Raw genomic sequence first — 72,089 nt, forward strand, 5'->3', positions numbered from 1 at the left:
CAGCAAAAATTATAATGACATCACATTAAAATATATGCACAGCTGTGCAATAACATTTTTACAAAGTCACAAAAGTTCCACTGGTATGTGATAAACTATCATTCTTACTTTATTGGCAGTCAAAATTCAATACAAATCAAGCTTTTGCCATTTCTTAAACAATTAACCAGTAGTTTTGATTATAAAAACCTATGCAACAACTATATAGCCTGGCCAACCTGCATTTCTATGCAGTCTAACAAGATTCTATCCTCCAGGCAGTTTTATTTTTATTTTATATTAAAATCCCTGTAACTTCTAATGAACTCATCTCAATTCAAAGCACTGAAAACAAGACTATTACTCCAATACATCTGAACACAGATTATATGAAATGAATAGAAATAATCATAACAAAACCTGTAAAGACCATTGTGGTACTTGCAGTTTTAGGTCCAGCTGAAAAACAAACATTCATAATAACAGCCAAAAAGGTTACTGGTAACTAAATTTCTAGAAAAATATTGTATCTTTATATCAGTTCCTTTCATGAAATTTTCATTTTCTATAAATTGATAGATTCTTTCAATTCTAGGCTTAAAGTCAGCACGTGTACAATAAAAATGCTTCATCATAAGGCATTCTTAACATAAAATATAAAGTAAAGTTAATACTTACAATGTACCATAAACATATATATAGAGCATACTGAATGAGGTGTAGGTTTAATACTAAATTTATTGAACGAGTTGAATAAAATCATATTATGCGAGCATCGGACAAGCATAATATTGTTTTATTCCACGAGTTAAATAGTTAGTATTGAATCTTCACAAACATAATACTTTTTAAATCACATATCCAAAATCATAACAGCTTACGGTCATTTTTCATTGACATGCCTATAGTGTAACGCTAACATTAGTGCGCTTTAACACTATGTTTGTATATAACGCAAATGATGTCACATCAAAGTGTTATTACACTAGTGAAATACCACTTTTTGTTAAACGGCTTTATTACACTCCTGGGCCTTGGCTTATGTGATTAAAACATATATGTCAAACATACACACATACATATAACTTATACACATATATATATATACATGTAACAGGTTTAATTCACAGAAAAACAAAATAAGCAGGGAGTAACAAGAGATTTAAACAAGCTACATATACCCAATAACTTACCTAGAACTGACAGTGTGTTGTCTGAGGCAGAAGCTGATAACTGGTAAAGGTCAGAGGTCACAGATGGCTGGATAGTGGGTTGTGGGTAATAACTCGACAACAGTACTGTCATCTCTCTGTAGAACTGACAATGATGTAACAGGGCCAGGAGGGCAGTGAGTCCCGTCAGGGAAACCTGAGATTCTGTATCCATGACAACTGGGCCTAGCCAGGTTTTGTGGTCAGACTCGGAGCTTCCGCTGGGTAAACTGTGTGATGTCAGGTTGACCAATAATAAAGCAGCCTAAAAATATTTTTAATTCATGCATCAGCTATATTGTATTTTACAAAAGTCATGAAAAATTTACATATATGAGAAAAATATCAGACCATTTAATCACTTTTTCAAACTTTAAGGCCTGTCAATAACTAATCTATTTTTAAATAAGAACACTATTTCATTTTTAAAAAAGTTTATACTAATTCTATATCAAGCAGGAATTTCACATATCTAATATTTCAAATTCTGATTATATTGAAATGTAGAACTTATGATACAGAAAACTAGAAAACTAGAAAAATATACCTAATTGGATACATTATCTTCAGTCTCTTGCAAACAAAAATTTACTTACCTGTTGACGCACCATACTGCATTCTGATTGGTCCAGCAGTATACTGAAAGCTGCCGCCCAAATGCCTCCTGGGATATGTTTACAATTTGTAGTCAGCAGCAGACGACCTTCCTCTGTTATACTCAACGTCACAGCAATCCCAAGGCCAGCACTCCTTACCTGCGGATTAAGAAAAAAGGTATAATCAACATAATAATGATTCTTTAAAGGCACATTAAACCTCAGAAATGAATACATAATTTTCTTTTCTTTGCTTTGTTTTACAGTATTTTAATTACTTAGACAAAGTTTATGGTGTTTTACAATGTTTGCATTAACTCTTAAGTTTTAGGTTGATAAAATCTACAAACTTCATAAACTTTATCTTAGAAACATAAAAATGAAGAAGGTTTACCCAAGTGGGAAAAAACCCACTACTAGTAAAACTTTCAACAGACATAAATGTGTCCTGGTATTAGAGAATATATGCTTAGAGATTATTATAGAAAACATGTTGTGCATCATAAAGAATGTATGTTCACAAAATCATGTACAGATTAAAAATTTCTACCTATCCTATTAGAGGGTCTTAGCAAAAAGTGCTGTTTTTTAGTCAAAATAAGGACCTGCGTCTTATAAGTGGTTCGTCTTATAGTTGAGCAAATATAGTAATACATGTACACTATCAAAATAATCTTACCTCAGCATCTCTGTATGCCCACAATGTAAGCATCCAGTCAAGACCAAGGTCTCCACTCGCATCATCAGCATGTCGGGAGTACAACCATTTCTTAGGCCACATCTACAAACAAATTCACCCTAATGTTTAACTTTGTATCATAATGTAGCAAAGCAAAAAAATAACAGCCATAAGGATTTAAAACTTAAGTATCTGACACATTTTTCAGTCAAAATTCTGTCAGACATTGGCACGTAATTGCATTGACTGTAAATCATAACTCAAATCAAACTAATCAACACCTAATATTATGTATCAAATACAGCATGAACATTCAGAAAACCTTTTTTTCAATGATCATAAAAAATGGCTGTTTATAAAAGTATCAAATTATTAAACAGTACCTGAAATTAAACTGGGCAATGTAGCCCCTTTAAAAACGCCAAAGGGGACGCAGAAAATAGAGTGGCTGCCTTGGTTAAAACCCTTTCCCCCTAAATGAAAATAGAAGTTCCACCCCGTTTCCAAAGTGAAAATGCTGAGACAACTTCAAGGGGACGTTTTAGAATTGACAACATAAAAGGGAAACCTTTTTTCTTGGGTTTTGTAAACCCTTCCCCGATCCAAAACCCGGCCTGAAACACAAAAATCTTCCTGTTACCTTATAGTTTATGTCCCTACAAGGGGTTTAGCACAATTGAAAGACAGCCAAATCATATATGTATATGTTCTTTACCTTGATAAGAGATCTCCAGAGTTTTCTTTAATAACAGATTTGTGATTCATACATCTGTTAAATGCTGGTAAAAATTGGTTGTTTTTTCAGCCTGTATATTAAAGTATCACCCTTGACCCCTGCCAAAATCAGTTGTTTTCTTTGCCTCAGATAAAAATGAAAATCCTGGGCCTCCATGGACAACTGGTTAAGGTTTCCAGACACTGTATGACTTGCCATCCATCAATGTGGGTTCAAATCCCACAAAGGAGTTTTATATCAAAGATTGATTATTTTATGAGAGAAATGTATGCAGCTAACTAAGGGATTGTTGACTTCACAAATCAGGTGCTCACATCTGCCCGAAAGTTTCTCTTTTCATATGCAAGATGTATTAAAGGGACACCACTGAGGTTTTCTGACATGAAGGTACTGGAAATAATTTGTCAAGCTTAATGTTCCATTTGATGACAGTCTAGACCAATAACTTGTGTGTAAAATTTTAGATCATTCGCTCACTCTGTTTTCCTGAATAATTATTTTAATTGTAAAAAAATACCAAAATTACAACGCTTTTCATTCAATTTGGAGTAAGAATAGCACAAAAACACAACTTTCAATTTATTTTTATATATTTTCTTTTTATCTTTTGTATCTCTTTCTGTTGTAAGAGCTCCAGCTGGACTCAAATTTTATGTATTTAGGCTTTTGGACCTCAGTGGAGTTCCTTTAAGAAATTTGTTTTTGATTGCCACACATACCTTGCTGTGATGTGCATGAGACACTGTAATGTTCCCTCTAGTGACGCTAGGTTATAGAAATGTGGAGCATCTGTCACATTCAGTCTCTGTATTAACTTGTAAGCTAAATCTCCCCGTAGCTGGTGAAACTTCAACCTGGTAAAGTTATTGTGTCACAATAATACATTTATAAACACAAATTTGGAAAAAAATATGCAAATATAAAGAAATATAGATTAAAGACCTGTATTACTGGAAAAATTGTCTTTTAAAATATACCAGTGGGTTACCTGGTAAGTAAGCAAATTGCATTTTATTGAATTTAAATGATATAATTTAACACACTTGTAGTCTTATACTCTTATCAAATACTAATATAAATCAAGACTCTAAGAACTTACCTGACAGTTAGCTGATATGGCAGGGAACTGTTATAAGCTGATATAAATGCAAGGAGAGACTTGTCCAGGCTTCTGTAATTAATCAAATAAAACAAGTGTCACTTAAATGTCACTCAATACAAGTATGACCATTACAAGTTTAGCAAAGTTTTAGCTTTTATTTTCTTAATTTTGTAAAGAAACTTTAGTAACATAATAATATTGTTAAAATAATCTTTAAAGTTAAGTACAATCTTATTTAATTGATGGACTATATCACCAATAATAGAGCTACACTAGTATACATATCTGACTTTACCCAGAAAATAAACTGTTGGCTGCTAAACTTTAATAGATGCACAATTAACTTTATATTCCTAAGATTTATAACAAAACATTTTAAATCAAACTTAATTATTATATAAACCATCTACAAAAATGTTTAAAGACAAGCAAATTCGTTGAATTTATATCCCCTGCCGAGTACTGCTTATTACTAACACAACAACTGGAGACATAAGGTTTTAATTATATAAATTTATCAAATTTCTTTTTTGTATTGATGGTTCCCATAGTCTTGTTGAAAACAATGCAGGAGTTGAAAAGAAATTGCAACATTGCTCTATATGCATTCTGCATAATTCATCAAGGGTCATAACTCAGTGTTGAAGGATCTGACAAGGACAAGGCAACGATATGAACATCACCTATTGGTATTGATAGTTTCCATAAAGTTTCGATTAATTTTAGCCAGTAGTTGCAAAGAAATAGCGCAGAAACAATTATTGCTCTAAATGCATACTGGGTAACAAATCAAGGGCCATTACTCTAAGTTAAAGGGTCTTACTGGAACAAGGCGATGATATGCCCATCTCCTCTTGGTATTGATGTTTCCCATAAAGTTTTGTTGAATTCCCGCTAGTAGTTGCAGAGAAGAAGCACGGAAACGATAATCACTGTATAACTAATCAAGGGTCATAACTCTGAGAGGGTCTGACCGGAACAAGGCTACGGTATGAGCATCACCAATTGGTATTGATGGTTCCCATAAGATTTCGTTTCAATCCAGCCAGTAGTTGCACAGAAATAGCGCGGAAATGATTATTGCTCTATATGCATACTGCACAACTAATCAAGAGCCATAACTAAGTGTTTGAAGGGTCTGACCAGAACAAGGCAATGTTTTGCGCATCTCCTCTTAGTATTAATGGTTCCCATAAAGTTCCGTTGAAATCTGGCCAGTACTTACAGAGAAATAGCATGGAAATGATTATTGCTCTATATGCATACTGCATAACTAATCAAGGGTGAGGGATAATAGCTAGAAATAAAACAACATCTTAACATTGTACATGTTGAAAATTTGATATGCTTTGCTTTTATGTACTAGACTTCATATACGAAATTTTAATAAATGACCACTGTATTTCCAATATTTTTCAAAACTTTGCATATTTCCTATTGAATTGATTATAAATCATAATCAAGAATTGTCTAAAGTTTAAAGTGACTTATAGACCCAATGTGGCCAAGTGTTGTAATCTGTCATAATTGTATTTTTCCTGTATAGTACATAACACAAAATTTACTATCTTACTTAAATCAAGAAAGTCCTTTATACATCTATATTTGAGAAGGTAGATTAATCTCTAACAATGCATATGCATGTCAGGTGTTTATCAAACTATAATACCATAAGTACTGCCCATAATTAGTACATTTGGATACCTTTTGATATTAACTAAAGGCTCAGATACTTCCTCAGCAGCCTCTCTTGCTGCCTGTCTATGTAGCAGACCAATCAGGGGACCTTTTGGATGATAAAGCACCTCTCCGACCCACTGTAAGATGTTATCTGGAGCATGATTGGTCAGTTTTAGAACTATGCTGATGAATCTCAGTATGTCTAACAGGAGGGACTCATCTGCTGATGATGAAGGTGTCACTTTAACAAACCTGGAAATAAATTTAAGAAATAAATTATTCTTATATACACTGTACCCTCACATTAAATTCATTATATTAAATCAAAATATATTTTAGTTTGTGTTGGAAGCTATAAGTTTATACACTCTTGAATGCATTCCTGGAATCAACAAGTATTGAACTATTAGTGTACAGTTTGTTGCTAAAGGAAATAATGACTTGCCCCTGATAGGGTTTGAACTCGTAAAATTAGCAATCCTTTAATTGTTAGGTAAATGCATTAACCACTTGGCCATGCCACCACTTTCAAGATTTGAAGAAGGAAATATAAATGTTTTTTAATAAAGGTTTCTTTTTTTATCAAACTGACTTCTGGTAACAGATTTTCAAAATTACAAGCTTAACTCTGTCTGATAGACAGTGAGTGGTTGCTGGGCAAGTGTTGAGTATGGTTTGATACAAGACCGCATTTTGTAATTGAATATCATACTTCTAAATATTTGTTGCATAATATAAGTTTAAAATCACTTAACCAGCAAATATTATTTCTTCCACAGGACAATTTTTTCATGATTTACAAAAAAAAAAAAATTACAAAAAAAACTTTTGAGACAGCCCCCAGTGAGGATCGAACTCACGACCCCTGGTTTACAAGACCAGTGCTCTAACCACTGAGCTATGGAGGCAGTTGGCCAACTGCACAGAAATGGGAGATAATATTGTAGGTATAGAGTTTTTTATTTTCTTGTTCTAAATATAGGCAGAAATGTCATGTGACCAAATATTTATTTATAGATTTCTACATGTATGTTATATAGCTATATATAGAATAATCAATAGAATGTGTATATATAAGAGTATTATGCCTATCTGTGTCATGAAGATATTTAAATCTTAATAAAATTAAAGCTGCTTGGTAAAATATGATCAAGAATCTATTAAAGATTTAAATATCATATCATAATTTATTCAACAAGTTGAAAGCTTTCTGTACATGGTTAAATTTTGGCAAAGAAAAACAAACATTTTGTGTTCAACAATAAAGAGCACAAATAAAGATCAAAATATGCTTATAGGGAATTCTTTTTTTACTCAAAAACATTTATGAAACCTGTGAAATGTATTAAAAGATGAAATAAATGAATGACTCTGAAAACTGAAAAAAAAAATCTGAAATATGTTACACCATTATCAAAGGGCATCAGTGGGCATTTTCCATCATCAAATTGTAATGTATACATTACAATTATGTAATCTTTCAAAAAATCATATACTGATTGGTTCATTTTTCAATTTTGGAACAATCCATTATCAATTTTGGGGATATCAAGATAACAATTTTATGTTGGTCAGCCAGCAGTGTAGAAGATTTATCCAGCTGCTGAACTATCTCTTGTACAGATAGCTTTTCTGTCATAAATTATACTGTGGTTCATTTCTATATTTCAGGGGCATTTGAGGCAAAGTGGTTAGGATCCAAACTTTATATCATTTGCAAAGTTGATAATTCTACTTAGGTGCCCACTAAAAGTCAAAGGTATGTGTAATGCAGTACAAAAGTACATGTAATAATAAAATGCTGTAATTTTTCTTCCTGTATATAATATATTTAGAAACTTATAAAAAGTTATTCAGATTTTTGTCAGGAAGAGTTTAGCCCCATCTTCCTATGCTGGCACAATGTAGTTAAGTAGGCAAAAGATCTTTAAAATGGGGTCAACGTTTTGTTGTGTGTTCCCCCCCCCCCCATTTTGTTTTGTCTAAAATAATCTTAATAGTGATTGGTAACTACTGCAGAAACTATATTGGACTTCAATTTCAGAAAAAATACCACTCATACAGCAGAAACATCATATGATTTTAATTACTGTAGAAACATTATTTTAATTCAAATACAGAAAGAACACTGTTCATACTGCAGAAATTACATTTGATTTCATTTACATTTTATTAACTGCAGGAACTTCATTTGATTTCAATCAATACAAAAAATAAATTTCAATTACTACAGAAACTACATTTCAATTACTACAGAAAATACATTTCAATTACTACAGAAACTACATTTCAATTACTACAGAAATACATTTCAATTACTACAGAAAATACATTTCAATTACTACAGAAACTACATTTCAATTACTACAGAAATACATTTCAATCAATACAAAAAATACATTTCAATTACTACAGAAAATACATTTCAATTACTACAGAAAATACATTTCAATCAATACAAAAAATACATTTCAATTACTACAGAAACTACATTTCAATTACTACAGAAATACATTTCAATTACTACAGAAATACATTTCAATTACTACAGAAAATACATTTCAATTACTACAGAAAATACATTTCAATTACTACAGAAAATACATTTCAATCAATACAAAAAATACATTTCAATTACTACAGAAATACATTTCAATTACTACAGAAAATACATTTCAATTACTACAGAAAATACATTTCACTAACTATGGAAATAACATTTCTATTACTGAGCAAGGAAATTACTAACCTAGCAATGGCTCCACACCAGTCTAGTGTATGGAAGATTGTTGTGACAGCTTTATCGCATCTTACCACCAGATAACTGAGTAATCGGGTCAGTGACCTTGACACGGCATGGTGTGATGTAGAGTTAGATATGTCATAGATTGCTGACTGAAGTCCCTGTTTCACATGACTGGTCACAGATACAACACGATCTGTTGGGGTTAGCTTTAACTTGGGAGAAAATCTGGAATAATGAGTAAATTATTTACACATTAAATCAAGTGACTGATTGGATAAATATAGTAATATGAGTCTGTCTAAAAAATGCAAAAACAAAACATTTTATCTATAATATGTTAATTTAACCAACAATTTAAGGCAACTGTCCTACTATAAACTTAAGCATCATTACTAAGTAGCACACAATAAAGTAGGGCCGGGAATTATATTCGAATATTCGAATATTCGAAACACTACCGAATATTCGAACATTGAAAAACGAATACGAATATTCGAAAAAAAAGGAGAAATGTTTCATTTTTTGTCATTACTTTCAAATTTCAATTCAGATCGTAAATTAAACCTTTGCCCTTTCCTTCACCAGGTGTTCAAATGTTTGTATGACGCGTGTCAACAATTATCGCCAATTAACTGTGAAAACTTTGGGGTATAGTTGATCAAAAGGGCACCCGTTTCACAGTTTGCAATTTACCTGTTGAACAGTTTATAATGTAAATTTTTCCGATTTTAATTATCTTATTTATTGTTTTCTGTGTTAAAATCTTTCCGATTAATCAATAATTGTCTTAAATTTTGTGACTAAGAATAAATTGGCACGCATTATTCGGCGCGTTATGAAAGCATATGAAGTGTCTAAATTCTGTCAGAATATATTTATTCCGGAGACATTAGACTCCGTGTGATATTTACCTCGTTATAGCTAAACTTATCTTAAGGATATTTTAAACTTTATCTAAAATTATAAATAAAAAATATTTAATACAAGTTAAGTTTCAATATCATTATGTGTCTTTGGGGATAAATGGCTACGATGATTCATATTACTGTCAGTCAAGTGTCACGTGAGTTACCTCCCGTTAATAAGACAGCGGTCGGGTTTACTGAACAAAAGGCAATCAAATTATGAATTTATTTCAAAAGTAAACATATATTTCGATTTACAATATATAAATTAAAAAAACTTCGACATAGCAATAAAGGTCTTTTTAATCGCCGATTATTCCAAGCATTTTAAACTAGTACAGTATTCGACGCAATCAATTTCGGATACGTATACGTCAAAGAGAAATATTGGAACAAATGTTGTAAAAACGAATATTCGAATATATTCGAATATGGAAAACGAATATTCGAACATCGAATTCCTTATTCGTTCCCAGCCCTACAATAAAGCAAAGCCATTAAAGGCTACAGATGGGACATTGAAACAAAGCTTCAGTAGGCGTGTCCGGTTTTTGTATCAGGTAAATCAATTCTAGTCCTGTTATCCATCAAATGATAGATAGAAATAGTTGCTTTTTGAGACAGGATTAATTGGAGTTTTATTCAATCAGAAATGATTTAAAGTTTAGCTAAACACTATAACAGTTAGCAGTCCACATGGGAACTACATGTTTATAGCTCGCCAAAGTAAATGGAAAATGTAATGAAGAAACAGTTTCTGACACCATGGGAATGATATATGAGCTGCGTCACGACAAAACCAACATAGTGCGTTTGCGACCAGCATGGATTCAGACCAACCTGTGCATCGTGATCAGGATCCATGCTGTTCGCTTACCGACCCTTTTACAAGTAAAGAATATGATAGCGAACAGCATGGATCCTGATCAGACTGCGCGGATGCCCAGGCTGGTCTGGATCCATGCTGGTCGCAAACCCATTATGTTGGTTTTATCGTGACGCGGCTCATATGTAAGTTTTATAGATGTCTACTAGATGATACCACCTACCAAAAATATCTTTGCTTTTGACTATTTTGTTTCAATCAGAATTTTAGATTTTTTTTTTCATCTGTAAAAAGTAAATGACAACAAAAGCAACACTACCGCAGGACCATTTATAACTATAGGGAAATGATTTTCACAATTTTTGTAGAGATCAACTTGACCTACATGTACATAACCAGTGTCTAAGCTGAACTTAGAACTTAAGCAGTCTCCATTAAATGGAAAAAAAAACAAAAACTTACTCTTGATTAGCATCCAGTGATTTATTCTCTGCTAATGTTTTAACCAGAGAATCCATCCCAGAATGCCATGCTGCATTCCACGTTATCCTCATCATCTCTAGAGGCTGTCCGGTCATTAGAGGATCTGGATCCGGTGGTGACGCACACCGGTTTGGACTCTTCTCAAAATGTGTGTTAGCACGGAATGGTAGTTTGTACCTGAAATTTACATTATTATCATAAATACATGAAGAGCATTTCAGTTTCATTTAGATAATTTACTTTTACTTTTACATTATGTTCCTTTAAAAGATTTAATAGAATTTACGTTTGCTTCATCAAAATATTAAAAAATTTATTATTTGTGATAATGATTATTGAGTAGGCACCAATGAATATATTTTGGCATATTTAAAATTTGTACACTAATTATAAATATAATTTAATCAGTCAAACTTAATCAAAATGTCATTCTTACCTTAGCTTGACAATGTTTGGAATAGAAAATGTAGTAGTTTTGCTTCCTCTGGAAAAAAGTAAAAATAATCATAAAAATACAGAAACATACAAGAGCACTGCATGTAATGTTAATGCTCTGTTAAAAATTCTAAGGTAAAAAGGGTCATAACTCCAAAAATATAGCTTTCAGAATTATGCCCCTTGTCAAACTAATGTTCATTGTCATGATAAGCAAGCATTCCAAGTTTCACATTGGTACCTTTAAAATTGTTTGAGTGATCGGCTACCTTAAAGGTCTTTGCATAACAACATGACATGACAATGACTACAACAACACACCACAGATTGATAATAATAGACTGAATTTTTCTTAAAAACAGACAAGCAAAAAAATGTTATCTATACAAGCCACATTGGAAACATATAAATTATTCAGAACAAATTAGAAAAAAAAGAATATTTTCACGTAAAAATATTGTTTTATTGAAAATTTAGCAATACAAGTATTCTGCTATATTTTACATGTTATCATTAGGGAAATGATACTTTCAACAATATTGGCATGTCAATTTAAAAGACCAGCTCATTTTTTTAAACCCTTCATAGCAGTGATTTTTTTTTGGTTGATTTTGACCTGAAATAAGGCCTCTTCACAATGCCAAAAACACATAAAAAATTCACAAAAATGTGTAAAAAATTCACAATTGGCAGGATTGCTTTTCAGTACCAAACAAAATAATAATGAACTGACAAATGACAATCTTGAGAATTTGATTGATATATTTGAGGGAATAAAAAGAAGAAAGCTGAAACTATGAATATAATTATTAAAATGTATGAATAAAGTGACTACAGGTGATGATTTATTCTTGTTTATTTTTTCACAATTTGACAGATTATTTCAGGGGTATGGTTGTTGCAAAAAAGTAAAATAATTTACTGCATAGCCTAATTTGTGTTATGCTGCCAACATTAAAGAGCCATGTCAGAAAGCTTGTATGTGATGTCTGTACTGTCCTGTCCTGCCTCGCCAGTGATGGCATAGCTAAAACATTTTTGCTGTTTGTATAGTAAGGGTAGAATAGATATAATGAAGACTTACCCCATGTAGAATCTAGCTTGTTCATCAAACAAGAGTAGAGTGAGAACATGAGAAACTTCATAACATGTTCTCTCATCTCTATGATGGAGAAGTGCCACTGTAATTATAAAATAAAACAGTAATAATGCAATCATTAATTATAAACTTTTTAAATGTTTAAAGTTTACACAACTACCAGATACTGCTTGAAACAGCACACATGTAAATTTTAACAACTGTGAATTGTTCGCTTTTACACACATAACTAGAATATTTGTTACTTTGTCCCATCCAATTACTACTCACTCTACCACATTACATGTTACTAAATCCCATTTCTACCTTAGCAATTAATACATAACATGTCACTCAACGACTAAATGATACTTTTTATACCATAACTTTCTATGTCTGTTAACTCTACGCAAGCAAGCTGCAACATCTTCTACCCATGCTACCAGTGCAGACCAATATCAGTAAGCACATTGATGCCATCTGATCATGGTCTGCACTGTTTGCTATTCCGATATTCCTACAAATGATAAATGGTTTTGTCCAGACTGAAAGACAGATAAGTCCATTTAAGTTAATTAACAGTGTTAAGGTTAAATTAAAAGGATATGACTTTATAAACCTCCTATAACACACTTTAATTATGTAATGGAATTGTCTTGCTGTGAAAAGTAGAAACTGTCTACTTCTAACTGAAGGAAATTTGAATTATTCTTACCTCTAAGCAGTGTATAGTACAAGCTGGCATTATGAGCCATTTTATGTCTCAGTGAGTAGTCATGGTGTATAAGATGTCTCAATACTGTCATACATCCAGGTAAATACTGTATATTGTTGTTCTGTAAAATAAAATGTACATATAATACTGCACCTTTGTAACATCGCTTTATACAGGATTTTATAATACTGCATGTTTGTAACGACGCTTTTCACTGGATTATTATGACATTTATGTAGGATTTTATAATACTGCATGTTTGTAATAACGCTTTTCATTGGATTATTATGACATTTATACAGGATTTTTTAATACTGCATGTTTGCAGTAACACTTTTCATTGGATAATTGTGATGTTTATATAGTTTTCTATAGTTTTCTAGTTGTACACAGTCAATTTATGAAGAAATCTCACTTTCTTTGTCTAAATGTTCAATGTACTTCAATTATGACTATGGCTTTGAAAACTCATCATCCGATAGCATGTAAATATTTTAAAATGATCAACATTTTTACCTATATGTGATAACTTATATCATAACATATTTCTAAAGCTTTTAAAATCATAACGATGGCAAAAAGTAAAACACATGAAAGATTTCAAATTGCATTATTTGACTACAATTCCATACAGGTACAAAATTAGTGATTATTACTAGGAAGTATTGTTCTGATATTTTCTATGACCAGCTTTTAAACTGACATTTCCAAGAAAGAGTCAACATTTATAGGTAACCTAAGACTTACAGTATTAGAGTCACCATCTCTAAGTACACCAAGCTGAAGATGTGCCAATATCTTCTCAAATCCGCCATCTTTTTTAAATGCTGGGTGAAGAGTAGGGTCTGTTAAAATAAAAACACTTTGATAAAATTTGTTGCATATACTGCTTTCACAGATTCACATATTTTTTTACAAAAAAATCATCTTGAGTAGACCCTCAGCTTTTCTAAAGGTTAAATATGTTATTTTTAGATAAATTGTTTCGTGAAACTGTCAAATCAAAAGAATTAAGTTGGAAAATGGAATTTGCTGACGATAAAAAAACAAACAATAAGGAAACCCTTTGATACCTCTTATGATATCTACCAATTTGTTTCCTGATGATCTATTTTTAGAAACGAACGTCACTGGTGAGTTGTAAATAGCTATCTTTTCGAAGCAGCTTCCCGAAAGCTATTTATTACACACCACTGACATGATGCACTTTTCCAAGATAAAAATACTGAAATACTTAGTTTGAAACAACTAAGTTTGTTTTTCCAACAGAAAATAAAAGTTAAGGATGCTTTACAAAAGCTATAAAAAATCCAAGATGATAAAGATAATTACGTAATGATAATGATTTGAATAAAATGTTTTTACCTTGCAGTATAATAGCAAGCTGATCTACAGCCGATTTCTTCACACCAGGATCGACAGAGAGTGATGTAAATATTTCATAAACTTTCCGTAATCCATCAACCTTTAATACCAAATGATAAACAATATACAAGTTTACCAGACCTGTTCAACAAGTTTGAGGAATTTTGCAGTAACATTTTTATTTTCTAATATTTTCTCTTTATATTTACTGTTATTAAGGTATAACATATACATTGTGTAAAGATCAAAGAACATTTTAAATAAACACCCAAAATACTTTGTAATCATAGTAACACTCATGTCTTGCATGTTGCCAGGCTCCATTTATCATATTTGATATTCTTCCATTATTAATGCAAAATCATCATTTTCGGAATAGAAAAAATAAAGCAAAATAAGCAGACATTTAAGTTATGTTATGACGTAACAATGTATACATATATTCAACACTTTATCCCTTACTTTTGAAAGTATAAAAAGACATTGACATAAAATTGCTTGCACTACATCCCCTTACTTATGAATTCATTACTCATAAAAACATCTTAACACTTAACACAGTAAATGTCTAATATGGACTTGTCGGACAAAACCATTTATCATTTTTAGCGAAAATTTCAAAAAAAGTTACTGAGTGAATAGCACACACAGCACATGGCTGATCTTAGTCTGCACTGGCTGCATGGGAAGATATTTGCAGCTGCCAGCAGGCAAAAGATTAATAAACAGGAAATAAAGACACAGTATCTTCATATATACCCTTCTCTAGCAAGTACTATAGAGTGAGTGCCTTGAGCCTTTCTTATCACCTACTGCTAAATATAAGGATCATGATAGTTCTTATTTAAATTTTCTCTTATAATTTTCAACTTAATCTTGTAAACTAGTTGTTTATTCTTCTCCTTTAGCATAAATTTGATAACAGTGAGTTTTTTATTACCTGAAAGACAGATCTCCCGAGGTCTTCTACAGATCTTTGTGTATCAACAATGAAAATGTTGGATAGATTTGAGACATCAAGGTCAGAAAACACAGGCAATTTTTTACCACTGTTAGTCTCATTTGATAGATACCATGAAAGTCTCTTCAATGCCTCAGCTCTGACTCTGTAAAAACAAATATATTGCTAACATTGCTCTATGTTATATACATCTGATATATCTAGTGCTCAGCAAATCACAAAGTTGGTGATATAAGCCCACCTTTATAAACCTATTAGTGTCTGCAGCTATAACCCCTAGAATACATCCAGTATATAACCATCAGAATACATCCAGTATATAACCACTAGAATACAGCCAGTATATAACCACCATAATACTTCCAAGATATAACCACCAAAAATACATCCAGTATATAACCCCCAGAATACATCAAGTATATAACCCCCAGAATACACCCAGTATACAACCACAAGAATACATCCAGTATACAACCACCAAATACATCCAGGATATAACTGCCAGAATATATCCAGAATATAACCACAAGAATACATCCAGTATATAACCACCAAAATACATTCAGGATAAAACCACAAGAATCCCACCAGTATAGAAACACCAGAATACATCCAGTATATAACCCCCAGAACACATCTAGTATATAAACACCAGAATACATCTAGTATATAACCCCCAGAACACATCTAGTATATAAACACCAGAATACATCCAGTATATAACCCCCAGAACACATCTAGTATATAAACACCAGAATACATCTAGTATATAACCCCCAGAACACATCCAGTATATAAACACCAGAATACATCCAGTATATAACCCCCAGAACACATCCAGTATATAACCACCAGAAAACATCCTGTTTATAAACACCAGAATAGATTCCAGTATATAACCACCAGAATACATCCAGTATATAACTACCAGAATAGATTCCAGTATATAACCACCAGAATTCATCCAGTATATAACCCCCAGAATACATCCAGTATATAAACACCAGAATACATCCAGTATATAACCACCAGAATACATCCAGTATATAACCACCAGAATACATTCAGTATATAACCACCAGAACACTTCCAGTATATAACCACCAGAACACATCCAGTATATTACCATCAGAATATATCCAGTATATAACCCCCAGAATACATCCAGTATATAACCACCAGAATACATCCAGTATATAACCACCAGAATACATAAAGTATATAACCACCAGAATCCATACAGGATATAACCACCAGAATACATACAGTATATAACCACCAGAATACATACAGTATATAACCACCAGAATATATACAGTATATAACCACCAGAATACATCCAGTATATAACCACCAGAATACATCCAGTATATAACCACCAGAATATATCCAGGATAGTCAACACATCCATTCAATTTGACTGCTGCTACTAAATTTTAGTACACTATTTCTTAACCACATTAAAATACAAATGGACTTATCCATATTCAAAAACAATACAAGTCCATTATGTAAGGTCAGAATGGTAAGTGGTTATCATCCAGTAGTCATAAATTTATAAGCAAATAATTTTCAAACTTTACAGTACTCACTTTAAGTCTGAAGACAGCATACATCTTAATGTACCCCTGAATTTCTCTATGTGTGAAAGTTCATTTGGGGATTCTGATGACTTTGGTTCCAACATAGACAAAACTGTTGTCCCAATAACTGTTGTAGGTCCAGCATAGGACTGTAATTATAAACAATTTATCACACATTATGAAAAGAAAACACATTATTGTGTTAATATTCATTCATTCTATTTCGACCAATCAATGATTTATTTTCGAATTGTTAGACATGACAATTACAGATCTTTGCCATAGTGTTGCCAAGCAAATCTGTACTTCCATGCAGTCAAACATAATTTCTTATTGCTGAAAGCTCACTATTAAAATTTCAATTATGACACCCTTTGAATTACTAACAAGCAGTACAAGTCATCAATTAAAACAATCATCAGATTAAAGATTAATCATGTATCATAATGAAAGGTTTACTAACTTGTAATATAGGTAATCCTCGCATCACAGCTTGTAGGAAAGCCTGCCATAATTCTGTAGACATCAATAACTGACTCTTCAACAGGTGAGACATTATATCTGTCGCACAACTTGCTATCTAAAATCAGAACATATACTCCTTTCATATATGAGCCAACAGTGCGACCAAAAACACCTGGAACCAAAAGCGGTTAGCCTTTGCCACCAGTATATACATGTAGCAAGGCCAGTCAGCACATCTGTGCAGTCTGACCTGGCTAACTAACTTCAAATTTTCATTTTGATATCCCTAAAATTTGATAACAGAGAGTTCCAAAAATGGAAGATGAAACATTCTATTTAAGAAATAATAGTTGTTTCACACAAAATAATGTTACCCCTCACACATATTCATGAGCAAAACAAAATTTATTCCTTTATCAACGAGAACTAAAATGTAAGCTTACCTTCGCATCTTTGTCAGCCAAACCAAACACTATAACCTCATACAGTATGTCAGCATTGATGATAAATTTTACCTTCAGACATGACGTAGAGGTAGGATCTGAGGCTTTAGCTACACTCAAATGAGTCTGAAATATAACAGTCACCTTTATCGTAAAGGGAAGAAAATGTACCCATTTAATTTGCTTTGAGAATGTATCCAGGTCCATCAAATTTAAAATTATTCTAGTCATGATCACCTTCATCGTAAAGGGAATTAAATGTATCAATATTACTTGCTTTGAGAATGTGTCCAGGTCCATCGAATTGGAAATTATTCCAGTCATGATAACAGGTAAATCAAAATTAAAGAAAGTCTTTACAATAGCCAAAATATGAATTTCAAAAAATTATCATAAGAAAACTAGAATTTTTAAACTTTCAGGAATGGGTCAATGTACTTTAAGTATGGAAATATACTGCTAGTACTGAACTGGTTATGACTCAATTAAAAGTGTTTTCTTTTAATATCATGTTGCTGACTTAGAACTACTACATGAATAGTGTACTTAAATAGAAAGAAATATATTTAATAACACTTTTTTTGTAATCATTTAGTGCATTTATGTTGGACCAAATTAGCCTTCTTCCTTATCCAAAATAGAATACTCCAAGAAAACCTAATTGTATTTAACAATTTCTAATTCAATTTTCATATTCGACAGTCAATGTCACATTTGATTCAATCATAATATCCAGTTTTGCAGTAGGCGTTCATTTGTCAATGAAAAATAGTCCAAAATGGAAGATAATGAACTTCTTAGACTGACTGTTTATTTTAATGCAACTTCTATAATAGTTTTTAGCCACACTAGTTGTAGACTATTTGAGCCGCATCATGACAAAACTAACATAATGTGTTTGCGACCAGCATGGATCCAGACCAGCCTGCGCATCCACGCAGTCTGATCAGGATCCATGCTGTTCGCTTAAAAACTCTATTTCAAGTAGAGTAACTGATAGCGAACAGCATGGATCCTGATCCTGGTCTGGATCCATGCTGGTCGCAAACGCACTATGTTGATTCTGTCGTGACGCGGCTCATTTATCAACTGTATTTCAAAGATACAGGACTTAACCTGTGAATAAAGCAACTAACCTTTACTGTATTTAGGACATTTATATAGGCATGAAGTCTGATCTTGTCTATGGGATGAGACAAACATTTTAACACTAACTTCCTATACGAGTCTTGTGCAACCTCGTAATGCTGGGATTTTGAACACCTGAAAACAATGTACACAACAAAAAGCTATCAAAAAACAATAGCACTGCATGAAGTAATAATGCTCATTTGTAAAAAATCTTCATTAAAAAGGGGCACAACAAACACTATTGATTTCAGAATTATGCCCCTTGTCTAAGAAGTGCACCTTGTCAAGATAGCAAGTATTCCAAGTCTCATGTTTATAACTTTTGGAATGTTTGAAAAATGGGCTTTTAGCACAACAACGCCAATACAGCAATCATACAAGCTTGACTTTTTCTTTAAAAAAAAAAAAGACAAGCTAGTTACTGTTTTCCTTCACTGACGGAAAAACATATGTGGCTGCATACACTTCATTTAGAACAATATTGCTTCATGTATACTAATGTTCAATGACTCTACAGTCAAATTGGTATAAATATCTGTGTATAAGAAATAATTCCTCTCCTCAAGGTAATTTCTATGCGCATGGTGATCTAGGAATAAGATGTGAAAACTCCCAGTCTAAGTAACATAAACTTTGCTTAAAATTTCTCAAATTAATATTAGTCTCACTCTCTAAAATGCAAGTAAAATTCCAATGCTAAAAATCTTATTTTATCCTTAAATTTCAAACCTGATTAATTACTCACTGGGTTTCTCTAAAGGAAAGAATACTTAACCATACATGTAACTTTCTAAATCCTTGGTTTCAAAAGACAAGATCAGAAAGAAATAACTGTGATGATGAAAAAAGTTAAAATCAGTCAAGTATTATGTAACTTACACATCTGAGGAAAGTTTGATAATTTCTGTGACATAGTTCAAGTGACGATGATATGGTAGACATATAAATGCTCCCTCGCACATACTTAACGTATCCTTGGATAGCCTTGATGCCTGAAATATAATATCATAACAATATTATTCACGTCCTACTGAAATTAGTGAAATTATTTATACATCTGATACTGAAACTAGTGATATTATTTATAGATTTGCTACTGAAATCAGAGAAATTATTTATACATATGCTTCTGAAATCAGTAAAATTATTCATACATTTGCTAATGAAATCAGTGAAATTATTTGTATTTTTTGGCATATAGTCAAAGCTTTTTACTGACACAATAACCCACTGGCACAAATATTAACGAGCCGTGTCACGACAAAACCAACATAGTGTGTTTGCGACCAGCATAGATCCTGACCAGCCTTCGCATCTGCGCAGTCTGATCAGGTTCCATGCTGTTCGCTATCAGTTTCTCTACTTGTAATAGAGTTGGTAAGCGAACAGCATGGATCCTGATCAGACTGTGCGGATGCGCAGGCTGGTCTGGATCCATGCTGGTCGCAAATGCACTATGTTGGTTTTGTCGTGACGCGGCTCATTTAAAAGCGGTTTGCCCCGAAACTTTGCATCTTCCTTGACATGACTTGCAAAAGATGTACAAATAACTACTTCAGAAAAAATAAATCTATCAAGGTTTGTTTTTATCCACTTCAATACTTTCAAGTTTTCAAGAAGATATTTACACTCATGTGTTTTTCTATGTTGCAATATAAAGGTTTTAATAAGTAAAATTAAAACAAATGCTTTGCTATTTTGGTAAAAAATAAGGTAATGAAAAATTTCATGATTTGTCTTTACTTTACCTCTTCTTGACACAATGTCAAAAATTTACAAGTCTTTTGAAGTGATTGACAAATGGTTGCCGTGGAAACATAGACATTGTATCTCCCTTCATCCAGTTGTTTCATGTATCCTAGCAACAAAACTTGGAGGTCAGGAAGTGCGTTGCTAAGGCATTCATCATACACCATCATGTTTAATGCTGACAAAAGGTTCTCTGATATAATTCCTCTACTCTGAAAAATCCAAAGCAGAAATACAAGGTAATGGTCACAACATTTATTATATTTTCAAAAAAAAAAAAAATTATATATACATGTATATAGTAATTAACTACTTTAATAACTTGAAAATATGACACAAAAAATAGTTCTGTTTTACATTGCACTTACATCGTAATGGTCACCTTTAGAAAGACCTCCGGTGCCCATTGGTGCATTTTTTAAGGCACAAAAGGCACCTGAGTAGAACTTGCATGACTACAGAAGAATGCAATTTATCAAATGTCTCTTTTTGAACTTTTTAATAAAAGTAAGTGTAAAAATATACAGAGTCTCTCCATCTTATTACTGACATTATGAACCGTCATCTATCAAAATATCTGACAGTAGGGCATTAGTTGATATATGGATGAAATTACAGACTTGCTGTATTAAAGGAAACGGAAATTTTCTTCAAACAAAGATATGCCTTAATTTATCATCAAACTTTCCCCAGTATGGAACAAGATGTCAAAACTCAATTTTCTCAAGCAACTCAACCTTTGCAATTGGGACCAGTGTCTTCAGAAAGTTGCCCATGAAAACTGAAAGACCAATATATGCCAGTCTGTGTTGTACAAGGTCACTAGGTCCTTGAACTGTACTCTCTTCTATGTCATATGGCATGTTGCTATGGTGATGATACTTTAAAAGGTCAGCGAGTACATCCAAACTTTCTATAAACTTCTCACTCTGTAGAAAATAAAAGAAGAGAGTACAAATATCCTATATCTTAAATACATAATAAGAACAAAAATCACATTAGAAATAAAAGTACAAAATGTAATAACACCTATGCCACCAGTATAGTCTAGCCAGCTTATGTGTCTCTGCAGCCCAACCAAACTCTACACTCTTTGCTGCTTGATGTGTAATTAAAGCAAAACAAAACAAGAAAGATCATAAAATACACATATAACCACAGGTTTCTATTCTATGACAAAAATATTTTCATGGGTACATACATGCATAAGACTAAAACAAAAATATTTCATGTTGGATACATAAACCTACCTACCCTTTCCACCAACACACCTACCTATCTTTGTCACAATATGAAAGCTTGTGAATACAACTCAAATGAATGATTGCTCTTCATACAAATATTCAATTCAATAAAACAGTATGGACAAACCATTTAGAAGTATTTGCTTGGAAATGTAAAGTAAAAAGACATACGCAATCTCTTCCAGCCATTGAATTATCGAACCAAAGTTCAGGCGTCACTATGGCAACAATAATTTCCAACATCTGGGTCAATAAACGGAACACCTCCGTTGACAGGACTTCATCGTTGGTTTTCAACAGTGGGAGAGATTTCTCGAGGACAACAGCACAGAATTGAGGTATGGTCATCTGTATGAACTGAAGTGACTGCATGTCCTCGAAGTCCATCTGTTCATTCTCTGCCGGGTTTAAACCAACACTGGATGCACGGGAAGACCTGCACAAATAATAAATGAAATATATCAAATATACACAGCGGACAAAACTTGAACTAACAGTCACCTCTGAACTGTCGTAAATATAATCGATAGTCCTTGATAGAATATCAATTTAATTTCAATATAGCAGTATTCATTGTATAGAACAATTAACTTATGAGGGGAAAATGTGTAAGCTGCCAGTTAGTTCAGTCGGTAGAGCTATGGAATAATACTTTGAGGGTTACAGATTTGAGTTCCATTTAGGCTGCACATTTTTCTCACCCTGTGACATACATATATATGGTAATGATAACATGCCGTCATATGAAAAGAATTAACAATTTTCTCAAATATTCTGGCAAAATAAAGAAAGAATTTTACACACCCTGTAGAAGAAGCTGATGTATCGCCATCCCTACCATCACCACGGTGACGCATGTCTGTCCAGCCAATCACTGACGGCCTACCATCAGCATTATTATGAGCTGATGTACTGCTGCTGGGTGTAGAAAATGGTGTTGGCGTAGAACTAAAATCTGAAATTACAATTTCTTTATTGTTAACATGTTAATAAATTTACAGTAATAAGCACTGCTCTTTAGTTTAGTTTAAACATATTTATTTAAGCCTGAATTCGAAACAAGTTCTTTAACTTATATTAATCACTTTCGAGCCCACTTCTTAGAACCAAACAGTACTGGTGTAATATAATAAAACATGGTCTTGACCCGAGTAGGGCTCGATCCCATGATCCTTTGGTTGGGAGGCAGACACAATAACCACTAGGCCACCACTCCATTTTTTACACTACTCTTTATTATTAGCATAAAGCCAGGCCAATGGGAGTTATTCTTACTATTAAGTCAAGTGTACCATGTGACTAAAAATTTTGTACTGTTACAAAGTGACAGTACTTTTTCACAGTAAAAATCTGAAAAATAAAAACCTATAATGTCACTTTAAGTGTGCATTAAATATAAAATCTATGTTTATAAATTATGGAGAAATAAGGAAGCATACATGCTGATTCTGACCTTGATCCTAATTATTAATCCTTTATGAACATGGGGAGGGGTGTTGTGGAAATCTTCATCAGATGACCTCTAAGTACTTTCAGCAAACTAAACTTAAGGATCAAAAGTTGTTGATTTATAAAATATGACTAATATATATAGCATTTTTTTACCTTGTTTAGATGTATACAGGTTAGGATCTTGATGACAGTTGATTTTACTTCTCAAACATGAGGCATAGTCTGCCAGAGTTCTAACTGCCTGAAGTTGAGGTCTACCAAGATCCTGACTTGGGCCACTTAGCAATGATAGCAAGTTCTGAAATATACAATGTATTTCACAAATAAATTCTGTAACAATGATCGTAAAGTTGAAGCACACTAGCGGTAAGTTTAAAATATCAAACCTTTATTTTAAACATTATTTTTATGTATTTTCTCCAGCATGCCAAGAAAATAATATTATTTACTTTATATCAAAATAATGAAAAAAAATTGTATTATTTCTGTTTTAAAAGAGGTTCAAAAGCCTAAAACGAGAATTTTTTTTTAATTTTTGCATAAATAAATTGATTCGCTTAAAATAGAAATATATATAAGCACTTTAAATAGAAAAATAAACAAGAGATATCATAAAAGAAAAATATGCGCATAATTAACTAAAAGCAGATTTTTTTGTGTGATTCTTAACCCAATCGCAGGTAAAAGCCTAGCAACACTTCATTTTTGTGTCATTTTGTATTGTTATTTTACTTGGTTTGGTTTATATTTATTTAAGCTCGATTGCGAAACAAGTTCTTGCAACTTATATTAATGACTTTCTAGCCCGCTTCCTGTAACCAACCAGTACTGGTGTCATATGAAAAAACATGGTCATGACCCAATTAGGGCTCAAACCCATGATCCCTGGGTTGAGAGGCAGACACCTTAACCACTAGGCCACCGCTCCCCTTTGTTATTTTACTATCTACTTAAGTCCAAACCTTGATGATGTTAGGTCGCTGTAGAAATATTTCAGCAGGGAAGTCCTGAAACACAACATCGCTGAGAAATTCACACGTGCTCACGAGCATCGAGGCTTCCCGACTCTGTAGAGAACTAATATATACACAAGTACAAGTATATCAAATACTATAGCACATGGTTACCAGGGTTTTATTTTCTTTGTGAGGCAACAAATGTGCCAATGAAAACAAAAAGCCAATTTTTCACCTTAAATCTCTCTCATCCCCTTAAATCAAATACAAATTATCACTCTTTTTTCACTTTTTTCATCAACTTGACTGAAATTACTTCTTTCTGAGTTTGAAAAGGCCATAATTCATAAAGTCTTGAAACCTAAATAAAATCAAACTTCCAAATGATGATGATTGCTTTAAATCAGTATGTGAGAAAATTCTTTTAAAAATGTACGTAACTTACAGATAGTCAAATTATTTGATATTTTGCAATATCTATGAGTATAAGACTTTAGTGAGCACTGATGCTTGTTTTTACCTGTTAGTAGATACTATAACATGTCTATCTGTTGGTGTAAGAGGTAACCATGGAAATATTGTCATCTTAAAGCAAGCACTTCCATCTATAGAAAAAAATCATAAGATATTATAACATCCAACAAATAATGCATGTATATTACATAGTAAAAAGAAAAATAAGTAAATACAATTTAAACACTGATATTTTCAAACTGTAAAATGTGAAATATTTCAATATTCTACTGACTGTTGCAGTTAAACAACAACAGCACTATAAGAAACACTACCAGCAATAATTAAAGTTTTCCATATCTTCTGATCAGCTGTGATATACAACAGCTTGCTTTTTTTTTATTGGGTTTTATGTCACACTGACACAGTATAGGTCATATGGCGACGTTCCAGCTTTACTGGTTGAGGAAGACCTCAGGTGCCCTTACGCGCATTATTTCAGGCACAAAAGGGCACCTGAGTAGAACCACAGACGTTCCATAAGCTAGCTGGTTAGCTTCCTCACATGAAAGAATCCAAAATCCCTGTCAGAATTCGAACCCAAAGCTGTGAGGGGCAAGTGGTTTGAAGTCAACAACCTAAACCACTCGGCCACGGACACCCCTACAACAGCTTGCACACACACATAAATACACTAAACATTTTGTTAGGAATAACTTTACCTGTGGCAACTTCTACATTAATTTGTTGTTGATGTTCAAGTGGTATGTTCTGTAGGTCAGGGGCTGAACCAGGGTCACCCTCAAAGAAGCCAAGGGGCGGTTCTCTGTAATCTGGCAGTTTTTGGGCAGTTTCTGTTTGTACATATGAACTAGGGACAGCAGAGTGCTCCATGGTAAGTCTTGTGTTGACAGAGTCCACTGTAGTCTCCATACCACCTGTCATACCTTAAATATTACCAATAGTTATATATTATATAATATCTAATATGATAAAATAAAGAGAAAAATAAACATTTTTTGGGAAAATGAAAACTGTTCAATAGAATTTCTTTAAAATTGCCATGTTGTTAGAATATAACAGAAATATTTTAAGTGTCCTTAATACTGTAATATACAATGTTGGATCTTGTTTTCTTGTATTCAGCTAGCATATATCAATTAATGGGCATATATTAATTAGTAGGCTTATATTAATTATTAGGCTTATATTAATTAGTAGTGTAAATGAGGAGAACTGCAATAATTAATCATGACAAACAAACAGATTTCATTTCTATTTCAAAGGTACAATTTTCAGCATTATGTTTAAGCTAGGACTACGAGTAACACTGTCTTATTTCTTTAATAAACAATCCAATAATAAAATGCAACAAGTCCTCCTTTTCATTTAACATGCAAGTTATCCATTTAGTTTACAGATTACTATTATATGTTATGCAGGAAAGAATCCTGACAAGAACTTGCCACCTGTTAAAAGTCTCTGTTCAATAAATGCAGGGATATATACGGGAGCCATGACCTAGTCATTAAGAGTTCAAATCTCAACCAATTGATAGTGGGTTCAAGCCCTACTCAGGTCATGACCATGTTAAAGGATTTTCCTCAAGAAAACATACTAAATAAAGATTAATTTAAGTTACAAGAACTTGTTTTACAACTGAGATACAATAAATAATTTTTAACTTTTAAAGCATACCATGTAATAAATAATGTACCTGTATTGTTCTGTTTTTGATATATGCATTCCGGGGCATGATCCTGAGGTTGTACATCTGGTAATCTCATAGTATTTTCTAGAATCTGGTCAATGATTGGTTGTAAAGCTGATGTTACATCTTTACGTAGAACAGTTAAAAACTCTATACCGCCAATGTCCTGAATGACCTCTGCAGCAGACGTATGCTGAAATTTTTAAAAAAAATAAAAATCGATAAAATACACCAAGAAGAAATAATACAAATGTAGGTAAGTTTCAAATTTAAAGGGACTCCACTGAGGTTTTTTGACATGATGGGACTGAAAATATTTTTTCCAGATAATTGTACCATTTGATGTATGTTTAGACCACTAATCTTTGTGCAAAATTTCAGATCTTTCACGCACACCGTTTTTCCAGAATAATTATTTAAATTTTAAAAAACTGACCCAAACTGAAAAGCGTTTAAACGCTTTTCACTCAAATTAGGCTAAGAAAAGCATAAAAATACGATTTTCAATTTATTTCAAAGTATATTTCATAACTATCTTTGCATATATTACTGTTTAAAGTGCCCCAGCTCATTTATGTAAGAAATTCAAATGTTATGATGTTTTTAGACTTTTAAACCTCAGTGGAGTCCTTTTAATATAGGCTTTTAGCAGATTAATACAGAATTAAAAACTGACTCATGCTCAGAGAGCAAATGTACACTAAAGTAGAAAGACAAAATACATCCGTAGAATATTTTTGTCATCTCTTTATTATCTTTAGTGCTCTTTTATTATTTACCAGTTCAATACTATTCTTCGAATTTAATCTCTTCAAATAGTAAAATGAGATAAGAAATTGATTTTGACAAAAAAAATATAAAAGATATAAGTACATGTACATGTTTTATAGAAAGGTATTACATGTATATGATGAATAGTAAATAATTATATGAATAGTGCAAATTAAATAAATAAATATATCAACAAGAAATCATCAGCTACAAAACTATATAAAAACATATATTCTTTGTAAAATTAATCATAATATTGTTAATTTAATCTTTTCAATGAAAGCACTTGCATTCAAATTAAAATAAAATATTTCACACACCTCTGATAATCTAAGAAGTAAGTTGAGGACATCTGAATGCCTGGAAGCTTTAGGAAAATTGAACCATTCTAGAAGCTGAATAAATAGATGTCGTTCCTGAACAAGATCTGAATCACAAATAAGCTTGTGTTCTAACTTAGACAAAATATTCTCTAATGCTCTCACTCTTATCTCTTCAAGATGGTGACCTGGAAAAAATTTTAAAAAAATTATTATTTTTTCTTACTTGATAATGTTTTTATTTGATTAGCTGACATGTCAACCTGTGAACCACATACTTCATGCCAACAAGTTCACCTCGACAAGGATCAAAGATACCTTTAATCTTTTGCCGTAACTCTTTAACTAACATCCTAATCTCAGGCTCCTTCTATTTATAAATCGGCACAACAGAGCCTTAGTCAGCTTCAACAGAGAAGTAAAGCTGGTAACTCAGTTCAAATATATGTATTCTTTGAATATTTAAGCAATCTACATATTATACAAAACTTTTTAACACCATGCAAATGGCTGTAAGAATATATTTCATAATCTGCACTGAAGCTGAAGACAAAAGAAATGCTCTTAGAGAGACCCACTCTGTAAAACAACTGTAAAATTTCATTCTGAAAATAGTTATATCGTTAAAGATATACTTAAAAATGTTCATCTTCGAGCAAAATATTTTAATCAAAGAAATTTATTAAAACCTATGAACTTATTTTTAAATATGTCTAATTTGATTAAAAATGAATAAACTATGTATTGGAAGTCACATTCTCTATAACAGGACAAGTAACGTTGGTCTTTTCTTAAAAAAATTGCCAGTTTTTTTAATGACACAATATATATTTATATTGTGACGACCTATAGTGTGTAGAGTTTATATTATAACATATCAACTTTGTGTGAAGTCAAAACATGTTTATTTCATAACTACAAAGAGACTGTGTAGCAATTATCAATATTTTCTGATATCAAATTTGAGCATAGTACATCTTTAAATATAGCTAGCTGATATATATTGACAATATAAAGGTAGCAACAAATTGCAGCTTTATTATTATTTCAATATGGTGTAATTGCAGGGTTCAAATTTAGCACTCACAGAGATACAAAATATTGATAAAATTTAAAAATGTCTGTGTAAATTTTAAGTGGCCTGAAATCTTATCCTGCTGTCAGATAAAGAACTATGATCATGTGCACTAGACTATTCTCCCCCTTACAAGTTCCTCTCCCTGATGGTTAATAAATTTGAATGACAAAATTATATTTGTAGTTAATGTAGGGTCCCTCCAACAGCTAAGTCACAAAATGCAGTTTTTGCTGTCAAGTACATACCCAAGACATGTCACCAGTCATGCCTTTAAAGTCACAAAGTGGTGATAATTTACCTCTGTGCAATTTCCACAAACTATAAGCCAAAGAAATTAATTTTGAGATGAAAGTGTATAGGGGTCTGTCAATGAGTATACCTAAATGGACAGGGAATTTGAATAAAGAAGTAGGTGTGTTCTGATAAGGTCTGTTTCTGCCAGGCAATGGGCGAGGTCATTCTTTGTACTAGGGGCTCACATATCCTAGCACCCTTACCCCCTTTCCCTGGCTACTTTATAGGACCATTCGGGCTTAACGACATCGGGAGCTGGTCTCCAGTAATAGACAAAGTAGAGACATAGTATGATTTTCTATGTGTATTTTACGCCTATACGCACGCTATCTGGAGCTCTGCAGGTGTGTGCCCAAGTACGAGAAATAAATTAGTTGTTACACCCACTAAGCCGCAAATCTTTTGACAACGTCTGTGCCTCTTCATGACATGTACGTACCGGGCTGGGGTAGTCCTATAACAATAGACGTTTCTGTTAGTACTACGTCCACTCAAACATTGGAGTGTACTAACGGAAACGTCTTATGACTATGTTATAGGACTAGAGGGGAGGGGGGAGAGAGGAATGACCAAATTATGAACATTAAAACAACAATGCCAGACTTCCCGAAATACGTCGGTCCGACGGACATGTCCGTTAAATTTTGATCAGGTCCGACGAGTTTTTATTCCGGATCGGTCCGACTGTCCGGCTTTTATCCAAGCCGCATGTATACAAAATGGCGTCGCTAAAGGTGCCAAACCTTGGGAAAAATAAAAAATCTACGTCAGAGGAATGCGCAGAACAGTAGTAAAAAGATAAAAGGAAGGACCTGAGAAAAAATTTAATGAAAATTAGAAGCAAGACAGTGAATCGTTGGTGTATGATAGGGAGGAGATGAAAATGCGCTGAAAGGGATTCAGAGTCAACTCGTCCCCTGGTCAACTCGGCCTCTGGTCAACTCGTCACCTTTTTGGTCAACTCGTCCCTTGGACAACTCGTCCCCTGGTCAACTCGTCCCCTATATTTTATTACTATTTGTTTTTCATATATTTCATAAATTATTATAGACTGTTAAAATAATATATTATAAAATTACTGAATTGGACATATTTTGACGCTTTTTGTATGCGAATATTTGGAGTTTTATCTAATAATTAATAAGGATATATATGCATAATTCTGATTAAATTACATACAGAAAAAACAACACGAAGACGATCAATAGCAATAACATTTAATGTATAAAAACATGTTTCATATGCAATGATAAAATATCATATAGACCCTTTATTTAAGCTATAACAATCAGGGAAGAGTTACTTTCCTTACCGGATGTGACGTAAATGGGGGATAAAACTATGCAGGCCGCATAGAATGTTAGCTTATTGAAAAGTTAAATGCGTAAATACTGTTCGTTCAATTATGATTATAACATGTAAAAATTTACGCATGCATACATAAATTCAATATAAAGACAATAGAAAAAAATACAAAAACAAAGATTGAGATTAATTCTCGCTACGGAGTGAAACAGCGAAATTTCAAAGTGAATACTGCAGTATATTTATTATATCTAGATTTTCTTTAATGCCCGGATAAAAGCTAGTAACTAAATCAAATTTTAATATTTTATAAACACCCATACACACTGAAATTGCCTATTATAAATTTAAATGGCCATTTTCTAGTTTTCTGTGTTATTTTCTGTCGTTTAGAAAAAATTCCGGCGTTTTTGTGACAAACATGAAAATAAGATTGCCAATGTCTTTTAATGATAGTTTTTCAAGCTTTAATAGAACAATTACAGAATGCATTCTGTCAATACAATTTTTTTTCATTATGCCGTATAAAAATATTTCTGAGAACCAGTGAAGGATATAATATAAATATTCCGGAAAGAACGAAAAACATGTGGCATTGACTTTTGTAATTTTAGATTCGCAACAGACGATAATTAATAAGATAATTTTGATATTAAAAATCTATTCTTATGGTTATGAAAATAACGTACAACGCAAATGTGATTTTAAGAATAAATCTTATATTTATCAGGGCAACTTTTATATTGACAATTTCACAACAAACAATTATCATGTTTTTTAATTGACACGATCCTATTATAATGAGATCAATACCACCGAATAAAAATTTTTTGCACTTCTAAATTTCCCGTTAATCTGTGTATGTCTTTGTAGTTTTACATCAAAGCATAACGTCGCTTAGATAAAAATCTTAAAAATTAAAGTTAAAAAAAGCGTTATTTTATTTAAAATTTTTGATATCAAACAAATTCATTATTAAATTTTACTAAAAAAATATTTAAAAACATTGATTTTTAAAAATTGTAAAATACGAATAGATGAAAGTAGGGGAAAGAGTTGACCATATTAGGGACGAGTTGACTCTTTGAAGACGAGTTGACCAAAAGTTGGGGACGAGTTGACCAAAAAGATGACGAGTTGACCAGAGGACGAGTTGACCAGGGGACGAGTTGACCGGATTGCCTGTAAGGAATATAAATTAAAAACAAAAAGTGTCTTAGAAATACAAACACACGTTATTCTTTGATTTTGATTAATTTTATTTGGTCCGACAGATTTCGTTTTGGTCCGACAGATTTTCATGGTTTGTCCACAGGTAAACGTTGCGTGGCCATGACTTACACTATACCCCCGTTCCCCCTCTACAACCCAAAACCTTAAAAAAAAATTATGAAAAAAAAAAAAAATTTATGACTAATGAATATTATAAGGTATTTTACTCTACTTTCATTTTGCATAGAAATATCACTAGCATCTCAATTATCAGCGCATATATTCATCAATTTTTTCACCAATCTTAAAACAATCTTGGTCTCAAATCTTAGATAAATAAAATACTCTTTAAGAAAAAACAACAACTGGCACCTTCGCTGATTATACGTAGCAAGAAATATCCAAGCCCAAACTGTCAACAAATGAAATCGGAAGAGATCTGATTGCACCGTTTCGGTAAAACTCTCACGAGTAAAACACACTAAATTCACCGTGAAAGAATATTTCTTTGTATTGCGTATTTAAATATGATAAAATTAAGTTATTATTTGTAATAATTGTTCAATCAAAGCATCATATGAAACTATAACGCACCTTTTTTCCTATATGTCAAATTCTCAATCCAAAATGAAAGTAAATTGGCACAGCAGAGTTGTTTCCCTTTAAGTATTTTCATTGGTCCCAGGTTTTCCTGTGACCAATGAAAATACTCCATTTGAAAACAATCTGCAGGCCCATTTTACTTTCATTTTGGAATGAGAATTTGACATATAGGAAAAAAGGTGGGCGTTATAGTTTCATAAGATGCTTTGATTGAACAATTATTATAAATAATAACTTTAATTTTATCATAATTTAAATACGGCAATACAAAGAATATTCTTTCACGGTGAATTTAGTGTTTTTTACTCGTGAGAGTTTTACGCGAAACGGTGCAATCAGATCTCTTCCGAGTTTCATTTGTTGACAGTTTGGGCTTGATATTTCTTGCTACGTATAATCAGCGAAGGTGCCAGTGTTGTTTTCTTAAAGAGTATTTATTTATCTAAGATTTGAGACCAAGATTATTAAGATTGGTGAAAAATTGATGAATATATGCGCTGATAATTGAGATGCTAGTGATATTTCTATGCAAAATGAAAGTAGAGTAAAATACCTTTATAATATATTAGTCATAAAATTTTTTTTTTTCATAATTTTTTTTTTAGGGTTTTGGGTTGTAGAGGGGGAACGGGGGTATAGTGTAAGTCATGGCCACGCAACGTTTACCTGTGGGTTTGTCAGACCGAATGTCTGACAGTTTTTTTCAACTTTCGGGAAGTCTGCAATGCTTTATGTTGATTTTTGGAAACAGCAGACCGTACAAACAAACACAAGCTGGACATTAAATCGAGACACGGCGACTAGGTTGGTTTCACTGCCAAATCCAGCAACGTTGTTTTTTTTAATTTATGGGGAAAAATAATCATAATCTCAGTTTGTGACTTAAAATTTCCATGCCAATATAAACAAAGAAGCTCAAAACGAGGGAATTACCAAGTTTCTTAAAGAGTGAATTAAAGTCAACGTCTTGTCTTAAAACAGATGACATCACTGTTTTTATTCAGCATGCAACTAGGTTTGCATCTTTATTTTCTTGAAATGTCCAGACTTGTTTCAAAACATCCGCCATTGAAGAGTATTCGATGGACAGATAACTCTTGTTTGACAAACAATGGCTGAACACCACCAAATTTTATTGCAATTGACCAGGGGAAGTAACTGCTGCGAGGAGTTGGCCAATCTCTACGCAGTGATGTACCATTTTGGTTTGATTGAGTACACAACTAGTCCAACTAATTAGACTTGTCAAAGAGACACCGAGATAATTTTGGACGGGCGCTGTCTTTTTCCAAGTCCAACCACGAACTGCATTTTTATGCACGGACGCTTCCCAATTAGAAGTTGTTGGGAGCGAAACTAGAAAAGTTTCAAAAGAAACGGTCTACATTACCTGAAAGAGAATCGTTTTTTATGCAAGGTTCCCAAATTATCATACTTCAAAGTCGAACAGAAGTCTAAATATTCCACTTTAATTTTTTTAATCGTTGAAAATTATTGAAAGCGGCCATATTGGAAAAACGGTGTCATGGTAAAATTGTAAACACTGGTAAAATCCATGGTGTAACACAGGTATCGGCGGCAATCGATTGTATTTGCCAAGCTTTATTATACAATTTGTTTATGTTTTTTATATGAAATTATTGCAGGAATAACTCTTTTATTCACACACAATATTTCTGCATTAAAAAGAGAATGTGTAAAGGAAATTATGATAACCTTACTTAGAAATTAAATAGTTTATGATGTCCGATGTCAGATCATACTGCATTTAAGTCCGTTTAAATTGTCAAATTAGATATAATTAAGTTGGACATTTTAACATCTGTGATCATTAGGTGAAATTTCTGAACTACCTTTTTTATTTTATAACCCTGCCATGATTTCCCACATACAAAAATACAATGTAATTGTAGGTACATCTTAATGAATTATAATTATACTATACATGATGAAGCAAAGAAGAATTTCAATTTATATTAACACTCATAGTCAATTTCTAGTTTATTATCTTTAAAAGAAATTGAGGACGGTTGTGTATGGGAAGAAGTTCAAAACAACCAAAATAACTTTAAAACTCTGAAAAAAAAATCTTAAAATTTTCAAACTATATAAATGGATTTTCAGACAGTCCTCAGTAAATACAATTGTCGCACAGATTTGACGGGTTTATGATAAAAACACAGCAAGCGGAAATTTAGTGACCGTTATTTAGATGTTTGCATAGCATAACAATGTAAGACATGATGGGAGAAATGTGTTGGAACGAACTGTCGCAAAAGGCACCAAAACCTCTGATACCCATTAAAAATTCCATGTTATCTAGTTCCCGTTTGAACGGCAACCTCGAAATGTGGGTCACATTGAAAGTTCCATGATGTACCGCCGTATTAATGTACACATCTGTGGATGTTGATTAAAAATTTCAACATTATTATGTTTAAGTGATCAATTCTGTTTAAACCGGCGAAAGGGAGCACTTGAACCTACCAGAGCCGCTCTTTGGCACTCCTGTGTATTTATGTTTCTATTTTGCAGTTTTCAGGCGTTTTTGGTGGGTTTTTTTTTGGAGGGTGGATACATGAATGTGGATAAGTTTTTTTCTGTTTCTTTTACATTCTTGCTTGCTTGCCGAACCTTTGTATTGGTAATCATTATCTGTTTGTTACGGTTCGGTATACATGTATACAATATGATAAACAAGATGAACAAGGAAAGGCGGCGTTTCACATGAAGCAAACCCCCACACGACCCCAGGAACATGAACCAATGGCAAGGAGCCCAGGTGGATCCTAAATTAAAACCAGAAAGGGCGCAAGGGAGAGCACGGTCATGGGGGTCAGGCTTATCACTAAAATGTAACTGAGAAGGAAATCAAAGCAAATAAATAAATGAATGATTAATAGGACCACTAAGCTAAACGATCACAGGGGAAGGGGATAGGAAATTCGGGGAGGGGGCGAAATAAAGAAATAAACTAGGGGGAAATGGAAGATACTTACCAAGACGAAAAAACAACAAGGGACACAAACAAAAGTGCACAGCCAAAACAGTATGAAACAGGAACCACTAAGTTAACGGGCACAGGAGAAGGGGATAGGAAATTCGGGGGAGGGGGCGAAATAAAGAAATAAAACTAGGGCAAAGGGAAGAAACTTACCATAGACGAGAAAACAACAAGGGACACAAACAAAAGTGTCACCAAACAGTATGAAACAACAAGACATACACCTTATACATTTATAAGTCTCTTAATCTGTTCATTTGAAAACTCTGATCTTCTCAATGACTTTTTTTTAATATCCTCTACTTAAAATTTATTTCAATTAAAATATGTGACCCTTCCTTTATAGTTACACAGCATATGGCTGGATCACAATAAAGTTCCTTTTTAGTAAATTAATAAAGTACGTCAAGAAGACATTTAACTTTATCAATAGGTTTAATATGGTATTATATATCGGCAATCGGTGAAAAAAGAGCTCTTGAAATATTATTTGTACAAATACTGAATAATTTGAAGTGTATTTCAAATAGTTTCCTTCAATATTTTATTTTACGTTCTTAATTGTCATATAAATATGCATGTATAAAATGAAGTCAGTATTTTATCGAGAGTGACATTTGGCAGTCATTAGCACGTAAACAAGAAGGCAAACCACCAATTGATAAATGTTAAGTACATGTATTAAAATATTTAAAAAATATTAAACAATAGTACTTGTACGGAGCCTATTTTGCGACCATTGCATTTTAGGTTAAATACAATGATACTTTTCAATAGTATTTAATAATGCACACATTTATTAAAAATAATGAATAGATTTATTTCCCCCGATATTTTGTTTAATTTAATCTTCATGCGTAACCCACACTTACCTGCTAGAGACACTGGTGGCTACTACCAGCTTTCACGGAATCGATTTTTTACGATGACGTCATAACATGTCCGCCGAAGATAGAGTAGACAGTACAAATTTGAAATAAATCGCATGTATGCGTTAAGACAGGTACAATCTAATATTTTTTCTAGGAGAAGTTAGTACTAAAATTTATATTCTATTGATCTTTAGAGGTAATTGAAGTTACTTTCAGGTTTAAGCAGTAAAAATCAGTCCAAACTATCGACAGTGTTACCGGTAGATTTTCCGTGCGTAAAAATGACAGTTAAAATTAGGCGTAACGGTTTGACAGTAAGAAAAAAAAGTCTGTAAAATGGGTCAAACCGTTCACGCCAAATTAATTAGGCTAGTACACAACAGAATATTATTTGAAACAAAAAACTTAATTAGTGTATTGGATTAGTTTATTAATTTAAGATGAATTTAATCAACATAATTGAAATTACTCTTATAACTCTAATTGAAATTAACCTACATTTTATCACATCATATACGGACTGTAATTAAAGTCCGTGCATCATACGTGCATCATACATACAATTTTATGTGAAATATAATTTAAACCTGGGACACAAAATTACATATTTTAGGTCCCAGTTTAAACTTAAAACTAGTTTAAACTTTTTTATAACATGTGAAACATTCATTACTTAAGGTGCTAGAAAAGTTTGTCCTGGTATGTACATGGACCAACTTTACATGCAATTGTGCCAGCTCAGTTCTTCATATTCGAAAGAGGGGAATAGGCCTTATCTCTATTTACCACTTTTGGGCCATCTCTGGTAAAGACACCGATAGTTGATACATATTCAACCTGTGACAGGACCAGGGATTTGCATGCTCTACTCATGGAGAAACATTTTGTGATAGGAACATATCTTCTGCTCACGCGCGGTTCTTAATACTGATTTGGGAAGACTGGAAAATTAATTGCCTTAAAGTGTATCAAGCCATATATTTTCTATATGCGGTTTACAAAATCCTTGTTTGAATTTTACTGAAAGAACAACTCCAAAAATACCCGTATGAAAGAAATATGTTGGTATATTTCCTTTTGAGCGAATGATGGAAGCAGAAATCATAGCTGCACGAACATTTAAAACATTAATAGTATAGCAGCATAATATTTTGTTCCAGAACATTTTATTTTGTTTATATATATTATTCGTGTGTTTTAAATAGAAGAGAAATTCTATGTTATTACCACTTCGAGAATATACCATAAGAATAAGAAAACAACATATGTTTACCATTTATAAATTTAATTAAAACAATATTTCATTACATATACAATGTACTTGTAGCTTTATATCTTTTAAAATTATAATGTTTGTTTCTTTTTCCAATACATGTTGGCGTTCAGTCAACCTTAGAACCGGATTTCCTGGATAAGTGGATATTACCAATATCTCCGCAAGTGCGAGATAAATGACCAAGGGGGCGGAGTGTGGTTATTTGTACGTTTTTTCGTTACACGTTGTCTTGCCTTTATTTTAAAAAAGGGTTGAAGTTTAACATATGTAGATAAATATATATCATTTGAATCTCTAGTAAAATGTTAATGCTTGCACTAATATAACTTTATAGGTAAACAGGTGAGATTATATGGTTTTCTTATTATAGTACTGTACATGGGGATTAACTGACAAATGCAGACGACATAATGCAAAAGAAAATGTTGGCTAAAAAAGTAGAAAAATTAAATATGAAGCTGGAAGCGGACCTAAGCTTTGATATTTGACATAAATAAAGTATTTAACGCAATAATTGATAAAAAATTAAAGGAAATCATTTTTTTACATTTGACTGGGTTATTTCCGTTCCGTTTTGTGAACGGTAAACAGTTATTGTTATCTTTTTCAATATACCAGTAATGACTTTCAAAAGGCTGTATGCTCGTACATGTATTATCTTTGCCTTACACTTCAATCTTTCTTTAGTGAACTAATGGCGGGGTTAATATCGATCCGATCAGAAAGATTTAAAAAGTAAACAGCAATATTCAATACACTTAATCAATACATATACAGAACGTATTGAAGTGAACACATGGTTTTCGGATATATTCATAACAAACCGACACTTTTATCGACAAGGATTTCATTATATAATCCATAATCGCATGGAGATATTAAAATTCTAGTCAAGACTAAGGACACATACAAAAATAAAATGTTTGGAATATGTGAATAAAGATGTTTTGGTAATACAACTATTGCGTAAAATGAAGGAATTAGCCATTATGAGTAAAGTTTAGAATGGCAGAACAAGACGGAAAGAAACTCGTAGGCTAATATCAGGTGATATGGTGTGACAATGTCGGAAAGGGTGGTTCGGAATGTAGAAAATGACTACTTAATGTGCAGTATATGTCTCGGTCGTTACAAGGACCCTCGACTGTTGCCATGTGGTCACAGTTTTTGTAAACAATGTCTACAAGAACACATTAAACAAACTGTTACAGATCCTCTTGCCTTGAATTTCAAGTGCCCAAATGATCGAACTCGAGTTGGCAGACCGACGCCCGGTCTTGCTCCTAAACACTGGGCCGGATCTTTCCCGCCTGATACCTTCCTCGGGAGCTTGCTAAGTGCCGTGCTTGTGCACGGAACTACGGATAAATCGGAGGCTGAAAGCATGACTTGTAAGGAGCATAAAAGTAGACTGAAGGAGTTTTTCTGTTTGAAATGTTCAATTACTGCGTGCGCATTATGTGTTGTTAAAAACCACAAGAGCAGTCGGTGCGAGTGCGTTGGCATAGACGAGGCCGTAGAACATTTGCGACCGAAATTGGATCAACTAAAAAACTCACTACAGAAACAAGTAAAGTTCGCAAAACAATATCAGTATGGTGGGGATGCGGGACATAATTCTCTGAAGAGCTGTAAAGACAAGGCATTGTCAGAACTTACAGATCTCGAGACCAAGTTGAAATTTTATTTTCAAACGGCGATGCAGCAGTTTGACGATATGAAGCAGACGATAAAAGACGCTGGAAAATCTGCCGTTAAAGACAACTCACAGTCGACGATTATCGTAGGTAAAATAAACGAAACTATCGGAAATTTTGACGAAATATGTACCTCTGGCACAGGCATTGAAATTTTAAACAGCGTTACGAAAATTGAAGGGCAGGTGAAACAGTTCGATAATGCTCTTAAAGCACTTTCAACAAAACTACCGGCAATGGACATTCATTTTGCAGTTAATAAGGAAACTGAAAGGGTTTTTGAAAATGCCCCCATGCTTGGCTCAGTAATTATTCAAAGTATAAACCCTTACGAAGTAGGAACAAACCTACAAAGTCAATCTGAAACAAGTAATGTCAGTATCTTGCCGCGTCCCGTTACTTCAAGAGAAGTCCCGAGATTGAATTTAAATTCAGCAAGAACTGCACGATCTTTGAGCCTACCATCATCTACACCGAGGTCTGAGATTGATACATGGAGGTCCGACATGACCCCGCGCAGGTCAAAAGTAACGTTAAGTGTAAAGTCAGCTGACAGGTCGAACACGTGCTGGCAATTAACAGGGGTCGCCATTATCGAAGACAGTATAGTTTTGACAGACGCTCACAACGGCCAACTTTTCCGATTCTCCATCAGAAATACAAACGCACCGCCAAGCCAATTAACGTTGAATTGTCCCGTGTGCGTTTGCCAGTCGCATGAGAGCACTGACGCTGTGGTTACGCTTCCTGAACAAAATGAACTTGCGTTTATAGGAACTGAAGACAGTTTTGTGCTTATGGATACTGTACCTACAGAAAAGCCTTACGAAGGAATTGCAAAACTTCCCGACGGAAAATTCGTAGTTTCTTGTTGTGTTGTCGGCAGACAAGCTGTCGACATAATCGACACGAGAGCAGTTATTTTAAAATCTATAGATAAAACGGAATCAGGCGAAGAACTGTTTAGCTGGCCAAGATTTTTATCTGTGACCTCTGGTGGCGACATTCTAGTGTCTGACCGTGATAAACGTGCACTCCTCTGCATAGATACGCAAGGTAGAGTCAAATGGGCGTACCCTATAAATGCATCGCCATGGGGCGTGTCTTGCCATTCGAATGGGGAGGTCTATCTTTGTTTAGACAACAGCCAAGTTCAACTTCTTACAGAAGCTGGACGATTAGTTGACAATAGGTATGTTGAAGGAAGAAGGGATGGTGTGAAGGTACCTTATGCAATTCATGCTGTTGGAGATATTTTAGCAGTTACTGAATGGGGCTCCAGTTTATTTGCTCCCAACAGTCCAAGAGTTCATCTTTTCAATGTGTAATTGACAAAGATGTAAAAAGTACTTACTGCAGTACAGGACTTCTTGTTATATGTGGCAGTTGTGAAATCATTCCATGAAGCCAATAAAAAATTAATATGCTCAAATAAAACGTATTTTTAATTTGTTTGTGCGAATCTATATCTTGAAAGAAATGCATATATGTAGTGGATGTTAAAGAGAGGTTCACCACTACATCCTTGTGTCTAACCCTGCTTATATAGAAACTGATTAGTCTTAGCCACTAGTAAAGAGCCAGGTTCTATACTGTGACCAAACTTGATAATGTACAGTCCCAAAAAAATGGAAGCTGGTAAAGTCCATTTAAGAATTTCAGCAGGTGAAGGGTTGACTTGAGTTTTAATTCTCTCATAATAGTACATGGAGGGAGATAACCTATTATTCTGTAACACTATGTACTTTTTAAAAATCAAAACTGGTAGTCTAACATATGATTAAGCATATTAGTTGTTACTTTTTTTCCTTTGGAAGATATATCGCAATTAATGCAATATAAATTTATCACCTTACACACGGAACACATACATGTAATTCATGGATAGAAATTATAAGTCTTATATCTGAAACAATGATTTTTACAAAATCAATACTAAAAAATCAAAATCAATACTTTACACCTTCTTGCCACAGACTGCATTTATTGGATACCTTCTTTGATAAAAACTGAAACATTTCCAATCATTTACACAAGTCTTACATTTTGATTCTAATTCAAGTAAATTATGTCGTAACAAACCTAATGTAACAGGGTTAAAAAATGTGGTTTTTTTTTCACAATCATACACATTATAAACCAAAACTAATGGCATTTATTTATTTCAATCTATCTGATAATAATTCAATGCACAATTGCAAAACATCCCGCTAAATAAAGTTTAACATAACAATAACAAGAATATAATAACATGATATTTTAAAACTAAAATAACAAAACATTAGACATAAGTCATAACATAACACATAAATACAGTTGTATTCTAGAGAAATACCCACAGGAACTCCACTGAGGTTCAAAAGCCTAAATACTTAAAATTTGAATTTCTTACATATATCAGCTTAAGCACTTAAAATAGAAATATATTAAAAATAGTAAAGAAATATACTCAGAAATAGATTGAAAATTGTATTTCCGTGCTATTCTTATCCTGATTTGAGTTTTTTGACATTTTTCACGATTAGAAATTCTGGAAAAACAGAGCGAGCAAATGACCTAAAATTTTGGAATCCAGTAATTGAGCTTGACCTACATCAAATGGAATATTAATTTGATAAATTATTTCCAGTCATGTCATGTCAAAAATAAACCTCAGTAGACTCCCTATAAATAATATAAAATTTATTAAAAACAAAAGTACTGAGTAAATATATGGTTTAAACATATTTTTTTACACTCTGTTACGAAACAAGTTCTTGCAACTTATATTCATCACTTCCTGGAACTAACCGGTACTGGTATAATATGGAGGAACATAGATGTGACCCAAGTAGGGCTTGAACCCATGATCTCGGGGTTGAGAGGCAGACACCTTAACCACTAAGCCACAGCTCCCCTAAATGTTTTCAATATATGATGAATATAATGAAACACTTTGAACTGCATTATTTCAAAATGCCTTAAAAGTCTATGAATTTTAAGAAACTACAAAAAATGCAAACATCACTTATTCTGAATTATATTGTTTCAATTTATCAAATTTGTACAAATATAACCTATATAGATGTAATACTGTATTGTACTAAAACCTAAATAACAGACCCTCTATCCTTATACAGAGTACTACAGTGGATTTCTTCCAGATTTAAGCTTAACAAAAGAGATACAAGCCTGTATATAACATATCTGAAGCTTATAACAAGAGCTGTTGGTAGGACAGCTTGCTCCACTATTCTCATTGTGTGATAGTATAACAAGAGCCTAGATAATGTAGAATTTTCTCTCTTCAATTCAACAAGAGGGCCATGATGGCCCTGAGGTCGCTAGCCTGTATATAGCCCCCCCCCCCCCCCCCCCGAGCGGGGCCAGTTTAAACCCCAGGGCTTTTATTTGAACAAACTTGGAAGACACCCATTTGATGTTAAGTTTTTACTACACATATATAATGAAAAACAATGATCTCCCCCCACCCCCCACAGGGCCAATTTTAACCCCAGGGCTTTTATTTGAACAAACTTGGTAGACACCCATAAGAAGATGTTTCATGCTAAACATCTAAGCTCTAGCTCATTGGGTTTTTTAAAAGAAAATTTTTTTGAAGGTTTTACTATACACATATAGTTAAAAACAATGACTCCTCTGGGGCGTGGCCAGTTTTGACCCCAGGGCTTTTATTTGAACAAAGTTTGAGGAAAATCAATGACCCCCGGGCGGGGCCAATTTTGACCCCAAGGCTTGGTAGACAACCATTAGAACATGTTTCATGCTAAATATCTTAGCTCTAGCTTTTTGAGTTCTTTTAAAGAAGATTTTTTTAAGTTTTTACTATATGCATATAGGGAAAATCAATGACCCCCTGGGGCGGGGCCAATTTTAACCCCAGGGCTTTTATTTGAACAAACTTGGTAGACACTCACTAGAGGATGTTTCATACCAAATATCTAAGCTCTAGCTCTTTGAGTTCTTTAAAAGAAGATTTTTTAAGTTTTTTACTGTATACATATAGAGAAAATCAATGACCCCTGGGGCGGGGCCAAATTTGACCCCAGGGCTTTTATTTGAACAAACTTGGTAGACACTCACTAGAAGATGTTTCATGCCAAATATCTAAGCTCTAGCTCTTTGTGTTTTTTAAAAGAAGATATTTAAAGTTTTTTTCTTTCAGTTGCCATGGCAACCAGAGTTCTGCATGGAATTAAATTCTTTGAACAATTTTTAAAGGTGACCACCAATGGAACATTCCTGTGAAGTTTGGATGAAATTGGCTTATGAGGAGATGTCATTTAAAGTAAAAGTTTACGGACAACGGACGGACGGACACCGGACGAAATGCGATCACAAAAGCTCACCCTGTCACTTTGTGACAGGTGAGCTAAAAAGGGTCATAAATCTGTAAAAATCCGAGTTAAGAGTTATGGACCTTGGTCAAAGACCTCATTTTATGCTCTCAAATAAGTGTGTGAAGTTTCGACCGATTCTCTTCAGCAGTTTTGCATGCAAATTCTTAACCAAAGTGTGACGCTGATGCAAACACCAATGCCTTCAAACATTATCAAATTTACCAGATCATTAACAGTTTTATAACTGATTAAATATACTAGTACAATTTTAAAACCTGTAAAATATTAATGATGTCAAATTCTTAAGGTCATCTCATAGGAAACATGTCAATTTATTTAATGCACATGTCTAATATATTTAAACAGAATAAGATTTCCATGAACAAAATATTCAACTGTAAATTGTCTTTTTCTGATACTGTAACCCTTTATGATAACAATTCCAAATTCTAAACAAGGCAAGTTTACAAATTAAGCATGGAAAGGATTACTTTAAAATCATATTACAATTTGCTTGTACACTCCTCACTCAAACAATGTCACATAGCCCTTTTTGTACAGACATGTTTGTATCTCCAAAGTGTGGACAAGTAAATTTCAAATCTATCAGCTTTGTATAAATCCTCAAAACTTCTGCCCTCCATCAAGGAAGGACGTTTTTGGTAGTTTTCATATAGACATGTAGGCAGTATTAAAACTGTTAGAATTTCTTTAAACTTGGCATATTGTTAGACTATGATAACAGTCAGACATATTTTAAGTGGAAAAAATTGGGTGTCACCAATTACACATTTGAGTTATCTGCCATTGAATCAGAATTGTTAACTGATTTTAGGTCATTTCCAGGACAGATAACTAATTCATATGTTTACAAAATTTTTTTTTTCTTATTTCTGGATAAAGTTTTTCTTTTTATTGATCATAATACAATATAACATGCAATTCCATAATTTATTTCAATTACAATTCTCCAGTTTGAATAAAGGGACTCATAATTTTTTAAAAATAGGGGCATAGATTTAGAAAAGAAGGGTAAAGAAACATTCTGCTTCCTATTACATTCCGCTCCCATAAGCTTCCTTGCTTTCATTGTGAATCACCTGCCATTAAATTAAGCAAAAAAGTCCATATTTCTTTTATCATAATCTAACCATATGGTAAGATTCAAGAAATTCTTTTCAACAGTTTTAATTTTGCCTACATGACTATATAAAAACTCCCAAAATCATCTTCAATACACCACATTCATTGGTCGTATAATAATCTTAATTTTCAGAGTATCAATATCATGTTTATATTTAGACTCTGACTTAAAAAGGTCATCATAAGGGATGACATCTTCAAAATTAAACAATCTATGACCCTTGTCGAATATGGCATCTTTTGTATTAGCATAGTAAACAAATTCTTCTTGCACTTGTTCTGTTGCTATGACTAGCACTGTGATTTGAAATCGTCGCTTGCACTCACACTGTGTTGCAAGAGCAAGTCTTACTGTCTTGACAACCGCACCTGGATTCATCAAATTACTACGCACTCGTATCACAACACAAGGATCGTATACGACACCTTTTGGATAAAACATAACATGCCAGTCTAAATGTGTGTGTTGGTCAGCATCGGAGCAGCTTGATGGCGTTGTAAAAAACGCCCCACGAACTTCCCCTTGATTTACTGACGCTAAGTTTTCAACAGTTATAGTGGTGCTCCAGCTTTCAGTGTCATAGATTCTCGGAACAGCCTGAATTCCCCATCGTCTCCTTTCTTGTGGTCTCAAGTACTCTGTATCAAAGTTTATTGTATGGTATTTCATAGCCGAAAAGATGTTTCTCAGATAAAATTCTTTGTGATCATTTACAAATGGGTCATTTTCAAGAGCAGCCAGTTCTGACAAATGCATCATGGGAAATCGTATGTTTTTCATGATTGATTTAAACAATTCTTTCGTGTCCTCTTCCTGTTCGCATTCATTTTCAACGAGCCATCTTTTCACTGCAATGTATAAACTGTATTCCCCATTCACAACAATGTCTGAACTTTGTAGCAAAGTCAGCAATACATCTTTACTAGTGTTAATAAATTCTGGAGAGTTAATCACCAATTCAAAATTACGTTGCAAAAACTGAAAGCAGACATCTTCAACATTGTTATACCCACACATCAAAGCATACTGTAACCATGATATAACAACATGTTTCGATTTCGGCAAACAGTTCTCACAAATGTAATCAAGACATGACTTTGACAGATCTGAAACATCATACTTGTCAGCCAGAGCCAATAAAGGTAGGACGTTATTCACATCCAACTCGACCTGACCTTTATACAGATATTTCAGGAAAAGTGGAAACACGGTGGCACATTCTACATCTTCTTGCAGCACAATAAGGTTACTTCTACCCTCAGGCCATGTATTACTGGATAACATCGTCTTGAACACATCACTGCTCATACATAGCACCATTCTATGGGTGGCATACCTTAAACAACAAATTTGTGTATGTTTAGTCTTGAATAAGTACAACAACAAATTTGTAATAATTCCTGGATTTTTAGCTCTTTACATCATATGTCTGACATGCAAAAATAAAATTCAGCAACAGCACTAGCATATAATTTGAAATGTTTTAGTAAGTGCACATTATTATGTTCAAATAATGCATATGAATTGCATTAAAAGGTTAATTGATGGTTAAATTATTTAACATTATGGTTTTTTGTTTGTTAGGTTTTATGTGCGGCACAAACATTGTCATGGTTGTTATATTATGGCCACTTTCCAGCTTTACTAACTCTATTCAAGTAAGACCTCATGTGCCCCTCTGCATTATTTTAAGCACAAATTGCACCTAAGTAGAACCACTGACATTCTGTAAAGCTAGCTTGGATAGCTTTCTCGCAATGAAGAATCTGAAGTACCTGGTAGAATTTGAATGCACAGTGGACTGCCGTGAGGGGCAAGAGTTTTGAGTCAATAATCTTAACCACCGATGCCCTTGATATCATGTAAAGAAGTTGAAAGTAAACATAGTAGCACTGCTACATAGTCCAGCAATACTAGTGGCTTACTGAATACAACTGAAATCATCCAATGCTGTCCCATACTTGCAATTTAACCAAAAAAAACAAAAACATAAGCAATCAGTTCATACTCCCTATAAAATGAAAAGACAGAAATATGTAGAGCAACAAGAACATACTTTGTACTTCCAACTTTAATTTGAATGTCCGAAAATTCCTGTCTCTCATACAACGCAAACAATCTGTTCAGAGTGTGGCTTGAATTATTGACTTCTTTTGACATGTTGATTCTGAAAATACATGTTTCATAAAAAATATTTCATTATCAATTATTAAATAACATGCTTGTCCATTTTCATAACTTTGTCACTGGGAGTAAGTAAATAAAGATTAGGAAGTATTGGCATAAATATTCAGGCTTAATCTGGCTCTTGCGCATTGGCCCTTTCATTGAAAGACCGCTTTTTTTTTTACAGTTTTACATTAATCGGAAAATGCAAATTAAAGACAAAGCGGAATTGTCCAATGTAAAAAATAGCTTCAAATCCATCTAAATACTTTGGGCTACCATGAGTGTGATTTTTAAACCCATTCCCTTCAGTGCTTTTGGAGATAGCTACTTGCATGCAAAACTTTAACCCAAGTGTGACACCCATGCTGACACCATGATCTTCCAATCTTCGAAAAGTCAAGCTAATAATTGTTTCTGATGCCAAAAATAATTGTTCCAGTTACTTGTGTTGTTTTTATGATATCTTACAATCCTTGATGGCTTATCCAAGTCAAAATTTGTTAAAAGATAGCTGATAATATTTTTTGTGATATACATATAATGTTATTTTATTAAGATCACTGATAAAAAAAGTATTATGAATTGTAAATGACATAAATGCAAAATTGCAATTTAAATCGTTATGAAGATGGTTAAGAGATAATTATTGATAGCGAGCTAAAAGAGCTGGCCCAAAGGGCCTGCTCGCAAAGCAAGCTTTACGGTAACAGGGCTGGGAATCAAAACTGCGTCGTATCCTACAAAATGTAAACAAACGCCGCCATCTTGGAACGAAAAAAGTATGTTTTTGTTGATAACTCTTTTTGTTGGAAATGACTGAAAACCAGATATATGTATTAACATGCTACACTATTTTCCGCTTCGTTCGGTATATGTTGCTTGCACAACTATTTTGTAAAACAAAAGTTATAGCGAACTTGCAACTCGAAGCTGGGCAGAATTTTTATGAAACTGTGTGGATACGACGCAGTTCATATTGCTTTATCTATCGTTTTTTCCTTCAAATCAATTATACATTTGTTTGGCGGCGTTTGTTTACATTTTGTAGGATACGACGCAGTTTTGATTCCCAGCCCTGCGGTAACGCGAGTACCTGCTAGATAGTGATAGTTTTGAAAACTTTCCGAAGTACTGAATTGACACATAGCAACTTTTCGAATTACAAGATAAAAATAAAAGCCGACGTATTCTGATTGAAAACGGAAGTGTAGACTGGTGTCCTGCGCACTTATATGGGAACCATAATAAAACAGGGTACCAGAATAAGCGGAAGCAGTGTATAAATATCGAATTACAGTTTTAAAATTAAATTAATAAAATTATTTTATACTATTTCATGGTAAAAGTAAATTGAGCTCGCTATGAGGTTTTGCCTTTTTCATATTAAAACTTCATCATACAGATTAAACTTAGTAGAAAAATAATAAAATAAAAGCATCGATCTGTGGGTCACGCGTGATTTGACAGAGACCTTCATTAACCTTGTTTTGAGGTTGTTATCCAGACATTTTTCTGTCCGAATATTACTCCATTACAACAAATGCTCATTCCTCGCGCATTAAAGAATTTCCCAATAAAAATCCCCCCTAAGAAAATTACAAATGCTTTAAAGTTATGATAAAATTTAGTGATATTTATTGCATATCAAAAACAAAAGCACAATTTACAATAAATGAGAAATTACCAGCTGCAAAATAAAGGCATAATTTCTATGTGTCGTGCAATATACTTAGGTTAGTCCGTGGGTTAGACAACACTATATATCCACACAGTATTTTTTACGCAATTTCTTTGATGAGACCTGGGAAGACGATGATATTCGTCTAACGAGATATAACTGATCTCCATGATAAGGCTAAGTGTCATCTTTAAAACAGACAGTCAGGCAGCATTAAGTTAAGTATATATTTGCTCTCGAAGCATTTCCTCATTCGATAATCTATAAGGTTTGAGGAAACAATTTATTAAATTTATTTATTCAAGGAAATTAAGAAGCCCCTCAAAATTATGTTTTTCATTGATTAATATTTTTTTTTACTGGTTTATACCAGTTTTTGGTTTTTTCTTACATTATGTCTCTCCCTCTTGTCCTTTGAAGAGCTAATATTATAATAATGTACTTTTACAATAAATAGATATTTATTTGAAACCATGAAAAAATTAAAGATGTTTGATGAGTTGGTTTATTACATCAAGCTTCTTTGTAAATGAAGGATTTCAGACTACCTACATACGAGAATCAATCTTTCGTTATTTTTATTCTTTTCTAGGATGTATAAGTAATATGACATTTTTTTTTAAAAATAAATTAAATTTCACCGTCGATATTTTAGAACCTTTTAATCACGGGGGAGGAAGTGTATATACTACAAAAACACTCGTTAAAAATGGTCATTTTCATCTTTCCAAAATGAGTTTTAGGTGCTAAATTAAACTTTAATGATTAAGCTTGTCTTACATCTTGCATTATGTGTCAAAAACTAGTTCACAGGCAATTTTTAATCGCCTCTTGCTTCAAATCTGGTAGTTTTGAGTAAAATTTCTAAATTATTTGCCAATTCACAAGTATTGACCTGTTTATTTCTGGTCTTCATCCTTACCATACATTATTACCTAATTCTAATGCAAAATTGCAAACATAAAGCACCGGTTTACAGATTTATACCCGATTTTTCAAATGTCCCGGAGTTCTTGTGATAACTCTGAAGATGTCACAGAGTTCTTATGATAACTTTTGTTATTGCCAGTGTGTTTCTTGCCCTAAATCACGGCACGTTTTAGCGTTTTTTATTATTCAATGAGATTGTAAATCATTATGAAATGTAGTACGCTCATCCTTTGCACAAAAAATAGGATATATAATGTTGGTTTTGAGTGAATTTTAGTTCAAGAGATATTATTTCTTACCCCCGTTTCTTTTTCATAGTATTTTTTTTTTGTTTGACGCAGATTTCGTAGACTGGAAAAAGGATTTATGTACTGGTTTCCTAGCAGTTTCCGGCCCCTAGCAGTTTTCTGGCCCTTTATCATTTTCATCCAGACATACAGTCTATTTTTTCTCAGTTAAGCATCTATGTTACTGCATCAATCAGAGAAACATTTGTTTTCTATGTAAAACAGCAGTTATAATAGTACAGCGATTAATATGTTTCAAAGTTTAGTCTGTTGTAAGTTACATTAGAGACTTTGCGACACTTACAAGCAACACCTGGGGAATTCTAGTTTGAATGCCCATACACAATAACTGAAATCCCATTCTAGGTAAATCTTGAACCTGGAGGGACAGTTCGAATTTTTTCGAGAGATCGGTAGTTAGAGCCAACCGCAGTTGATTTTTTTTTATCTTGTATCGTACTTTTTTAAGACATAGGTGTGGAAATTATCCTGGTTATATGCTTATTCATTATGGTATAAAATGATACAAATTACTTAGCCCTTAGGTAAGGGAAGCATGCTTATATATTGTCTGCTTAAGAAAGGTGGTTGCTTAAAACATGTGAAACTGAGAACAACTTGTACTTTTTGAGACATTTTTGTTTTGTGGTTTAAGCCATTATGCTGCTGAATATCAGTGGCCGCGAGTTCAATTTTTACTGTAGATGATAGCCTATCAGCTATTTATCCTTTGCAGACACATAAAACCAACGTTTTGTCCACATTTTTGTGCAAAGGATGATCGTACTGCATTTCATAATGATTAAAATCTTATTGAATGATAATAAACGCCAAAACGTGCCGTGATTTAGCGCAAGAAACACACTGGCAATAACAAAAGTTATCATAAGAACTCTGTGACAACTTCAGTGTTATCACAAGAACTCCGGGACATTTGAAAAATCGGGTATAAATTTGTTAGTCGGTGCTTTATGTTTGCAATTTTGCATTATAATTCGGTAATTATGTATGGCAAGAATGAAGACCAGAAATAAACCGGTCAAAACTTGTGAATTGGCAAATAATTTGGAAATTTTACTCAAAACTACCAGATTTGAAGCAAGAGGCGATGAAAAATAGTTTGTGAATTAGTTTTTGACACATAATGCAAGATGTAAGACAAGCTTAATCATTAAAGTTTAATTTAGCACCTTAACTCATTTTGGAAAGATGAAAATAACCATTTTTAACGAGTGTTTTTGTAGTATATACAGATGTTTTCCGACGAACTTCGTGACAGTTATCACAAGAACTCCTGAACAAGTTATCACAAGAACTCCATCCTTCGTGTAACACTTCCTCCCCCGTATTTATTAACACAATGACTAAGAAACAACAGATCGTTATTTTTGATAGTTTTCTTCATTTGAGATATAACTACGATATATATTCTAAATATGTACACGTTCTTGGATATGCACATGCGTTTAAAATAAATTCCCCTTTTCACAGAATCAAGTATGGCACATCTGTTTCAACAACTAAAAACTGTGTGCAATCTAATGAGACTTAAATATTATTAAGAATAATAATAATAACAACAACATCTTCATTGATATATGAACATGTTGTATATAGATTTTTACCATATATATTATTTGCTAGGACATTATAGGACATTATATCACAGTGCAATATTTATGTAATATAGCTAGGTACCTGGTTGTATGTCCCAGATTTTTTGTACATAAGGAATTTTACTTGACCAGCCAGAGTTTCTATAACTTAAACATGATTAGAATAACATCTATTTACATTTATTTCTATTCATACTTGAATAAAAATGTTCATTTATGTAAAAAGATACAAAACATATATTTTTTTCGAACAGTTATAAGGTTATGCAGAAAACGTAAGAAACTATATCCGATATTTCAAATTTGGACTGTATATAAGAATCTTAATTGGCCAGAGCAGGATTTTGAGATTTTGAATTCAAACTTACATGAAATTTGAAATGAACGCATTGCACGTGACACACGTAACTGCCAAAATCGAAATGAAGTGCAGTATGAATAATTATGTACATCATATATGTTTATGCACTGTGCATAACATCAGTTTCATTTCGGATGGTCATTTAAACTCTTTGATAATACAGATGTATTAATTTAAACCCATAAAGAACTTAAAGGGATAACAAGCAAGCCCGCAATACTTTTTAAGCAAAATCACATGTTATATCCAACTCTCGAGCAACCAGCTACAGAGGGTTGTTAATTGATACTGGTGCGCAAACGTCACGCCGAATTAGCCAATCGCTTGACAGCTTATACGTCATGTGACATAAACCAATTAAGCGGAACTATGCATGGAAGACTAACGTAGGATTTGACAACAATGGCTTAACTTCACATTTTCGTTTTAAGATAAATTCTAGTGGAGTGCATTGGGTCTGAAATAAATGTGTTTAATATTTTGCATTAAATATGAAATACAAACGTGGTCGGATATGTGTGAAAGGACCGCGTATTATTCCTAATTCGAGTTTGCTAAGGATAAAATCAGTGGGTGGGGTAAAGGTGTGAAAAACAATCGAATTTGAGTGATTGTGTAAACCGTTTATTTTGATTACCTTTAATTTGTGTATACAGTTAGGATATTCAAATCGGATTAATCTTTGACGGGTGTTAGACATGGATGCAGGGATTGATAAGGATATTGGTGTTTATGGTGGATTGTTCCTTACAATAGTTTCAGACCTAAGGGTAGGTACCCCACTGTCTGGCAGCAATAAAATAATGTTACGCACTATTAACATGACACTGTCCTTAATTACATAATTATGTCAATTAATGGCCTGCATGACAATTTTGTATGTGCATTTGTTTTAATAAGAAAAACAATTGAGAACTTATAAAAGTAGATATATTTTATGTTAACAAACATTTGTTGAAAAGGATATATCAGAGACATAGATGTTATCTACATCTCTGGATATATTAAACAAATGTGCTTCAAAATTTATTGAATTAAGAATTGGTAATGCATTGGAATTTGGATTACGCCAATTTACGGACAATTTATTTAATAATACCATACAAGTTTATGTTCCTGAAGATTTACACACAGTCCATGGCGAGACTTATTAATTATTGTCTATTGTTTTAAGTATTAATAAGTCATTGAATTTAGCACTGGCCTGGTGGCCCATGGCCATGGAATATATATTATAATTATTCTGACAAATCTTTTTTGGTAAGGACATGATATATATGCTGAGATTTTAAGTAAATGCATGTATGTAATTACTATAAGCAGTCATTGTTTATTTAATGTTGCACAGATATTGTGATAACAAGTTACCTACCCCAAGGCTTAGTTGTAGCATATTCTTGAGATACAGATCATGAATATTGATCAAGATGTTGCATCATAAAGGCAATCATTTTGCTGTAATGACAGTTACATACATACATACATACATACATACATTGTACTATTTGTAGAGCTGATTATTCTTGCTTGTATTTATTTTTCAATTTTTTGCATGGGTACAAGTTTTCAGGCATTGCCTTAAATTTAGTTTTTTTCTACTCCTGAAAGCTTTTTATTTTCTATATAAAATCAATTGAAATAATACGAAATTCATGGTTTTCAGTTTTTCTGATATTTTTAGCTTGCACCCATGTTTTTGTACAATGGATGTATTTACATTGATTGAAAATTTATTCTCTGTAAAGTTATAACTACTGCCAGTACTGGTATATGTTTACATATTGACTTTTGTCAAATTGTATTACTGTTTCTTTTTCTTTTACACGACTGTATGGAAAAAGAAAGTAATTTTATGTCAATTCCGTTATTGTGAATAAATCTGACCTGTTCATAATTATTCAGGTCATATCATCATCAATTTTCATCATGTAGGAAAATTTAAACATTTCTTGATATTCCATCTGTATTCAGATATATATAACATTTTATTTAATTAGATTTAATTAATGTATTCATTTCCTCCTGGAGAAACACTCCAATTAAATGCTTCCGGAATATTGTAAAACTTGTTTCAACAAAGACAGCCTAGCACACAGCTGCAAGTAGAATGTTCCATTGAAGGCTTTTAGTTGAAACTATTCAACTCTCCAGTCCTGCTGATGGGTCTCAACATTAAAAGTCAGTGATGTGAAAAACAAGCATAATTGATAAATTTGCAGGAGAAAAAGAGAAGATATTTATGAACTAAAATAAGCTTGAATTAGGTCATTACAATATTATTAATAAAGCAGTTCTAAATCGTCTTTAAAAACAAGAATTTAGCGGCCAGAATTTAGTGTTAATGTTTATAAGATTATTGATAATTTATAAACATTTAGGAAATTAAGTGTGTTATTATTAATTGATATATAATTATATGTGTAATTTTTGTAACAATATAATGATTTAAGCAATGTCCAAGTTAATGAAGGAAACTAATCAAGTGGTTATATTGAAATGTTACGGAAGGGTGTTATCAGTATAGGAAACATGGAGGCTAGATTAGGTTGTGATAATTCTTGATTTTGCATTAATTTTCTGCCAAAACAATAGATTGAATAGCAAATTATGAAATGTCCAAATCAGCTGTTATACAGTTATACAAAGATGTTTAAGATGAAATAGAAAAACAAATTTAGTCTTCAGCAAGACCTCTTGACAATTAGGGTCAGCTGTACTAGAAATTTGTGTACGTAATGTATACTATATAAGAAACATTAAAATGAATCACAGTCATATGAGTAAAATAATTCTTTAAATTATCAAACAAAGAAATGTAAAAAGGAGCCGTTTCCAACATAGTGGGTTTGTGACCAGCATGGATCCAGACCAGCCTCAGTATCTGTGCAGTCTGATCAGAATCCATGCTGTTCGCTTACCAACCCTATTACAAGTAGAGAAACTGATAGCGAACAGTATGGATCCTGATCAGACTGCGTGGATGAGCAGGCTGGTCTGGATCCATGCTGGTTGCAAACCCACTATGTTGGTTTTGTCATGATGCGGCTCAAATATTAACAATCTTGGTGAAACTTTGAATGAAGTATGACAGAACTTACTATTTTTATCTTTAAAAAAATCTATTTACTTAAGGACTCTATAAGAGAAATTTCTGGCAATTTTTGACAAGTTATATATAATTTCTGTTGATTGTTACTGTCTTATGGTAGGTTAAATCATTAAAATTGTACACTTAATAACTACATTTTTCACTCCTTTGATCAATTTTTAAGCTTTCATAATAAAAATTACACTAATTTTGGGCTTTTGGAGGCATGCTGCTGTAAGTTTAATGCGTCAGTAACATAAATATATATGTAACTCTCTGGAGTACTGATTTTCAGCAAAGGAGTCAAATAGTTTTGATGTGTACTTCTGAAGGTAAACATTAATTGTAAATGTCCACAACAGACTGATTATCTTAAACACCTGATCAAATACGTCTTACTGTGTCTGTGTGAAAATTATTCAAGATAAGTATGAATTGATAAACAAAAATAGCTAACATAAACTCTGTGTACACAGAGTAGTTGACCTCTTCTTAAATACAGATTTAGATATTTAATAAATAAATGTAGACATGTGGCAGTTTGAAAGGTTTTAAAGATTGTTTGGGCTGACTGAATAGTGAACAGTGCAGACCGCGATCAAATGGCACAAATGTGCTGGCTGATCTTGGTCTGCACTGGCAGCTTGATGGTACCTTGTAAATTCAGTTGCAGCCATCAGGCTAAGGTGAATCATATTGGAACTTAGGTAGTGCAGTCCGTCTATTTGTACAAAAGGGTCTGGTATCCTAAAACATATATTTCAAGTTCAACTGAATTCAACAGATATGAATTTTTGTTGTTTAAAAAAACCCACTTACATTTGTATATTTAATGGAGAGTTGAAAATCATTGAAAATATTAAAAGTATGCTGCCAGTAGTATTATAGGAGCCTGGAGGTCTGGTCCAGATATCTTTATACTGTTGTCATCAGCTGGTTTTGTTGCTGTCAGAGTATCCGGAGGTTCATATATACATATATACAGTTCATGTACATTTATTTAAAGAATTCAAATGTGCTCGAAATAACGTTTTTAGTACAGTATTTAGAAATTTAAAATTTTGATTTTCTTAAGTTATCCTCATGTAAATTGTACTTTACTAGGTCACTTTTATCAAATAACAGAAAAGTACAAATTTTGGTTAACTGCTATTATTATGTTTCTTTGTTTGTTTTTTTAAACCACAAATGGACACTCATGGAGTACATTATTATGTTAGGTTTATTCTTGTGGAAATAATATTTTTAGTAATCAAATATATCATGTGTGAAATAGGAAGTACCTTAACCAATAAACATAGACATTTACCAAATGGTAATATTTACTTTTGGATTTAGTGATAAAAATATCATCTTATGGAAAATTAGCCTGCTTTATAAGATAGTAAGCTAGTACCAGGGTTGCACCATTTTATCTAAATGCCTAATAAAAAGTCTGCAGTAACAATGATTTATCAGGGATAATTACTTGGCAAATAAATGTACCATCCTAAATAATAGTGACAACTCCAAATATTTGCTTGATACACTCAAACCTGTGAATAAAGGCCAGTCATGGGAGAGACAAAAAATGGTATATTAATTCCATTTCATCAATGAAGGGATCTCAAAAGATGGTCTTAATTTGTAGGGTTATCTTTAATCAGAGGTCAGTGGTTAATGGCCCTTTATTAAGTACTCAGGTCTGCCTATTGTAGAAATCTTAGCTTTTATATAATGTTTCTCTGAAGAAATCTAATCAGAAACTTGACCACTGGTTTTGCCTAAAACAATTAAATCAGTCTTTGAAAACATATACATCAAAGTCAATTTGAGAATGAAATTATTTACTGCAATTAATGAAATCTAAGCTTTGAACTTGACACTGGAGTCAGCTCAACTTATATTGTAAGTCTTTGAATGCTTGAAGGTTTAATAATCTGATGCTACATGTACCAGTACAGAGCAAAGTTAATCTGTAAATCTGTGTCAATTTTCCTGACCAAAATCCCAAACATAAAAAGAAAAACAATTCCAAATCAAAAGCCTGACAAGTCCATTATTACAAATTTAGCTGGATAATCATTAATGGTTAAAGAAAAATCGTCATTGATGGTTTAATTATATAACATGTATAAAGGAATGTAATATATACAGTTTATGGCAGAGACAGTTGAATGATAAACTTTTCATCTGCAGACATTGTAAACATTTTATTGCTTTTAGAAGTAGAGTTTATATAGAAAGCAGGCATTAGCAATAAACATGTGCCTTTTATCACAAGGTGCAATATAGCTGGAGGATAAAAACATTTCATGTCAAACAAAATGTAAACGAAACAGGAATCTGCTGCATAATATGTTGTTATTCCTGGTTCCAGTCATACTCACACATAGGTTTACAGCATTCCATAATGTTCCCAGTGTTCTCATACCTGACAAAGTTCAAGAGAAAATTAATGAAAGAGTAGACATAAACTTATGAAAGTTAAGGATATTAAAGGGTCACATTCCTCACAGTTGTAGGTCCAAATCCCATATTGAAACTTGGAATATTTGCATGCGGAGATTCAGGTGCCTGTTTGTACCTAAAATAATACAAGAAAGGGCACTGTATGTAACATCTTCATATCTAAAATAATACAAAAAAGGGCTCTGTATGTGACATCTTCGTACCTAAAATAATACAAGAAATGGCACTGTATGTGACATCTTCGTACCTAAAAAAATACAAGAAAGGGCTCTGTATATGACATCTTTGTACCTAAAATAATACAAGAAAGGGCACTGTATGTGACATCTTCGTACCTAAAATAATACAAGAAAGGGCACTGTATGTGACATCTTCGTACCTAAAATAATACAAGAAAGGGCACTGTATGTGACATCTTCGTACCTAAAATAATACAAGAAAGGGCACTGTATGTGACATCTTCGTACCTAAAATAATACAAGAAAGGGCACTGTATGTGACATCTTCGTACCTAAAATAATACAAGAAAGGGCTCTGTATGTGACATCTTTGTACCTAAAATAATACAAGAAAGGGCACTGTATGTGACATCTTCGTACCTAAAATAATACAAGAAAGGGCACTGTATGTGACATCTTCGTACCTAAAATAATACAAGAAAGGGCACTGTATGTGTCATCTTCGTACCTAAAATAATACAAGAAAGGGCACTGTATGTGACATCTTCCTCCACAAATAAAGCTGCAATGTCCTCAATAACAGTATCATTGTAACTATCATTAAAATCATACAAAAATTGGTCATTGGAAGTACTATAGAATCTACGCACACTGTTTCTGTTTCTGTTTCATACTTTTAAAAACATGATATTACAGCAAACATACATTAGCATACAAATAAGTTTGAGACTGAAGTCATTTGTTTTTATTTTTCAGGGCAGTTCACCAGTTTGGGAGGATTTTACCAGCAAAGCAACAAAACTTCACACCTCCCTCAAGTAAGTCAAATAAAATTTGAGAGCAATATATCATTGTGAAATTACTGTAAAATTGATGGTGAAGCAAAGAGAAGTTAACAGGTTTCCTGCAGGGAGAAATTAAAAAAAATAATTTCTAGATATACAATTTATGTTGCACTTTTGTGCATGATTTGTAAAGGAAATACAGCTAAAAATTTGGCTGTTGAACATTCCATTAATGGCAGATCATTTTGCCTGCCATAGCTCTAAACTAAAATGCATACCATACCAAAGTAACCATGGAGCCCACAGGGAATACATATAAGTCTTTCTGATTCCCATTCCTTGATTTGTCAAAGATTGGGTTTTTTAAGGTGAAATACATTGTGAGAGAATGACCTGAAAAAAGAATGATCAGACTGGAGACATTATTGTATTATGAGAAGAAATGGTAGGACAAACATATTACCTTAAAGTACATGTAATAATTAATAAAAGGAAAATTTGGTTAGCAGTATAATAGTGAATATTGAAATTAAAAAAGGAGACACTATTAATATTCTCTTGACCCCAGTTAAATGCCCTTAATGTTTTGTAATAAAGTCAATGACAAAAATTTTTGACAGGTATTGATGTTGTAATCTAATCTTTGATGTTTATCACAAATATATAACATATTGTTGGGTAAAGTATAAATTCTGTAAATCATAGCCCAGGTGTTCTCATTATATTTACAACATTGTGAAGATTACTTTACTGAAACTGAAGACTGCTCTTTGTTTCATTGAATTTTAATTTTAGCGTTTTTAAGAAATGTAATGTTTTAATGGTTGTTTGATAGGGGGATTTTGTTGTATTTAACACATTTTAAATACAAAGGAATGAAATTCAGTTCAAAAGCCCCCCAAAAAACAATAAAATCTATATCCTTTTCAACAGCTTGCATCACAACAAGTTGTAATGTTTGAAGAAAGCAAGAAGATCTAAATCTGTTTTGTTTGTTTGTTTCTTGTTTTGAATGGTGAATTTGAGGGGTTTTACCTCATACTAGATTCATGAGTCAGTTTCGATTGCAAAATATGTTTTGTTCACTTTGGTCTTTATCTCATAGCTTCATATGATTAGTTGAATTTTGGCATAAATTTATATTGACCAATGAATGAGAGATATTTCTCCTATTTTGCATTTTATGAGATAGACTAGATACTCTTGGATGAGACGAGATGGACAAAATACCCTAAGAAGGTGTTAGATTTTGTGTTTAAAAATCTTTAGAATTATCTAATTTTGAGCCGATTTTGTGTTTAAAAATCTTTAGAATTATCTAATTTTGAGCCGATAAAATGAAAGAAAATAATGTGTATACATTACTGATTTGAAAAAAGAAGTAAATAATATACTGTATGAAAGTGGAACTTGAAAAATTTGTGGGTCTACAATTATTGTGTATACATTGTCATTATATGTGTTACTATAGCATATTTTGTTATTATTTTATTTTTAGGTCGACACTAACTGCTATATCAGCTTTCCTCGATGCCTTCCAAAAGGTTGCTGATATGGCCACTAACTCCAGAGGTATGTTCACATGACCCTCTATTACATGTATATCAATTTATTATAGCCCTCTTTGGCCCTTCATGTATTTTCATGGCCTCTATGTTCACAAAGACAGCCTTATATGCTCAATATATCTCTAATTTTAAATATGAAATAATAACCTAGCCTCCTGTCACCATTATTGTTTTCAGTAACATAGTCAAAGACCCTGTAAAGTTTTACATTAAAGCGAGTTTATTACAGTGACAAATTCAAATACAGGATATTTTTCAAATACTGGGTATTTCAAGATTAAAAAAGATTCTCGAAATTTTCATTTCATGACTGTAAACAACTTAATACTTCTTTTTGAAAAGCGAGCTTCCTTGAGAGGCATATTTTCCTTGTACAATGTATAATATAAAACCACAATATCAGCAGGAGCTTTCCACCTGTTAAATTCAAGATAAGAACATTTAAAATGCCTGATAAAAAAGTGTTTTTCAGATTCAGCCAGTACATGTTATATAACAAGTGCTAGCAGCAAATTTTGGTAGCTCGAAGTTATGATGATGAATAACAGGGTGTTCTGACATATTAGCTGCAAGCTTTTGTTGTATTGTTTAGATTATTAAAGGTTAGCTTATCTTGTTTAGACAGGTGCCCTTTTGTGAACCTGCAAATTGGAATCAGAAGTGCAATCCAAACACACATGCCAATATTTTGAAAGGGAAAATTCTGTTATATAAAAGATATAGAACATAACATCTTGACTGTAGTGGATGATCAAATACTATATAAGAATTGTTTGATGTTGATTATTAAATAACATCTTATGAAAACAATGAATAATTAATATAATACTTGTTGCTTCTGTATGATTGAACATAGTGATGTTTCAAATACTAAAAGTCTTTAACCCTTGGCTTGATGGTGACAATAGAATCTACCCATATGACCAGTGCAGACTAAAGATTTGCTGACACATGCATGCCATCTGATCATGGTCTGCACTGTTCGTTATTCAGTTAGTACATTATATTCTTGAAATTTTCCCTGAAATAATGAACATTAGATTTGTTTAAATTTACTTTTGTTCAGATTGAAAGACAGACAAGTCCATTTGAAATATTTAGCATGGTTTAAAAGGATAGAACATGATGAAATAAAATAAAAGAATGAAAACACTTTCTGTCAATATTTACAGATGATATAAAAATGACACAAATAGAAGTTTATTTTAAGAGACTGGTTTTAAAATAGCGGTATTTTTAACATAGCATTACATGTCACTCAGTTTTATCAGAAACAGTCTATTTGAGTAGAATCCCTTATACATGTGTAATGTGTTGATAAATCATGATGGACATCTGGTCAGCAGTTCTCTAAAAAACATGATGGACAGCCTCAAAATTTGATTGACATGTCAGATGGTCAGACAGCTACATTGTGTATCTAAAAGCCTGTTGAATGAACATTTTAAGAACATGTTGTGACAACGGGTAATGATGAACCCCTCTGTCTGTACGAGTATGTATATGTAGGAAGACTAGGATTGTTCAACTGTATTGCACAATATTATTTAATATTAGTGAAGCGTATGACATAAAAAACATTTATATTACACTATTTACATCATCCAGTGCATTTTTGCGGCAATTTGTTATTTACATATATATTATAGATAGCATTTGACTAATGTCTGGTTTTTTTACCTATAGGCATGTGTATATACATCGTAAATTGGGAAAATGCATTTCTTGATAGATTGGCATGCAATATATGCGTGGGCAGGCATGCAGGGCGGGTGCATGTACATGTATAAGAAGCTCAGAAGTATATTGATTTCAGAATTGATGATGATAAAAGATATTGAATTGATACAGGATTTGTCTGTGTGTTTCTAAACATTATTTAAATACATCATGTTGCATAAAACAGTTGAAATTGTGAATTATCATTTAGACTGAAAGGAATGGTGACTCTATCGGTCTCCCTAGTGATGTTCGCCTTCAATATTTACATTGCTTACCCATAAAACAGCTTTTTTTTCTTAGGGTACAATTATGCATCTTTATGTACTTTACACTTATCTAATGTTAAAACGTAATTTTCTGTCGTCAGGCTTCAAACCGCAGGACTTGCATGACCACTCCTTCGCTAAAACGTTTATGAAAGAGAAATACCTCTTTAATAGCAGGTTTGAATGTATCTGATGAATATGATGAGACACCTTACTACATCAAGTGTTAATTGTGGTAATAAACTAGTTGACATACGATTAATATCTTTATAGATGAGTAAAATAGGTGTCTCAACTTTCACTGGTATAGCCTTACCTGTCCTTTAATACCTCAAACTTGTAAAATAAAGGTGCGAACTATGTGGTGAAAAAAAACAACTTTTTTCTTGCTTTACAGCTTTCGTGAGTTTCAAGATAGTTATCATTTTGTGAAGTTCAGTTAAAATGCAATAAACTTAATGTATATACTAACAAAAACAAGAAAAATCTACACGCATACATCAGTCTTTTGGGGAAATAGATTTGTCACATATTTCATATATTCAAAACTATTGCTATATATATAAAAGTTTTTGTTTCATATTAGCACCTGGACTCTTGATTTAATTCAGAATTAGAAGGAGCTAGGCTTGAACCTAGTTTGTAAATGAAAAAATTAGGTCACCTTGTGTCATTTATTGTCCTCTTTTGAAATGATTTCCGCAAACATTGACAGACAGATCTCACCTGTATACATTTAAAAGAAGTTTTATCTCCCACAACACTCCTAATTTAGATTCAAGGTATTTCTCTGCCATTTTAGATTGTTTTTCATTTTTTCTGTGGAAAGGAAGTATTAGGTCAGCTATAGAATTTATTTTTGCGGGAGTTGTTATAATTAAGTTATATCACATTAATTCAAACACACTTGAATTCCATAGAAGTTTGAACCCGCATTCATAAGTATAAGAGGCTGACACCTATATTCTAAACTGTCACTGTTTGGTAGTATTCTAACACCATTTAAGAAAAATTGTGTTGCAAAATGAAAACAAAAATAACTTAGTTCAATATTGACATATATACAAATGTACTGTACAAAGCAACATGTAAACACAACTTTCAAATCGTCCTGTCCTATTTGAATGTAATTAATGCTTAAGTCAGCATATATTTAACAGGTATCTTGAAGGTGTGTGTGTCACGAGGACATTACAGCTTCTGTACTGTTGGCTTGTTTTGCATAAAATATTACAATTCTACATCCTTTGTGTCTTCCTTTTCATTATTGTGACAGCCGAAATTAGTGTACGAATAATTCATGAAAGCATGAAGGAAATGACTGGTATTATGTCCTAGATAAGAGATGAATAGCGCAGCGTGTTACAGTATTTGATTGAGAATTCCGAATAAAAGCATTTCATCTGATATTGCCAAAAAACACCAAAAAAAACCCCAAAAACGGCCGGAAATTGATGTAAATTTTTGAAGATGACTTCCATGATTTCAAGTACTGTGTTATTCAACAGGTCCTTATAGGAGATAGGACTGTTTGCGCATTTACAATGACTGTGCTCATTTAGGATTTTGAAAATGGGAGAAAAGATTTGCATTTGCTGTCCATTTGACAGATTTGAGCATATTGTTTGCTTTTGATTAAATACATTTTAAGAGCGGCCTTTTGTTTGTTGGACTTTTTTGTGGAAATTTTTTTTGTTTCATTTAAAAAAAAAATTATATCTCTCGATATTTTGAATGTTTGACAAAAACTGCTTCTATTTCTTAACAAACCAACTCATTTGTCTTTTGTAAAAGTTTGCTTTGTAACACTTCTGTTATTCTTTGTTCTAACTGAATTATTTTTTTAGACATTTTCATGCTTGATTGTTGGTAATAAGCGGAACAAGTTCTAACTCATTCTTCCATTATTACAAATTCTTGTAGAGAGAGATTCTTTCACTCATTGATGCAACAAGGGATTGATTTGCAGGTTCAGCAATCTGCTCTGACAAAATTATTGCATTGTCATTTATATGCCGGCATTGCAGTAATTTTAAGTAACAGGCAGTAATGACTTGTCTGGTACCACTAGTAGATTCAGACTGACCTTCACCTCTGTGTTTACTGTTAAAGCTACTTATTTCAGTATTTTAAAGTAAAAACCCCTAAACCTTGCAATGGATTGGTCTAAATTCAAATGAGGACAAGTCCATTTATTCAAATTTAGTAGGGTTAGGGCGATACATTATGTATATTCTGTTTTTAAAATACGGTATCTCACAATCATAGACTCCTTTTGAAATGGGTTTTTTTTTCTCTCATACTTCAGATTTGTAAAGATACTGCAAAACAAATATTTGTGTCTATTTTACTGTTATGACAGAAATGCTCCTAAATTATAGTTCAGAATAATAAGGTTGACAGATTTGAAAAGGTAATTGATTTCTATCATATTTTTCGTGTTTGTTTGTATTGATTTGATAGCTAATGGCTTTTCTCATATTATATGCTGCACTGCACATGTCCTAGTCTTGAGTTACAGTGCATTTAACTGTCAGAGATAAAGTTACTGGGTGGAATCTACATTTACATCGAAGTTTCGAGACAATTGAGTTATAGTGCATTTGACTGTCAGAGATAAAGTTACGGGTAGGAATCTACATGTACATCGAAGTTTCGAGACAACGGTGGTATCATTATGGTTTAGTGGTATTATTTGACTAAGAACGGGTATGTTTGTCTCGCCACATCCTTTTCAGTACATTAGGATAAAGATGTTTGATAAGCTTTGACCTTTCGAAAGCTATTGTAGCTAGTGACTCAGCAGAAATATGTTTTGAAAAGTATAATTATTATAGTGACATAAATGCATAATGCACTAAGTCAATTGTAACTATTCTTCCTCCACCCTTGGGCAGTTATAACTATTGAATGGTATTGACATTGTATTTTTGCCAGCTCTATAATGCTCTATTGGCTAAAGTTAAGCCGGGGCACTGTGATGTAATGGACAGTCAGATTTGCAGTGACCCCCGGTAGTGTAGGGACAGACGTTCGTTATAGTTTCCAAAATGTTACTCATTGGCCATCTTTTGCTTCTGTTCCCTTTTGACAGTGGGTGCAGTTATAGTGATATAGTGATTTTGTATCCAGGAAGTCAAAATACTACTTTAATTGTTTATATTTTGCTACTCTAATATTCACAAAGAGCCCCATTTTCTTTAGGTGATAAGCATTAAATATGCTTAAACCTATCATATAAACATTATAAAACTCATGTTTTCCCTCTTTAAAGAAGGAAAAATATATCGCTTCTTATGCATAATGTGCCTTTAAGTTATTTGAAGTTCAAGAACTGAAGAAATATGATATAACTTATATTAATAAAATCAGTCTATTAATTTTATCATGTTTGGGTATAATTAGCTTGTGGAATTTTTTAAGAGTTTAATATCATTTTTACACAAAAACTTTGGCTTAAAATTTTGAAGCTTTTTATACCATATCTGTATTTTGATAGTTTTTCCTGATTTTATCACAGCTAATTTGAGTTATATATTATACCAAAACAGATACTGAATTTTGAGTTCTGTTTATTCTGACATGAACCCACACAAATATTATTGAAAAATACTCCATTTACATGTAACCCCTAGCCTAGCCAGCTAGTAGCAACAAATTCTATCCACGTGACCAGTCCAGCCCAAGGTCAGCCAGTGCACATCAATGCCGTCTCATCATGGTCTGGCATCTGCACTGTTAGCTATTCAGTCATTAAATATTTTGAAATTTTCCCCTTAAAATGACTAATGGTTTTGTCCTGATTCAAAGATGGACAATTCCATTCAAGATATTTAGCGGACAAATAATACAAGTATATATATTAAAAAAAAACCCAGTCTTTTCTGGAAAACAAATTTATTTTAAATTTTCATTATGTTATCGAATGTTATCAAACTGATAAAAGCCGAGTTAAAAGTTTTTGTAAAACATGCTGACACAGCGATTCTAAGTTTAGGTTTTCAGAATAGTGATGTTTTTGCTTTATAAAAACATGTTTTGACATCTCGTAAGGTAATCTGATTTTGTTATACCTCCTTGTGCGTCTCTTAGGAAATATTATATTTCAGAAACATACTGTGATACAACTAAAATAAAATCTATTTTGTAGTTGAAATAAAAATCAAATGAAAAAAAGGGAGAAAAAGCGATAAAGCGTAAATTTGTTTATTCTAATGCTGATTTTTTTTTTAATATAACATTTTTCTTAATTTTAACTGGTATTTGAGATCATTCACTAGAGGCATTAATTCAAAGAACATAATATTACTTGGATTATGGTCATTGACAAATAAAAATCGCCCTATATCGATCCTGACCCTGAATAATTATGTAAAAATGGACTTGGGACGGGCTTTGAATTTGAAACATACTGTAGTGCATTGTTGGCTTTTATGCGTTTCAATATCAAAATACATGTATTCAAATGGAGACTGTATCTGCAAGGTCAGTTAGGAATATTTTGGATTTTCCCAGGCAACCTGGATTATTATAAACTAATTTTATCAGTTACATTTTTGAAAATAAATGCAACATGTCTACTAATCTATTGGGACCTGTAGAACACCATGAAGCTATAACATGAAGCTATAATGGTACAAGTTTGTTTGTACTGGGGAGAATGTTAAGCTTAGAAAAACCCCACATTTTCCGAGTTCCAGGTAAAGAATATTGAGGCACTTTCTGAAACTTTGGGAATTCAAAAAGTATTGTCGGACAGCACCGGGTATATATATGATATTCTGCTTGGTGGACCTGCTTAGTGTACATGTAGGCGGTTGTGATTGCTGCTTGCAAAGTCTCAGGTTTTGTAATGATAATAAAGAAAAAGCTAATTACTTGTGAAAAACCTAAAAACAACGTATGTATGCCAAGTAAATTTGCTTCATTTCTCAGAACTGGTGTGTTTTTTTGGTTGCTTATAGCCTATAAAACAGAAGCTTTGAGTGTTCTCTGTAAGCTGATAAAGTCTCACTGACTCATTCATTCCTTGAGAAACCTGGCTTTTTATTTATCAAACATGTGTACTCTGTGAGAGTTCTTTTATTGTTTTGGTATAGCTTTTGCTTCTCTTCAAGTGATGGGTTTCTCATGTTCTGTGATATTTATTAGCATGATGTACAGTCTTATCATTACAAAAAAGTTTTGCCTTTTGTCTTAGATTTTATGTAATGATTTAAACTTATTTCCTCTCTGTAATTGATGTACATAATAGTCTTGTTTAATTGGACAATATCCATTGTTAGTTTTAATTTATCATTTACAGCCCATCATTAACAATTTAATGTATTTGACATCAGCATGTTTATATTGACCATTTAAGGGGTCGGATATCAAAGTGCTTAAATTGTCAGTCACCCACAGTCTGTTTGTAATACAATGGGGAGTGGAATGGCTCCCTGGACTCAGCCATTCTGACTTTACTGGTACCCTTTCATAGAATCCAGCTATTATCATCACTATAAAGTGATACAAGACTGAAAGCGAAAATTAATTTTAATTACAAAAGTGGCACAGCGGTTGAGTGGCTAACATGTTGGACTAGTTATCTGAGGATTGCTGGCCGCATGTCCCGGTTCAAACCTCAACAGGGACAAGCCGCTGTTTTCGTGAGCAACTTACACTCATTGCTTTGTACTGATTGGTTCCAGGGACGAATTCATGAGTGTTTCAATAAGATTTAGATATTACAATTTTAATACATTTACTTTTTGCAAAATATTTGACTCAAAACACATCAGGGCATATCCCCAAAGTGTTTGAAGTAAACAGGGAGTAATTGTTCAGACCTGATTAAACCGCGATTTTATTTGCAGGATATTTTTTATTACATAATTATTCGTTGTATGAGTATATTTACTTATATTTTACATTTACTTTACATTATTGCAAAATTTTATGCAAAACCTAAACACTAAAGATATTGCGATAAAATTATTGCAATACCAAGTTTGATGGCTTTTCCTCATAAATCATTGTACCATGTGACATTATATGCTGTAATTATTATTCTTTCATTTTACCATCTATATAAACGCTTCAGAACAAAATCTTTGTTACACATTTATAATGAAAAATTAAGTGTCCAAAGAAATATAGAAGTATAAATTTTTGTCACCTGTACCTTTTTGGTCAGATGTTTAATTATCCGAGTGTTAGTAATGAAATGGGATTGAATTTGATTGATTTATGAGTGAAATTGCTTGTGTTTTTATGTGTGGTTACAAAATGAACTTTTGATTAATTTCATGTCTTTTTTTGATCTTTGAGTATTTTATTTCTTTCACAATAATTTCTTTCACTTTTTAAATGGTAGACAGTTTTTTGTTGTTGTTTTTTTGCAAGTTTGCATTTTTTGGGTCCGAATTTTAGTCAGATACTATTGGAATTATTATTTGGGCCTATTAACTTTAATGCCAATATTCTGTGATCACTGGTCTATTGTTCTGTTAAACAAGTTATAATAGTCTTGTATAGTGACGTATGGTTATTAATTAAAACAAGGATGATGTTAACATGTGATACAATGTTGGCCTTAATCTCTTTAGAATTTGCTATGGTTTGTTTTCATTGTTTTGTTTTACATGTACAAGTGGAGCTGGCAGTCTTTAGAAATCATATGGCATCTTTGCAGCTTTACTGGGAGATGAAGTCCTCTTCCTGCATCGTTGTTTGTTTGTTTTGTTAGATTTTAGGTTACACTGACACAGTAAAGTCGTACATTGAAGGGGAAGTGATTTGACGTTGGCAACCTTAACCACTCTGCAACAGAGGTCCCGCTTGCATGTGCATTATTTCAGGGTCAAAGTGGCACCTGAGTCAAACTACCAGCAAAGGATTAGCTGTCTCAATATAACATTCAAAAACATACTTTGATACATATTGCTTTGCTTGAAATTTTAACTATAGAATTGAGCAGGAAAGTTTTTATCTGTACCAATGGCCCCTTTATCTTTACAACCCTAATTCAACAGTCTTGATTTTGTTGACTGTCTTTATCAACAGGCTCTTCAAGGTATGCAATAATCACATAATTGAATGATGAAAGCCACTTCAAACTTTCATTTTAAACCAACCTCTTTTAATGGAGAATAAACAAATGCAAGTGATGTTTGTCTGCTACTGACCCCAGGTTTGAAGTGGGTATAAATTGAGGGAAGTCTTCAAATCTATACTACCCATTATACATTTTGATTACATGATTAGAATTGTTACGGAAACTCCTACTTCAGGTCTGTGACTTGTGAATCATTGAACTTTGATTTTGTTTTTCACATTTTTATTCTAATTTTAAACTGTTGAGTATGGTGGGTTGTGTACGCATTTACATTATAAGTGAGAAGTTGTGACTTTCTCAATGAACTTTAAGTCATGAGTTTGTCTTCCTTGTCTAGGTTTTTTCTTTGTCTTTTCTTTCGAGTTTAAATGACTGTTAAAATTTCAGTTCAAATGATCTCTAAATGTGTGAATTAAAATGAAGTTTCGCTTCTTAAATATGTTTTTAAATTGATTCTTTACTGACTTATTTCATCTGAGGTGGTTAGATTATCTTCCTTGCAAAGAATTTGATCTTTAAAAAGATACTTGTGTTGTAAATTGTATAATAGTTATATAAATGAAATTGTGAATTTATATGTATGTATATTTTCATAGGTGCTTGTTTAATTATTCCTCTATACACATGTACAAGGTCTAGAATAAATATGCCAATGTATAATGCTTTAATTCACTTGGCGTTATCTTGATTTCAAACAGCATGTGTTTCCTTAAAAAATGCCTGTATAAAAAAATATATATATAAATATAAAAAAAATCACAAAAAAATCAGTCAGTAATCTTGGCAAGGTGGTTAATGAACTTTGTGGTGAGGTGAGAAAGGAAATCATACTAACACCATGCTATGGTACCTTGGGGGATTGAGGTATGTTTGAACATGTTAATCTACAAGATCATCCTAATTACAGAAAGTGAATTACAGTTCATAGGATGCTGTTCCATTTCCTGCATCATATAATTTACAGCTGCCATTCTCTGGTTACTGTGTGGCCTCAAGCTTTTTTTTTGCTGCTATTAACTTTATTATAAGAATTTAGAATTCTGTGTATCAAAATAATTATGTGAAATTTGCATGAAGGTCAAGGGGAGATTTCTAACAACTAGTGTGCTTTGAAAATGATGATTCACTTTTCCACTGGTCAGTGATATTGATGTCTTTGTTTGAAGCTGAATTGTCCATGGGGCCCACAATGCATCACTGTTAATCACCCATAATGCTCCACTGATAATTTCCAATAATGCAACATGTGTCAATTTGTATGAGAATTTATAGGACTGAAGCAGGGAATTGTGAATGGGTCATGTAATTAACTACTCTTTTATTGTGTGACTGCAATAATTCATTGAAGATGTTTTCTCTTCTTATTTTATTTCTAGGTTCAAGGTGACCTGTATATATATTTACTTAAAGGAGCTCCACTGAGGTCAAAAAGCCTAAAAACATAAACTTTGAAATTCTTTTTACGAAATATGCAAAGGATGTTGAATAATGAAATATACAAACATGCATTTTTATGCCCCCACAATGTGGGAGCATATAGCGTTGCACTTGTCCGTCCGTCAGTCCGTCAGTCCGTCCGTCCCGAAATCTTGTGAACGCAACTCCTCTTAAACCGGATGGCAGATTTTGCTTAAACTTACAGGGATGAACAACCTTAATGTGTAGAGGGTAGTAAAGGAAGGAATTTTCGCTGCGACCAAATTTAACAGAATTATGGCCCTTTGTTGATTTTTTCACTAGATACTATGTAGAAATTTTGTGAACGCAACTCCTCTTAAACCAGATGGCAGATTTTGCTTAAACTTACAGGGATGAGCAACCTTAATGTGTAGATGGTAGTAAAGAAAGGAATTTTTGCTGTGACCAAATTTAACAGAATTATGGCCCTTTGTTGATTTTTTCACTAGATACTATGTAGAAATTTTGTGAACGCAACTCCTCTTAAACCAGATGGCAGATTTTGCTTAAACTTACAGGGATGAGCAACCTTAATGTGTAGATGGTAGTAAAGAAAGGAATTTTTGCTGTGACCAAATTTTACAGAATTATGGCCCTTTGTTGATTTTTTCACTATATACTATGTAGAAATTTTGTGAATGCAATTCCTCTTAAACCGGATGGCAGATTTTGCTTAAACTTCCAGGGATGAACAACCTTAATGTGTAGATGGCAGTAAAGGAAGGAATTTTTGCTGCAACCAAATTTTACAGAATTATGGCCCTTTGTTGATTTTTTCATTATATACTATGTAGAAATTTTGTGAACGCAACTCCTCTTAAACCGGATGGCAGATTTTGCTTAAACTTCCAGGAATGAACAACCTTAATGTGTAGATGGTAGTAAAGGAAGGAATTTTTGCTGCGACCAAATTTAACAGAATTATGGCCCTTTGTTGATTTTTAGTTTTCAACTTGTGGCACATGTAGTCCAGAAAATATTTGACCTAGAGTCATAAGATTGACAGAACAGTGGCGTGTGGGGGCATCCGTGTCCTATGGACACATTTCTAGTTTGTGCTATTCTTAGCCAGATTTGAATAAAAAGTCATGCTTTGCATCCAGTAAACTTTGCTACTTTAAGTCTTTATTACACATTTTTTTCTTAGAATTTATTTTAGAATGTTTGTGTAGGAAGCTTTAAGATTAATAGTTCAAAGTGTTGACCACACTCTCTTTTAAATTTATGATAAGATGTTAGCAATGACTTGGTGTTATGTAATAGCTTATTAAAGTTGTTAAGAATGGCTTCTTGAGTTCTTGTCCATCTGGTAATTAAGAGCAAGAATAATGTTTGTTTAGCTTTTGTTTTGTGATAAAATCTGAGAATTTTTTTTCTTTATCATGGTAAGATATCTTTAAGGCACCTCTGTAGAGCTATCATGACTGCCACAAGTATATACTTTGTAAACTCTGCTAATAATGTTGTGTAGAAGGAAATGGTATCCACTTTGTAGTTCCTGTTTTCCTTTGATAATCAACTTCAAGCACACACCCTCTCTAGGCTCATGACTTTTGTGATAAAATGCTCTTTATACTATACACTTATTTCTCTAATTCTGATGAATTTCCTGTGAATTTGGTATATAATATGAGCTTCATTTTGCAGGAAAAGCTATTTTGAGCATATAGGGTGTTCTAATAGCTTAGTCATGTTTGCTAAAGAAATTGGTTGAGCGATATTTATGGTTTCATATTGATATATTGTCTTAATAAAAAAGCTATTGATTTGATATATAGTATTTTGATTTCGGGCTTTATGATGAGATGAACACAAAATTTGTGTCATAAAACTTT

At 32.8% G+C, this 72,089-nt stretch overlaps 3 protein-coding genes, 1 long non-coding RNA gene and 1 other non-coding gene across 6 annotated transcripts; 2 read left to right on the forward strand and 3 right to left on the reverse strand.

Annotated features, from left to right (window-relative positions):
- Positions 1 to 1,172: 1,172 nt before the first annotated feature.
- On the reverse strand, positions 1,173 to 33,367 carry LOC132742603 (rotatin-like; the record flags this gene model as incomplete). Its single annotated transcript, XM_060731052.1, has 31 exons — positions 33,201 to 33,367; positions 27,776 to 27,963; positions 26,691 to 26,877; positions 25,696 to 25,920; positions 25,041 to 25,125; positions 24,527 to 24,641; positions 23,718 to 23,862; positions 22,917 to 23,067; positions 22,284 to 22,548; positions 21,606 to 21,797; positions 20,868 to 21,080; positions 19,999 to 20,111; positions 19,125 to 19,251; positions 17,989 to 18,114; positions 17,544 to 17,660; positions 17,090 to 17,229; positions 15,477 to 15,642; positions 14,537 to 14,636; positions 13,919 to 14,016; positions 13,172 to 13,292; positions 12,463 to 12,559; positions 11,380 to 11,427; positions 10,923 to 11,120; positions 8,733 to 8,954; positions 6,008 to 6,235; positions 4,301 to 4,372; positions 3,912 to 4,055; positions 3,034 to 3,079; positions 2,466 to 2,567; positions 1,787 to 1,945; positions 1,173 to 1,455 (listed from the first exon to the last, which is right to left on the reverse strand). Coding segments are annotated over exons 1-31 (4,528 nt in total), but the record flags the coding sequence as incomplete, so codon positions are not given.
- On the reverse strand, positions 6,819 to 6,891 carry Trnat-ugu (transfer RNA threonine (anticodon UGU)). The gene has a single exon. It is a non-coding gene; the product is annotated as a tRNA-Thr (tRNA).
- A 4,695-nt stretch (positions 33,368 to 38,062) lies between the features above and the next one.
- On the forward strand, positions 38,063 to 40,495 carry LOC132742600 (tripartite motif-containing protein 2-like). The gene has a single exon (XM_060731049.1). The coding sequence runs from the start codon at positions 38,483 to 38,485 to the stop codon at positions 40,442 to 40,444; it is 1,962 nt and encodes a 653-aa protein (XP_060587032.1). The 5' UTR covers positions 38,063 to 38,482; the 3' UTR covers positions 40,445 to 40,495.
- Positions 40,496 to 43,428: 2,933 nt separating this feature from the next.
- On the reverse strand, positions 43,429 to 48,507 carry LOC132742601 (BTB/POZ domain-containing protein 17-like). 2 transcript variants are annotated; one of them, XM_060731050.1, is made up of 3 exons: positions 48,454 to 48,507; positions 46,657 to 46,767; positions 43,429 to 45,936 (listed from the first exon to the last, which is right to left on the reverse strand). In XM_060731050.1, exons 2-3 carry the CDS (start codon positions 46,758 to 46,760, stop codon positions 44,688 to 44,690), a joined length of 1,353 nt encoding a protein of 450 aa, XP_060587033.1. In that variant the 5' UTR covers positions 46,761 to 46,767; positions 48,454 to 48,507; the 3' UTR covers positions 43,429 to 44,687. The 2 variants fall into 2 exon arrangements, with proteins under 2 accessions (XP_060587033.1, XP_060587034.1); XM_060731051.1 differs by having other exon boundaries at positions 48,437 to 48,497.
- Positions 48,508 to 51,985: 3,478 nt separating this feature from the next.
- Positions 51,986 to 59,780, forward strand: LOC132742599 (uncharacterized). The gene is made up of 3 exons (XR_009627447.1): positions 51,986 to 52,411; positions 58,116 to 58,177; positions 59,643 to 59,780. It is a non-coding gene; the product is annotated as an uncharacterized LOC132742599 (long non-coding RNA).
- Positions 59,781 to 72,089: the final 12,309 nt, after the last annotated feature.

Source organism: Ruditapes philippinarum, unplaced genomic scaffold (assembly GCF_026571515.1).
Source record: "Ruditapes philippinarum isolate M1 unplaced genomic scaffold, ASM2657151v2 ctg3041_1_1_1_1, whole genome shotgun sequence".
NCBI lineage: Eukaryota > Metazoa > Mollusca > Bivalvia > Venerida > Veneridae > Ruditapes > Ruditapes philippinarum.

What these genes read in the sequence shown, in the direction of transcription:
- LOC132742600 (XM_060731049.1), top strand. Translation starts at nt 38,483, where the DNA reads ATGTCGGAAAGGGTGGTTCGGAATGTAGAAAATGACTACTTAATGTGC.
- LOC132742601 (XM_060731050.1), bottom strand. Translation starts at nt 46,760, where the DNA reads ATGTCAAAAGAAGTCAATAATTCAAGCCACACTCTGAACAGATTGTTT. An exon ending in ATTAAAGTTGGAAGTACAAA is followed by an intron (nt 45,937 to 46,656) that starts GTATGTTCTTGT and finishes TTGTTGTTTAAG; the next exon opens with GTATGCCACCCATAGAATGG.